Raw genomic sequence first — 66,739 nt, 5'->3', positions numbered from 1 at the left:
TACAGCACATGATGACATTTCATCACACCACCTTGGTGATGATATTTAACGCATGCAGTAGACTCAGAAAGACTTTTCCAATTATTAGAGCCAAATTACAATTCTTCCAAATGACATTGTCGTAATTTAGAAATATTTTTGAAAATATAGAGCACATTTAGTCAAGAATAAATTCTAAATACAGATAATGACCCGTTGAAAATATATAATCAGTGAAAAACAATGTTTACAAATAAAGAAAATTTTCTTGAACGAAATGTAAGCAAAGTACTACTTATTTAACCTCTTAGAAAAATTACCCATATGGAGCATTCTCTGAGGTCTAACCCCATAATATTTGATAGATAGGATTGTTATTTTAATGAATATACTGTATCTTTTCTAAATAATTGTATAAAATGATTTATCAGTGTGAAATAATATAATCACATGTAGATACCTTTGAGTTTACATTTTTTTCTTTTACAATTTTTATCCTTTATTGTTATGTAATTGTATGGTTGTTTTGCCTGGAAATATGTCAGGGTAGCCCTTGCATGCAGTGGCTTTATAAGCCCAAAGAGGCCATCAAATCCCTGGAAAGAGGAAGTGTGTTTGAAAATGGTTCGGAGCAGGCATGTAGGTGCTGGGATGTGCATGCAGGACCTCTAAAAGAGCAGCCAGTGCTCTGAACCACTGATGATTGCTCTAGCCAATGAACTCAAATATTATTATATTTTGTTTGTTATTGATTAGTTATTTACTTTACATCCCAATTGCAGCTTCACCTTCCACCTTTCTTCCCAGTCCCTTCCTCTTACTTTCTTTTCCCTCCCATGCCCCCTCCTCCCCTTCCCCTCAGGAAAGGGGAACCTTCTCATTGAATATCAAAACAGTCTTGGCATACTGAGTTGCAGTTACATTAGGTGCATCTCATATGGAAGCTAGTTAGGCAGCCCAGTTAGGGTGAATGGGATCCAAAGGAATTTAATATAGTCAGAGATAGCCCCTGATCCTGCTTTAGGAATTCCATATGAAGACCCAGTTACACAATTGTTACATATGAGCAGAGGGCCTAGGTCCATCCCATGCATGCTCTCTGGTTGGCAATTCAGTCTCAATGAGCACCTTGGGCCCAGCTTAGTTGATTCTGTAGGTTTTCTTGTTGTGTCCTTGACCCCTCTGGCTCCTTCAATCCTTCCTTCCCCTCTTCCACAGAATTCCCCAAAGGTGCACTTAATGTTTGGCTCTTGGTCTCTGCATCTGTTTCCATCTTTTATGGGTGTGGCCTCTTTGATGACCATTATACTAGGCTTCTGTCTGAAGTATAGCAGAATACTATTAATAGTGTCAGGGCTGGGCTCCCTCTCATAGCATGGGTCTCAGGCCGGACTAATCATAACCAGTCTTTCCCTCAAATCCTGCTCCACCCCTACAAATCTTATAGACAGGACAAATTATTCTTCTAAGGTTCTGTGGCTGGGTGGGTGTCACAGTCCTTCCATTGGACATCTTGCCTGCTTACAGCAGATGGCCAACTCAGGATTTACATCCCAGTTGCTCAGAGTCTTAGGTAGGATCACCCTCATAGAACTTGTGGGTCTCCATTTTCCTAGGCTTCTAGCTTGACCCAGTGATACCTCTCCAATCCAGTTTTCTTTCCCAGTATTCTCTCCCTCTGTCCCCCTTACCTCATCCATTCTGTTACCATCCCCACCTCTCCCCCATCTAGTCCCCTCCATCCATTCATTCATGGATGTCCAAAATATTTTTGGTTCTTCTTAAGATTTAAGTGTCCCAACTTAGGCCCTATTTATTATTTAGCTCCTTTGGGTCTGTGGTTTATAGCATTGTTATGTTATACTTTATGAAAAATATCTAGTGAATACATACCATGTTTGTGTTTCTGGCTATGTGCTCCTTCATTCAGGATGATATTTTCCAGGTTTAATCATTTGCATACAAATTTCATGATATTTTTAATTGCTTTAAAAATCTCGATTGTGTAAATGGTCCATATTTTCTTTATCCATTCTTGAGTTGAAGGACATCTAGGTTGTTACCAATTTCTGACTATTGTGAATAAAGTTGCTAAGAACATAGTTTAGCAAGTGTTCTTGTGGTGTGCTTGAGCATCATTTGGGTATATGCCCAGGAGTGGTATCGCTAGGTCTAGAGGTTGATCTATTTTCACTTTATTTTTTCTGAGAAACTGACAAATTGATTTTCAAGTTGGTTGTATTTGTTCAATCTTGCAGTCCCACCAGCAACGGAGGAGTGCCCCTTTGCTTCACATCCTCATCAGAATGAGCTGTAGCTTGGGGTTTTGATCTTAGACATTCTGACAGTATAAAATGCAATCTCAGACTTGTTTTGATTTGCATTTTCCTGATGACTAAAGTTGAAAATTTCTTTCAGTGCTTCATCATTAGAGATTACTTTTTTGAGAATTCTCTGTTTACATCTGTATCCCCTATTTAATTGAGCTATTATTTTGTTGTTGATGATGTTTAATTCTTTGAGTTATTTATGTATTTCAAACTCCAGCCCTGTGTCAGATATGGAGTTGGCTACAAACTTATTCCATTCTGTAGGCTGCTGTTTTGTTCTACTGGCGGTATCCTTTGCCTTACAGAAGCTTTTTACTTTTATGATGTTCCATTTATTAACTGTTGATCCTAGCTGTTGGTGTTCTATCCAGGAAGTTGTCTCCTGTGCTAATGAGGTGAAGGCTGTTTCCCACTTTCTTTTCTATCAGGACCCTGTTGTTTGAGGTCACAGTGCACCATGTTCAGATTGCTTCTTTGAGCTCAGTGCTAGATGGAGGACTACCTCCTTCCCAGCAAGGCCTCCTACTCGCTGCCTGACCTCATCTGGAATGTGTGTTTAGGTGCAAATGCCTCTGATCATATATAGAATATGACCTTTGACACAGTTCCCTGCTAGCACTCTTGTTCCTATAGAATACTTCTGTACTGTGTTCCATTCATATCACAGGATGGTTTATTTGCAAAAAATGTAAATAAACCATACTGTGGGTATGAATTAGATGATGCCCCTGAATAGCTTTTGATCATATATATATTCTCATTTCCCTTGAATATAGTTGAGATGTCTTGCTGAAGCTGCTTCTGGAAGTCAGTCATTCACTTGTGTTCATGGGCCCTCCAACCCAGCCCCTGTTTTTCTTTTCTGCTCTCTTGTAAACAGAGTTCAATGGGCAATGACCCCCAGAACAAGGAAGGACCACAGCTGGTGCTCATACAGTAACTAACGATGTGAATGGAATTTCATGAGTACCCTCTTCTCAGAGGGTAGTGGCATTTATTTTGCCTGACTGAACTACCTTTGGACCTGTTGTTTCCTTTCTTTGATTTACAAATTTGTACTCATTGGGGCATCTCAATCTCTTGAATTTCTGTCGTTATATCGGCCTTTTCATTTTTGATTTTTGTTAACTTGGATACTTGTTCTACGGCTTGTATTTAGTTAGCCAAGAACTTTGAATTTTGTTTATTTTCTCAAAGAACCATTTCTATGTTTAATTGATGCTTTGCATTGTTCTTCTTATTTCTACTTTGTTGATTTCAGTCCTGATTTGGTTACCTCCTGCCAACTATTTCTGTTGGGTGTGTTTGTGTCATTTTGTTCTAGAGTATTCAGGTGCACTGTTAAGTCATTAATAGGAGATCTCACTAATTTCTTTATGGAGGCACTTAGTGCTATAAACATTTCTCTTAGCACTGATTTCATAGTGTCCCATATGTAGTTCAGGATTTTTAAGTATGCCCTTATGATTCTCTGGATTTCCTCTTTGTTATGTCCCCTTCTCATTTCTGAATTTCCTAATATGGATATATATTTTATGCTTTCCATTTAGGTTGAAAAGTTTGTCCATGCTGTTGATTTATTCAAGGAGCCAATGTTTTTCTTTATGTGTTCTTTGTATTGTTATGTGTTTGTCTTTCATTGATTTAAGTCCTGAGTTTGATCATGTCTTACCATTTACTTCTTTTGGGTATCATTTCTTATTTTTTCAGAGCTTTCAGGAGTGTTGTTAAATTTCTAGCGTGATATTTCTCCACTTTTTATAGGCATTAGTGTTATGAACTTGCCTTTTTCAATTTGCTTTCATTTTGTCTAATAAGTGTGCATATGTTGTGCATTTATTTTCATTGACTTCCAGAGAGTCATTAATTTATTTCTTCATTTCTGTCTTGACACTTTTTTTTCAGGAGACACTTTTTTTTTCTTTTTCCATCGGTTTGAAAATTTTGTGTTGCTTCTGCTGTTGGTGATATCGAGGTTTAATCTCTGATAGTGTGACAGGATTGAGGAAGTTATTTTATTTTATTTTATTGTATCAGTTTAGATTTTCTTTGTATCTGTTTGTGTGGTCAGCTTTGGAGAAAGTTCCATAAGGTGCAGAGAAGGATGTATACTCTTTTGTGTTCGGAGAAATGTTCAGCAAGTATCTGTCAGCTTTACCTGTTTTATAACATCTGTTAACTCCAGCATTTCTTTGTTTAGTTTTTGTCTGGGTGACATGTTCATTTGTGAGAATAAGATTTTGAAATCCCTCACTGTTGGTTGAATAGTGATCAATATGTGATTTAAATGGGTGTAGTGTATTGTTTCCAATCTTGAATTCCTGTGTTTTATTGGGCATAGACATTATAAAATGAAATACCATCTTTGTGGAGGTCTTAGTTTGGGTTTTATGGCAGTGAAGGGACACAAGGACCAAGACAACTCTTATAAAGAAAAATAGTTAACTGTTTCAATAGTTAGTAGTTTCAGAAGTTTTTTCATTATCATCATGGTAGGATGCAGGGAAGTGTGCAGGTAAACATGGGGCTGGAAGAGCAAAGAGTTCCACATTTTGATCTGAAAGCAGCCAGGAGGAGACTGTCTTTCTAAGCCAGCCAAGAGGAGGCTTTGACTGCACATTTGTTGGAGCTTGAGCATAAGAGGACAAAAAGCCTACCCTCAAATGGTGCACTTCCTCTGACAAGACCATGCTTACTCCAACAAAGACACATTTCTTAGGAGTGGCACTCTGTGGACTAAGCATTCAAACACATGAATCTATGGGAACCAAACCTATTCAAACTACCGAAGTGGATTTTACATTTGATGAGTATGTAGTGGCATTTCCTATCTCTTCTGGTTTATTTTGGTTTGAAATATAGTTTGTCAATTATTAAAAGAGGTATGCCTCTGAGGTCCATTTGCTTGAAATACCTTTCCCAAAACTTTGCCCTAAGGTACTATCTAACCGAGGTAGATATTTCTTGGTTGCAGCAGAAGGCTGGGTGGATCTTGTTTACACCTCCCATTCTGTTAATCCTCATTCTGTTAATTTCTTCTTATAGCGGAAATTAAATCATTGTTGTCGAGAGATATCAATGATTAATGGCTTTTTATACTTATTATTTTGCTGTTGCTGTTATTGTTGTTTTTACTTTTTTTATTTTGTTGATCTGTGATTATGTCTTTTCTTTATTTTGCTGTGTTGCCTGGGTTTTCATCCGTGATCTTGTAGTGTCTCCCATTGATCTGCCTGCCCTTTCTGGGTTTTAGAATCTTCATTGAGAAGTCAGGTGTAATTTTAATAGGCCTACTTTTATATGTTAGTTGGTCTTTTTTTTCTTGTAGCCTTTTATAATATTTCTGAGTTCCGTGTGTTTTGCATTTTGATTAATTTGTGCAAAAGGGAGTTTCTTTCCTGGTCCAATCTATTTGTATTTCTAAATTATTCTTGTATCATTTTAGGCATTTCTGTTTTTAGGTTGAAAATTTTTCTTTTATGATCTTGTTGATAATATTTTTGGATTTTAGCTGAGTTTCTTCTTTATATATTTCTATTATATTTTAACTTGCTCTTTTCATAGTTTCCCAGATTTTTTTTTTTGGACAAGAATTTTTAGGATACCATTCTATTTTACTGATGTACCTATTTCATTTATCAAATCTTCAATGCCTGACATTCTCTCATCCATCTCTTGCATTATGTTTGTGATGCTTGCCTTTGTAGTTCCTTTTTGAATATTTAAAAAAATTTTCATTTCCAGAATTTTCTCATTTTGTATTTTCTTTTCTTGCTTTTATTTCCATTTTCAGGTCTTAAATGGATTTATTAATTTCCTTGCACTGTTTGTATTTTTCTGGATTTCTTTAAATGATTTATTAATTTCCTCTTTAACAACCTCTATCACCTTCATATAAGCTGTTTTATTGTCTTTTTCTTGTGTTTTTAGCTATGTATTAATTACCAGGGCCTGTTGTGGTCAGGTTATTGGGATCCAGTGGAGACATACTGTATTGTGTTGGGACAGACGTTATTAACAGTGTGTGAAAGTGTGTCTCTATTTTCAATTGCTGATTGCTGTACCTGCAAAGAGGTAAGTGCTAAGCATAACTTTAGTGTTGTACTTTCTATGGCCCATCACTGTCTTCTGTTTGTAAATGCTTTCTCTTTCCTCACCTTAAATGGAAAAAGGTGAGGTGTCTCTCTATGCATAAGTGCAACATATTAGTTGGATCGATGTTGTCTTAGTGCTGGTTGGTTTTAATAAAGATCCAATGACCAATATCTGAGGCAAGAAACACCAGGGTGAAACTTCTAGTCAGAATGACACAGAATTGTGGAAGAATTGAAAGCGACAAGGGGAAAGCAGACCAAAGCTGAGCTAGGATGTAAAGTTCTAGCCGTGTGTTCAGGTACGCTGCACCAGGAAAAGTCAGGATACGCTAGAGTTGCTGGGAGACTGCTCCCACTAAAGGCCTAAGCCTTAAACTATATAAGATATCTCTGTGCCATTATTTAAGCCAGTGGCAGGCTTCAAGACAGCACAAATATAGTTCTAGCTATTATTGCCCATGTTTTCATGCTGGCCTCTAGGCATAAAATTGGTATGATTATACATCTAGGAGCTTGAATCTGGTTTTGTCTTTGCTGGTGGGTGCTTTGTTCTTTGGTTGCTGTTTCCTCTCTAAAATTTAGGAGAGTGCGATGGCTCAGTGCTGCCTCCTATAAATTTTTCTGTGGACCTGATTGCTTTGGACACTTAGATTTTCATGTAAAATATGTTTCTGAATGTTGAAAGCTGACCTTTGACAATGGGAATAGGTAGTGGTCTGACAGGGTTCACAGGAATGAGAAGAACAGTGTGCTCTATCAGCATCTGCTTATTTTTATTCCTTTCCAAAATTTTTGTAGTTCTAGTTATAAGGGTGGGCTATTGAGTCTGGAGGAACAGAGGAAAAAGAAAAATATCTACAACCAGCCTAGCTTATCCTTTAACAGGAATAACCTGTAAGTTAGCAGGAGTTTCCTGCTCAATTTAGGGAGTGGAATAAAGCAACAAGTGGGGATAATGAATTTATGAGGTGTATTTCTGTGGAATCCATAAGAGATGTGTGCAGTTGAGAAAGAGGACTACAGGACATTTTTTTGTTATTGAATAAGACAGTTAAATATTGGGGCAAAAATCCAAACAGAGTCCTCAAATTATGCAATGCAAATGAATGGACAATATTTTAAAAAATAAACAACATCCTTAACCACCAGGGAAAAGCAACTCACAACTCTGTTGAGAGTTCAACTCATCTTAATTAGAATGAGAAAGATAAAAAGATGACAGTGGATTCTGGAAATGATGCTGAGTAAACAAACAATTATTAAATGCTGGTGGGAATGGGAACTATTACAGGCACCATGACAATCAGTGTTGTGGCTTTTTCTCACAAAACCAAAACCAAAACCAAGATGTAGCTTGACAGTGGGGGTGTGATAGATGGCTCAGTATATAAGAAAACTTGTTGATCTCTTGTATAGCTAGAGTGGGTTTCCCAATATCACGTGATGTGGGGACAACTCTTCCAACAAACTCTATTTCCATTTTCAGGCATTCTTATTCTCTTTTCTGATCTCCATGGGCAGTAGTCATGTTTATAGTGCACATACATATATACAGGAAAACATTCATACACATAAAATAAAGTAAATATATCTAAAATTAAATTAAAATCTGACAATAGATCTACCAAAAGTTTCATTTATACTACTCTTGGATATTTACAGAAAGGACTTTATATCTCAGTATAGAGATACTTGTTTCTCCATGTCCATTAATTTTCTGTTAATAGTCGGAAATTAACTCAGACAACATGTCCATCTGCTGATGAGTGTATAATGAAAACGTGGTACATTTACACTATGGACTACTATTCAGCTGTTAAGAAAAATGAAATAAGGAAATTTTCCATTGGAAAAAATGGCATGAAAATAATCAACCTGAGTGAAGTAACCAAGATTCAGAATGAGAAACATTCATTTTCATTAATATGTCCATGTTAGCTTTTAATGTTAGACATATGTAATATTAGATATGTATTTGATTAGAGTACACATAAAGGTTAGGTAATCAGTAAGTGTCCATGAGGGAAATAGAACATAAAGTTGTAAAGAGTGAAAGGAAAAAAATGGAGCAGGAAAGATTAAATTAAAGGATGGGAGAATAGATCACAGGAAATATGTGGACATATTATTATTAATGTAAAGGACATTTGGAAAAGATATACAGACACCTACTGCTCTAAAACTGCCAAATAGATTCATGGAAGTATACATAAAATATTTTAATTATATAAAGCAATAATGAGAGACAATAACCCAACTAGAAACCATACACTAGAAAAGAACGCACAGTATCAGGCATAAATTAACTTTTTCTGAGGTGATGGCCAGAGTAATTACATGGTTATCCCTCTAGAATGTGATAGTACAACCCTGTGGCTGCAGACTCCTCATACTTGAATCATAGAACATAGATAAACGAAATTGATACTTGCATGGGAATCCCAACCATTCTGAGTAGTGTATATAATCATAGAAATCATTTTTCAGAGAATGAAAGAATTTGAAGTACTCAGAAATAATGTGGTATATGTTTCTTAACTCTTACCTACAGATTCATTTACACAAAGAGGATTCAGAAAGATTTTAAAAGCCAGAGTTGGTTGATTATTCACATCAGTGGTGTTTTCCAGATACAATAGGACAAGTGCACATGTGAACTCAAAAAAGTTGTTGAAGACTTGTATAAGACTCTTTTATTGCTATAGTTAGGAATTCAAGTGCTATTTTAAAGAGATACAGAGGGAGAGGGCAGCTTGCCTTGTCCCTGGCTTTAGCAGAATTACTTTATGCTTATCTCCATTTAATTTGATCTTTCATGTAGGCTTGCTCTATATTGCCTTACTATATTGTGCTTACATACAAACTTGTGTCCCTGATCTTTCCAAGATGTTTATCAAGAAAGGGTATTAGATTTTTTTCAAAGGACTTTTTCAGTATATAATGGCATGATCATGTAGGTTTTTTTTTCTTTCAGTTTGTTTATATGGTACATTACATTGATGGGTTTTGTTTATTGAACCACCCTTGCATTCCTGGGATAAGAGAACTTTTGGAGGCAACACCAACCCTGATTTCAAGCTGTGCTACAGAGCAAGGGTGCTAAAAACCACAGGGAACACATGGCATCAGCATAGAAAAAGAAGGGTTGATCAATGGAACCAAATTGAAGACCCAAAAATAAACCTACACATTTGATTTTTGACAAAGAAGCCAAAACTATACAATAGAAAAAAGAACGCACCTTCAACAAACAGTGCTGATCTATCTTGACCTCTGTATGAAGAAAGCAAACATAATCATATTTATCACCTTGCACAAAACTAAAATTCAAGTTGATCTAAGATCTTAAATAAAACTATCTATATTAAATCTGATAGAAGAGAAAGAGAGAAAGAACCTTGAAAGCATTGGCACAGGATACAACTTCCTGTAGAGAACAACAACAGGTCAGGCACTTATATCAAGAATTAATAAATGGAACCTCATGAAACTGAAAAGCTTCTGTAAGGTAAAAGACACCATCAAAAAAAATGGCAGCTTACAGGATGGGAAAAGATTTTCAGCCATTTCACATCTGACAGAAGACTGATATCCAAACTATATAAATAACTCAAGAAAATAGAGACCAACAAACCAAATATCTCAATTAAAAATATCTCAATTGGGATACAAATCTAAATAAAGAATTTTAGACAGAAGAATCTCTAATGGCTGAAAAATAATAATGTTTAATATCCCTAATTATCAGGGGAATACAAATCAAACCGTTCTCAGATTTTATCATAAACTCTTAAGGATGGCTAAGATCATAGACACAGTTCCATAGAATGTGGAGCAAGGGGAGCCCTCCTAAATTGTTTGTTGAAGCTCAAACTTGTACAACCAGACTTAAAGCAACTTTTGATTTCTCAAAATATTGAGAATAGATCTAACTCAGGACACAACTCTACCAATCCTGGGCATATACCCAACGGATGCTCCTCCATACCAGAAGAATACTTGCCCAACATTTTTTCAAAGTAGCTTTATTTATTTTCCAGAAACTGGAAACAACCTAGATTTTCCTCAACCAAAGAATGGAAAAAGAAAATGTAGTACATTTACATAACAGATTATTACTCAACCATTAAAAACAATGACATCATACCATTTGCAGGAAAAAAAATGAACAAATGAATGAGGGAACTCAGAAGCATAAACTAATTATAGTGGACATTCACTTATAAGCTGATATGAGCTATAAAGTAAGTGATAACTATGCAACAATCCACAGACCCAAACTATGTAACAAGCAGAGCTTAAAGTAGGGACACATGAGTCTCACTGACAAGTGAAAATAGAATACAAATTGTGTGTGGATGAAAGGAAAGTACTGGATGGGGTGGGGGAAGGAATGGAAACAGGAGGAATCAGGTGAGAGAAAAGAGAGGGAGATAGTACAGGAAGATACTCCTGGAATCAAGTACAGAAGCATTTCTGGATGAGCTAGCAGCATGAGGTAATAGAAAATCCCAAGAATCTGTTTTAAGAGCTGAGTAGTATTTGATTGTATAAATACGTCACAGTTTCTGTATCCATTCGTCCATTGAGGGCTGTCTAGGTTGTTTCAAGATTCTAACTACTATGCATAAAGCCATTGTGAACATAGTTGAGCAAATGTCCCTGTTGAATGGTGGACCATCTTTCAGGCATATGCCCAGGAGTGATTCTTGAAGTGCTATTCCCAATTTACTGAGAAAGCGCCAGATTGATTTCCAAAGTGTTTGTACAAGTTTGCACTCCCACCAGCAATGGAAGAGGATCCTCCTTTCTCCACATTCTCTCCAGGATGTGTTGTCACTTGATTTGATCTTAGTAATTATGATCTGAGTAAGATGGAATCTCAGAATAATTTTGATTTGCATTTCCCTGATGACTAAGGATGCTGAGCATTTAAGTGTTTCTCTGTCTTTGTTATTCCTCTGTAGAGAATTCTCTGTCATGCACTTAATTGCCTGCTTTTTATCACTTCCTTGTGGTTGTTCAGCCTTGCCAGGCCATAGAGGAACTGGATCCAGGCAGTCCTGATGAGACTTGATAAAATCAGATGGCAGGGGAATAGGACTCCGCCTTTCAGTAGGGGAAGAAGGACTGAGGGTGGGGCCCAGAAGAGATGGAGAAGTGGTCTACAATCAGGATATAAAAAGGATAAATTGTAAAAACTGAAAATTAAAAAAAAAATACTCCTAGCAATGGGGGATACTGAGCCTGAACTGTCCATAACCTCTAACCAGGCAAGACTTCCAATGGAGGGATTCAGACACCAACCCAACCTCAATGCTTTGACAGACAATTTGTCCTGTCTACAAAACATGCTGTGATGAAGGTGGGACAGAAATTGTGGTAGTCACCAGCATGAAATCCACACCAACAAATAAAACCCACTCCTGACAGTACTTGGAAGTGCCAGGAGTCAGTGGCTGGATAGCCCAGAGTCCCATGATTGAAACAAACATGAATGACAAAAAAAAAAAAAAAAGACAATGAAATGATTCCCAATAATATTCTGCCCTATTCATAGATTGGTATCTAGTCCAATTGTCATCTTAGAAGCTTCACTCAGAAACTGATGGAAACACATGCAGAGACACACAGACAAATAGGAGGTAGGGCTTCAGGAATCCTGGGGAAGAGAGAGAGGAAGGATTGTAGAAGCCAGAGGAATCAAGGACACTGCAAGAAAAACTAAAGAATCAACTAACAGGAGTCCATAGTAGCTCACAGAGCCTGAACCTCCAACCAGAAAGCATGCATGGGATCGATGTAGGCCCTCTACACATATGTAACAGTTATGTAGCTAGTCTTCATGTAGGACTGCCAATGGCTAGATCAAGGGCTGTCTCTGACTCTATTACATGGCACTGAGAAATTTCCTGTACTGGGCTGCTTGGTCTAGCCTCAATAGGAGGTGTGCATAGTCTTACTCTAACTTGGTATGCCAAGCCTTGTTGATATGCATGGGACTACCCTGTTCTGAAGAGAAAGAGGATATGGGAGAGGTATAAACAGGGAAGAAAGCCTGGGAAGAGAGAAGGGAAGAGAAGGGGAAAAAACTGTGGTTGATATGTAATTATAGAAATTATATATATATAATTATATATATAATATAAATATATATGAAACTTTACTTCATGTGTAAATAAGCATTCTTGGCATAAGGACCAGAGTATTCAAGACCCCCCAAGACCATATGTTTTATTCTCTTTATCTTTGATCACCTAAATCTTCCTTCTCACGACCCTGTTACTGAAGAATGAACTGGTGGTCCAGGGATTGTGTCAGCCATATTTTGATGAGTCACCTTTCCTGGTGAGATCCTTGGTGGCTATACCTTTATTCCTCCCTTCTAGAACTAGCATGTCAATTCTGCAAACTTGTCACTCTCATTCACTATATTGCTCAAATAGGTAAGCATCAAGGCAAAAAAAAAGTACAAGTTAATTCCCTGTGTTCCACAAGAACATGGGACTCTATCTCTCACTCTATTAAAAAAATTCAAATGGAATGTCTGAAGTACAGGTTCAAAATAGCTAGAATATATTGTATGAATCTCATTCCAAGCACATGTTTCAGTCTGTGGAATCAGGATGGCTGTCCACATCTCAAAAGGATATTTCAGAGCTGCTGCATGAGATGCTGCAATCCGAAAGTGTCTGCACAGTTAGGACACAGTGGAGAGATGGCTTCCCAATGGGGAAAATGTGTGCTTTCTATTCCTGTCACAGAGATTAACATCCAGAATTCAGAAGAAAAAATCTCAAATATTCCAATGGTCAATCCACCCAATGAGAAAGGCTGCAAAAGTATTGAGCAGATGAAGAGAAAAATAACAAATACATAATCCAGTGAAGGACCACATGCTAAGAGATGCTGCAGAGTGTGAGCTGGGCTCTTCCACAGAAAGCATCAATCAAAAAAATGTCCTACAGGCTTGTTATAGGCCAGTCTCATGAAAGAATTTTTTTTCTTGTTATCTTAGCTATTTATTCTTGCATTTTTTAAATTTTTATTTTTTATACTAATCACAGGTTATCCACTTTGTATCCCAGCCGTAGCTCCCCCCTAATTCCCTCCCAATCCCACCCTCCTTCTCTCATCTCCTCCCTGCCCCTTTCCAAGTCCACTGATAGGGGAGGTCCTCCTCCCCTTCCATCTGACCCTAGCTTATCAGGTCTCCTAAGGACTGGCTGCAATGTCCTCTTCTGTAGCCTAGCAAGGCTGCTTCTTCCTCAGGTGGAGGGGGAGGTTGAAGAGCTCACCATTGAGTTCATGTCAGAAATAGTCCCTGTTCCCCTTACTAGAGAACCCACTTGGATATTGAGCTACCAATGGGCTATATCTGGGCAGGGGTTCTAGGTTATATCCATACATGGTCCTTGGTTGGAGAAATAGTCTCATGAAAGACCCCTGTGCCCTGATATATTTGATCCTTGTGGAGCTCCTGTCCTCTCCAGGTCTTACTAACTCCCCCTTCTTTCATATGATTCCCTGCTCTCTGCTGAAGTTTTGGTTATGAGTCTTAATATCTGCTTTTATACACTGCTAGGTAGAGTCTTCCAGAGGCCCTAGAGAACACCAAATAGACTAGACCAGAAAAGAAATACTTCATGTCACATCATAGTCAAAACACTAAACCTACAAAACAAAGAAAAAATATTAAAGGCAGCAAGGGAAAAAAGTCAAGTAACATATGAAGGTGGACCAATCAGAATCACACCAGACTTCTCATCAGAAACAACAAAAGCCAGAAGAGCCTGGGCAGAAGTCATGCAGTCTTGAAGGGAACACAGATGCCAACCCAGACTACTATACCCAGCAAAACTTTCAATCAACATAGATGGAGAAAACAAAATATTCCATGATAAAACTAAATTTAAGAAATATCTACACAGCAACCCAGCCCTACAGAAGATACTAGAAGGAAAACTCCAATCCAATGAAAATAACTACACCAAAGAAAATATAGGATACAGATAATTTCCCAACAAAAATTAAAAGAAAAAAAGCAAGGATTCATAGTAAGACCACAAACTCCTGTTCTCTTTTTTAATGCTCAACATTGTGGCTGGTTGTTTTAATTGACAATTTAGAAAGCAAATGGTGGCATGTTTACACAAACTTGAGACAGGTGATGCTTAGAATAAGTATCACAATGTACTGTCCAGATTGAAACCAGATATTAGGGAGAGAAATCATCATTTGGATGAACAAAGGTAAGGTGTATACATTCTAAAATAACATTATACCAACAGAGAATTGATCCTCTTATCCCTGGTCCTCCTTCTTGTTTACCTTCTTTATGTGTACAGATTTTAGTATGTTATCCTATCTTTTAGGGTTAGTATCCACTTTCTGTCAGACTTTATGTGAGCACTCTCAAATTGAATTTGTTTCACCCTCTCAATAGTGACCATTTAGGCAGGCAGATTTTTTTTAACCACTTTCATGGCCAAATTAAATTTCTAGTCTAACATATGCATGTTAAAAATAAAGATTTCTGAAAGTAGCTCAGTTTATGCTCTGTAATCTCTAAAACAAAGTTACCTTAAAAAATAGCATAAACAGCATCATCTTCATTAGCCTAGTTCAACATAGTCCTACTTAAAGACACTAAATAAAATATGTGGATGCTTAGTTCCAACAGAGGTGAGGGGGAAAAAAGACAAGACAAACTGGAAACAATTTTCACAAAGATATATGATCATGTGTCATGTAACTTGTTGGTTAATAACAGCCCACAGATATAATGAACTGTATAGTACTGCCTGGGTGTGCAATAGGAAAGACCATGTAGTTTTATGGAAGTACAGTCTACATGTACAATGATGGAACTGTGTAATGATTCACTTCTCGGAACCTATTGTCAACATGCAGCACTTGAAGGATTACTAGAATGTGAATTATTCATTAGAAACGGGAGTCAATTTCTTCTGAAAAAATTATAGTGCTTTTACAGTATTAAAAATTAGGAAATATGTAGAAACAAAGAAGAACAAATGTAAACTGTGATGCATCATCATCCAAAAATAACCTTGATCAGCATGTCAGTAGGTTTTCTACAATTTTGTTTGATTTATATTTATTTTTTGTTCATTTCTTTGTTTTTCATATAAAACTTTCAGCAGCTTTGAGTTTGTAGATGTTTTTTTACTGTTTCTTTTTATTGGGGTATTGATATTGAGAGATAAATGAATGGTTGTTATTTCTTGTTATTTTGTAATTGGTGCTGTAGTTTGTGTGTGTGTGTGTGTGTTGCTGGTGTGATATTATTATTTTTTATTGTTTTTATAACTGTAGTTAATCTCCTTGGCTTGGAGTTTTCCTTCAAGTCTTCAAGTGACTTCTGTAGGGTTAGATTTGTGGATAGATGTTGCTTACATATGACTATAATGGGATATCTTGGAATTTTTGTTTATTTATTTTGTTTTTCTATCTTTAGCATAGGAAGTTTTCCTGGGTATACTATTCTGGACTGCTGTCTGTGGTCTCTTGGAATCTTCAGGCTATGTCTACGGGCCCTTCTGAGTTTTAGAGTTTCAATTGAGAAGTCAAGTATAGGACTGAAAATTCTGCTTTTGTATGTTACTTTGCCTTTTCCCCTTGCAGCTTTAGTATTCATTCTTTGTTTTAAATATTTAATATTTTGATGATTATTCAGTGAGGGGATTTCCTTTTCTGCTCCAACCTATTTGAAGTTCTGTAAGCTTCTTGCAACTTTACAGGCATCTTTTTCTCTAGGTCAGGAAAATTATTCGATGATACTGTTGAAAATATTTTCTGGGTCTTTGAGCTGGAAAATTTCTTCTTAATCTACTCCTGTAAGGAAGGAAAAAATCTCAAACACCTCAATGATCAATCTATCCAACCAGTAAGCCTGGTAAAAGTATTTAACAAAATATATTAAAAATAACAAATACATAATTCAAAGAGTTTAAGAAATCTTATATTGACAGAGAGATTGAAACTTAAATCCATATGATATTCCATCCTAACCCACTGATGACAGCTGTGGGAAGCTGCTTCTGGCATGACTATTCTGGCATGACTCTAGCTCAGCTGTTTTAGAGGTCTTTACTAACCAAGCTTATATTTTCTATTTATCTGCCACCTAGGACTTTCCCATATATTAGACGATAGGCTGTTGCCATGGGAAACTTTAGGAGTTTGGTACTTTGAATTCTGCTTCCTGGCCTTGGCAGACACAAGTTTAATCTATAGTTTCGGGACTTTCCTTGGCAGTCCATGGGAGAGGGGTGTTCTGTTCTTTAGAACAAGATAGCAAGCTCTGTGCAAGCCTGGGAGCCATATAGTAATTTTTGTGTAGCCTTGAGTGAATCCTGGAACACCATGCCAAATGATGCAGATACTGATATTGTGAGGAGATTCTTTTATGATTCTTTTCTATTTAAGTGTATGCTTTGCCTTCATTAAATGAGACTTGATCAGAAATCTGTCTTGTCTCCATTCTTCGTGTCTCTTGTCCCACATTATTCTAGCCCCCTCTCTTGGGATCTCATTTGACTGACTTGTGGGACGGGTCAGACAACAAGCATGTGGAAAATAAACACAACAAAATAAGTTGGCATTTATAAGAAAGAATCTCCTTGGGATCACAGATGGCAGCAACCAGTACGCACCTTGTTTGAGGCACACAGGATATGAAACTCCGAAATTGGTGAATGGAGGGGCACATGATGCCAGAACATCAACACTGAGGTTTCCTGGGTAAAAGTGGACAATGCGAGAGCTGAGATCTTTTGGATCCAAGTCACCTGTGGACATCTGTTGGGACTGAGAGTGGTGAATATTTAACCCCCTGCATGCACTTGAACAGCCTCCTCCTCCCTCCTCAGTGGAGGCAGCCCACAGTGCCCTGCCAGCTGCTCCAAACTCAGATTTGTAACAGAGACAGCAGAGGCAATGGTGAGTGGCTGTACAGGGCTCCCTGGTCCTTGGGCAGCTATACAGACTTCCCAGGATCTCCCAATAGGGGTCTGTACTGGCCTCTAGTTTTGTGGCTGTGGAAGGCTACTCTGTGGGCCTCCTAGGTCTGCACCAGTGGTAGACAGCTGTATGTGCCTCCAAGGCCTCTCAGCTGGCAGCTATACCAAACTCCCATGTCTCTTGTGGTGGCAGCAGGGTGGCAGCTAGTCCTAACAGGAACCTCCATGCTCCGTGACTGACTCAATAGAAGTGGCCATCCCAAGTAAGGGTTTCCCTGCCAAGCAGACAAACAGTGGACACCACTAAGCTGACAGATTTCTACACTCTTCATTTGCCTCTGCAGGCCCAAATCTGAGAGTACAGACAGGGGGAATCCCTGTGCTTTCCGATCAGGCCTGATAGCAAGTGGGTGTGCCTTCAATTGAATGCATACAGAGCTCCAGATCCAGGATCCCTATACTCTAGCACCCAGACATCGGATCCCTCCCACCCACACACCCAATGTGAGCAACATAGGGATCCTTGGGAAAACATTCTCAACATTGAAGCCCCTGTTCTGCGGGTCTACCAGTGGAGTCCAGGCAAACAATTCCTGGATCCCAGAAAGATTTGAATACCAGGAGGACAGTATAACAGGCCTGTAGGCCGCTGAGGTATTCAGCAAGCCTGTGCATGTGCATTGTGCCCGTGAACAGGACAAGCACCCGCACCCCCTCCCTTGCTTAAGCCCTGGACTCTAGGTTTCTGCAAACTCTAGCACTCTGTCATTCAAGGCACACTTCCATGCACATGCTTGCCTGCACCTATTCACCTGCGCTGTGACATTCCTCCCTTAGCTGTAGCTGAAACACAAATACATACTGTTAAACTGGTGGATGTCTCTCATTTTCCTGAAGAATACTCCAGACATCAGAGAAAGACAGACCCAGTCTGGAATACAGACTCCAGGAACAAACAGCGAAGGTTACGGATAAGCAGATGGCTAGAGGTTGCTTTAAGGATACAGCCAACAAAAATCCAGATATCATGGCTTTACCAGCAAACCCCAAAAATTGAATGGCTATTTTAATTCATTGGAAACACAGGAAAATGATTTTAAATCTATGCTTATCCAGTTATTAGAGGCATGTAAATAGGAAAAGAACAAAGCTCTCAAAGAAATACAGGCAAGTACAGCCAAACAAATAGAGGCACAAGTAGAGGCACAATTAGTGACATATAGAGAAGAAACAAACAAAAACATAGAGGCCATCATGGAAATACAGAAATCCACATTCAAACAGATGAAGGAAATAGTGCAAGGCATGAAAACAGAATTAGAATCAATTAAAATAAAACACTAACTGAGAAAACCCTGGAGCTGAAGAACTTAGAGAAAGGACTAGGAACCACAAGGTAAGCATCACCAATAAAATACAAGAGATGGAAGAGAGAATCTCAGGTGCTGAAGATATACTTGCAGAAATTGATACATCTATCAATAAAAAAGTAAAATCAGAAAAGTCCCAAACACAAAACATCCAAAAAAAATCAAGGATGGCATGAAAAGACAAAACTTAAGAGTAATAGGAATAGATAAAAAAGAAGATTCCTGGCCTAAAGGTCCAGAAAATATTTTCAAGAAAATCAAAGAATATTTTCCCAAATTAAAGAGATATTCTACAGAACACCAAATAGACTAGACCAGAAAATAAACTCCTCATTTCACATAGTCAAAACACTAAATCTACAGAACAAAGAAAAGATATTAAAAGCAGCAAGGGAAAAAGGTCAAGTAATATATAATGGTAGACCTATCAAAATCACTTCAGACATCTCAACAGAAACTATGAAAGCCAGAACGGCCTGGGCAGATGTCAGGCAGAATTTAAGGGACCACAGATGCCAACCCAGACTACTATACCCAGCAAAGCTTACAAAAACCAAAATATTCCATGATAAAACTAAACTTAAACAGTATCTACACAGTAACTCAGCCTTACAGACAATATTAGAAGGAAAACACCAATCGAACAAAAACAACTACACCCAAGAAAACACTATATATATATATCTTCATAACAAAATAATAAAAGAAAACGAGCATTGAAACATAGTAACACCACCAACTCCACAATAAAAGGAACTAACATTCACTATTATCTATCAACATCAATGGACTCAACTCTCCAATAAAAAGACACAGACTAACAGAATGGTTGCAGAAACAGGATACAACGTTCTGCTGAATACAAGAAACACACCTCTGCAACAAAGATAAAGACTACCTTAGAGTAAAAGGCTGGGAAATGCTTTTCAAGCAAATAGACCAGAAAACAAGCTGGGGTAGCTATCCTAATATCTAATAAAATAGATTTTCAACCAAAATTAATCAACAAAAATGAGGACCAGCACTTCATTCTCATCAAAGGAAAAATCCTCCAGAAGGACATCTGAACATCGATGCCCCAAATACAAGAACACCTACATTTGTAAATGAAACATTATTAAAACTTAAATGACACATTGATTCCAACATTTTAAGTGGGAGACGTCAACACTCCACTTTTACAAATGGACAGATCATCTAGACAGAAGCTAAATATAGAAATAATGGTGCTTACAAAGGTCCTAAATCAAATGGACCTAATAGATGTCTACAAAACTTTTCACCCCTACACAAAAGAGTATACCTTCTTTTTAGCACATGATGGAACCTTATCCAAAATAGACGATATATTATATGGTCACAAAGCAAGCTTTAACAGGTAAAAGAAGATTCAAATAATCCTTTGTATCCTATCTGATCACAATGGACGGAAGCTAGATCGCAAAAACAACAGAAATAGCAAAAAGCCTACACAAACATGGAAAATGAGCAACTTGCTACCCTATGACAGTGTTATCCCAGTTTCACAGGACCCTCAGAGACCACCAGCAGACGAGTCGATGCAATTGCAAGAGGGCTTTATTACGAGAGCGATTGACTCGGGACCAAAGTCTCACTGATGCAGCAGTAGAGAAGTGGGACCCCAAGCTCTGAGTGAACAGGATTTTTAAAGGGAAAGTCTGTGAGCAGGGGGTTTCCATGGCAGCAAGTAGGGGTCACGAGCCTTGGCATTACAGAATTGGGTGAAGTTTAATAGGGCAGGGTAACCTTTTCTGAGACACACAATCACAATGACTAAGGCATATAATCACAATGGCTATTTTTCTAAACCATATCTGAAACATTGGGGAGAATTTTCCTACCCGATTTTCAACCGATTCCCATTGATTATTGCCAGGGAGTTTGTCTCTATTTTTTATGAAGCATTTATTCTATTATATTTCTTGGAGGCTGTTGCTAGGAGAGCTAACTTTGTTTTCTGCCAGGTGTACATTCTGTGATATTTCCTGGTATGTGAATTCAGTTCCCAGTTAAAATCTTTATTTTAAAATGGAGTTATATTCTGCCTAACTTAATCTCCTCAACAGCTGGGTCAGGGAAGAAATAAACAAACAAATTAAAGACTTCCTAGAATTCAGTGAAAATGAAGGCATAACATACCTAAACTTATGGGACACAATGAAAGCAGTGTTAAGAGGAAAATTCATAGCACTAAGTGCCTTCAAGAAGAAATTTTAAACATCTCATACAAGAAACTTACTGGATCACATCAAAGCCAAAAAAAAAAAAAAAAAAAAGAAGAAGAAGAAGAAGCAGATGCACCCAAGAGGAGTAGAAGACATAATCAAACTGATGGCTGAAATCAATCAATTAGAAACAAATAAAACAATTCAAAGAATCAATGAAACCAAGAGCTCTTCTTTGAGAAAATCAACAAGATAAAGAAACCCTTAGCAAAACTAACTAAAAGGCAGAGAGAAACTATCCAAATCATTAAGGGGTACATAACAACAGATATTCAGAAAATCCAAACAAGCATTAATTCTTACTACAAAAGCCTATATGCCACAAAATTTGAAAATCTAAAAGAAATGGACAATTTTCTTGATAGATTACATTTACCAAAATTAAATCAAGATCAAGTAAATATATTAAATAGTCCTACATCCCCCAAGGAAATAGAAGCAGTCATTAAGAGTCTCCCTTGAAAAAAAAGCCCAAGGCCAAATGGTTTCAGTGCAGAATTCTACCAAACTTTCAGAAAAAGGCTAACTCCAATTCTCTTCATACTATTCCATAAAACAGAAACAGAAGGAACATTACCAAACTCATTCTATGAAGTCATAGTCACCTTGATACCTAAACCACACAATGACCCGACAAAGAAAGAGAACTCCTGGCCTATTTCTTTTATGAACATTGATGCAAAAATACTCAAGAACAATACTTTTAAACCAAATCCAAGAACACATAAAAGATATCATCCACCATGACCAAGTAGACTTCATCCCAGGTATGCAGGGATGGTTTAATATACGGAAATCCATCAAAGTATTCTGCCATATAAACAAACTGAAGGGGAAAAAAACCACATGAACATCTCCTTAGATGTTTAGATGCATTTGACAAAATATAACACCCATTCATGTTTAAAGTCTTGGATAGATCAGGGATACAAGGCACCTGCCTAACTGTAGTATAGACAATATATAGCAAGCCTATAGCCAACAACAAACGAAACAGAGAGAAATTTAAATCATTTCCACTGAAATCACAGACAAAGCAAGGCTCTCCACTTTCTCTGTATCTCTTCAACATATTACTTAAAGTCATAGCTTGAGCAATAAGACAACTAAAGAAGATCAAGGGGATACAAATCGGGATGGAAGAAGTCAAAGTATCACTATTTGTAGATGATATGATAGTATAGATGAGTAACCCCCAAAATAGAACAAGAGAACTCCCTCAGCTGATAAACACCTTCAGCCAAGTGGTTGGAAACAAAATAAACTCAAATAAATAAGTAGCCCTTCTGTGTACAAAAGACAAAAGGGCTGAGAAAGAAATTATGGAAACAACACCCTGCACAATAGCCACTAATAACATGAAGTACTTTGGTGTAACTCAAATGAAACAAGTGAAAGACCTGTTTGAAAAAAAACCTCAATCTCTGAGGAAAGAAATTGAAGAAGACATCAGAAGATGGAAAGATCTCCCATGTTCATGGATGGGTAGGATTAACATAGTGAAAATGGACATCCTGACAAAAGCAATCTACAAATTCAATGCAATTCCCATCAAAATACCAACAAAATTCTTTACAGGACTTGAAAGACAAACTCTCAACTTCATATGGAATAACAAAAAAAACAAGAATTGTCAAAATGATATTTTACAACAGATCATCTAGAGGTATCTTCATCCCTGATCTCAAGCAGTACTACAGAGCAATAGTAATAAAAACTGCATGTGACTGGAATAGAAACAGAATGGCGGATCAAAGGAATCGAATAGAAGACCCAGAAATAAACCCACATATCTACGGATATTTGATTTTTGACAAAGATGCCAAAACCATACAATAAAAAAAAAAAAAAAAGACAGTATCTTCAACACATGGTGCTGGTCCAACTGGATGTCTACATGTAGAAAAATGAAAACAGGTCCATGTTTGTCACCCTGCACAAAACTAAAGTCCAAGCGGATCAAAGATTTCAACATAAAACCAGACACACTAAATCTGTTAGAAGAAAAAGTAGGGAAGAGCCTAAAACTCATTGGTACAGTGTTGGGAACCATGGCTCTGGTAGCTGCTTTGATATTTAAATCTCAGCAGAAAGACTGCTTTTACCAGGCCTTCACTGAAGTTAGGGAAGAATTTGCAAGTCCATCTCCTTTTGTTTGTGACAGCGGGGGGGGGGGGGTAGTGGGGGGGTAGCTTGTGAAGATCACACCTCTTATTTCACCTCCTTGTGTGAATTTAACCCATTGTTCTGAGATATTTTTACGCTGGCTTAAAAACTCTCTACAATAAAAAAAAGTCAGGGTTTGCTGCTAAGGCCGTTGCTTGCAGCTTGCTGCTGTGGCTGTCAAGTCCGGAACCTCTTAAAAAAGTCTCCTGTGTGCTGTGTGTTTTTTTATTAATTTTAATCCTCACTCCTGACTCAAGAACCCATTCGACTCTGCTGGCGGGCTCTGGCAGTACAGGAGACAACTTCCTGAACAGAACATCAACAGCACAGGCTCTAAGATCAACAATCAACAATGGGACCTCATGAAACTGAAAAAGCATAGGACACTGTTATCAGAACAAAATGACTGCCAAAAGACTGGGACAGGATCTTCACCAACCTTATATCTGACAGAGGGCTAATATCCATAATGTATAAAGAACTAAAGAAGTTAAAAAGCAAGAAAATAAGTAATCCAGTTAAAAAATGGGGTACATAGTGAGAGACCAAAAGAAAAATTAGCAGCTATTATTAAGACCTGAAGTAGGTACCGTAAAGAAGTCTAGTAATGCCCTGAGAGGAAGAGCCACCTCACTGCATTCTTTCCCCACCCACTAGAGATACAGTTGCTAGGAAACTGGACCCTCCCCCTAGGGAGGGACACCTGGTCATTAGTGGTCTGGGAACCTTCCTATAGCCAATCGATTCAAAATGTAGCATTTTGACCAATAGATGCTTGCCAGGCAGGAATCGCCCCTGCCTTGGGCATGCTGGGATGGACTAGAATCTTTAAATCACCCAACTAACCCTGGCACGGCCCTTTTGGCTCCCACTGCTTCAGCGGTGAGTGTGTGTGGGCCCAAGCTGCAGCTTGTAATTTACAATAAAAAGAACCTCATTTATTTACAGCGGAGTCTGTTTATTCCTGGTCTTTTGGGGTTTGTGAACTGGGCAGAACAATAGCTAAAAAGAGAATTCTTTGTAGAGAAATACAGAATGGCAGAGAAACACTTAAAGAAATGTTCAATGTCCTTTGTCATCAAGAAAAATGTAAATTCAAATGACCATGGGATTTCACCTTACAGCCATCAGAATGGCTAAGATCAAAAACTCAAGTGACAACACATGCTGGAGAGGATGTGGAGAAAAGGAAACCCTCCTCCATTGCTGGTGGAAATGTAAACTTGTACAACCACTTTGGAAATCAATCTGGCACTCTCAGAGACAATTAGGAATGACCTTCCTCAATATCCAGCTATACCACGCCTAAGCATATATCCAAAATATGCTCAAGTACACAACAAAGACATTTGTTCAACCATGTTCCTATCAGCTTCATTCGTAGTAGCCAAAACTTGGAAAAAACCCAGGTGACCCTCAAAGAAGGAATGGATACAGAAATTTTGTTACATTTATACAATGGAATACTACTCAGTATTCAATTAAAAACAAGGAAATCACAAGATTCCCTGCATTCTGTCCAGAATTTGGCTATGAGTCTCAGCATCTGCCTTGATACCCTGCAGGGTAGATAGAGCCTTTCAGAGGCCCTCTGTTATAGGCTCCTGTCCTGTTCACTGTTTTCTCCCTCCTCCGATGTTCATTCTCTTTCCCTTTCTGAATGGGGATTGAGCATCTTAGCCAGAGTCCTCCTTCCTGACTAGCTTCCTTAGGTGTAAAGATTTTAGTATGTTTATCCTATATTCTAATATTCACTTATGAGTGAATATATACCCTGTGTGTCTTTCTGTTTCTGGGATACCTCACTCAGGATGATCTTTTCCAGTTCCCACCATTTACCTGCAAATTTCATGATTTCCTTGTTTTTTTTTTTTTTTTTTTATCACTCAGTAATATTCCATTGTGTAGATGTAGCACAATTTCTGTATCCATTCCTCAACTGAGGGGCATCTGGGTTGTTTCCAGCTTCTGGCTATTACAAATAAAGCTGCTACAAACATGGTTGAGCAGATGTCCTTGTTGTATATGTGAGCATCTTTTGGATATATGCCTAGGAGTGGTATAGCTGGATCTTGAGGAAGCGCTATTCCTAATTGTCTGAGATAGCGCCATATTGATTTCCAAAATGGTTATGTAAGTTTACATTCCCACCAGCAGTGGGGGAGGTGTCCCCTTTCTCCATATCCTCTCTGTTCAGGAAGCTGACTCCTGTGCCAATGAGTTCTATGAAAGAAGTGGGAGATATTAAGACATGGAAAGGACAGGAGCTCCACAAGGAAAGCAGCAGATCCAAAAAGTCTGGCATAGGGGTCTTTTCTGAAACTGATACTCCAGCCATGGACCACTCATGGAGATGGCCTGGAACCCATGCACAGAGGTTCAGTATGGCAGTTCAGTATCCAAGTGGCCTCCTAGTAATGGGCATAGGGACTGTCTCTGACATGAAATGATTGGCCTGCTATTTGATCACCTCCCTCTGAGGGGGGAGCAGCCTTACCAGGTCACAGAAGAAGACAGTGCAGCCACTCCTGATGAGACCTGATAGACTAGGATCAGAAGGAAGGGGAGGAGGACCTCCTTTATCAGTGGACTGGGAGAGCGACAGGGGTGGGAAAGAGGGAGGGTGGGAATGGGAGGGGAGGAGGGAAGGAGGTACAAGGGGGATACAAAGTGAATAACCTGCAATTAATAAAAATAAAAATAAAAAACAAAACAAATAAGGAAATCATGAAATTTACAGGCAAATGGTGGGATCTAGAAAAGATCATCCCAGCTGGGGTACCTCAGAAGCAGAAAGACACACAGTATATACTCACTTATAAGTGGATATTAGAAGTATACTATAAGATAAACATACTAAAATCTGTACACCTAAGGAAGCTAAGCAAGAAGGAGGACTCTAGCTAATATGCTCAATCCTCATTCCAGAAAGGCAAATGGGATGGACATTGGAAGAGGGAGAAAATAGGGAACAGGACAGGAGCCTACCAGAGAGGGCCCCTGAAAGACTCTACCCAGCAGGGTATCAAAGCAGATGCTGAGGCTCATAGCCAAATTTTGGGCAGAATACAGGGAATGTTATGAAAAAAGGGGAAGATTAGTAGACTGGAAGTGACAACAGCAACAGAATCAAAAAAGATCTGAGCACAGAGGTCTTTTCTGAGAGTGATATTCCAACCAAGGACCTTGCGTGGAGATAACATGGAATTCCTGCACAGATGCAGCCCATGGCAGCTCAGTATCCAAATGGCTTCTCTAGTAAAAAGAACAGGGACTATCTCTGACATAAACTCTGGTGTTGGCTCATTGATCACCTCCTCCTGAGGGTGGAGCAGCCTTACTGGCCAACAGAGGAAGACAATGCAACCAGTCCTGATGAGGCCTGTTAGGCTAGGGTCAAAAGGAAAGGGAGAAGAACCTCCCTTATCTGTGGCCTTGGGGAGGGGCATGCGAGGGATGATGGAGGGAGGGTGGGATTGGGAGAGAATGAGGGAGGAGGCTATAGCTGGGATACAACATGAATAAACAGTAATTAATATAAAAAATAAAAATTAAAAATTAATAAAAGAATCTCCTATTTCAACTGAGAATAGAATCTATCTAGCTTCCCCACTATGAAAATTAGTATAATGTTGAATCAAAATTAAAATTCAAACTAAGTGGACCCTCTGTATCATTCCTTGGAATGTGTAACTCAGCATCCTTTAAACACATCCACATTAATTGGCACATAATCCAGCCTATTCACAATATAGAAATCAAGCAAGCTTCATCATTAGATGAATAAAAGATTAAATGTATATATATTCTGCCATAAATAACAATGGAGTTCACTCATTTAATATAATGTCTGAATTTTTTTCTCTGTCATTCAGAATGAAACATAAAATAAATTAATCCACTTTCATTCAAAGACTCTCTATTAGCCAATGTGTTTTCTGCATTCCAAACAAAGATTCTTTTTAAAGGCAATATTTTAAAAGAAGGTACTGCATGTGGAAATTAGATATGATTCCTAGCTATTACCCAACAACAGAAACGAGTCTGGAGGAAATCACAGTTTTAATTGAAAAAAAAAGTATCATTACAAGAGACTAAACATGGGAATTGTATAGGAGAGAGAGAGATTGTTTTAGAATTCAGCTTGACTGAGAATGTCTGCATTGGTATGGATACTGGATTGGGTGGGTATTGATTCATTATAATTCATAAATTTTCTGCTCTTGGCATGATGATGTTTTTTAGACTACAGTAAACTGGTAGTGTCCTAACATTGTGCACATGTGACTAGAATATATTAGCATATGAGCAACACACGGAGGGAGATAAGCTCTTGTCTGGATGATTTGAGGCTGCCCTTCATCATAAAAACGGAGGCCATATTGTCCCATGACTCAGCAATAGCTTTGAATTGCATGGGCCCTTTATGACCTCACCTCTCATCTTACTATGAATTTTCTGATAAAATCTTTTGATATCATTGCCAATGATATTCATGCACATGGCTATTGACACAGGTTGAGGACTAGAGCTGCTCAGGATAATATTGTCCCTGGAGCATACATGTGAAATCATGGCACTTGAGGCTGGAGGACCTCATAACACGTTTTCTGAGCTGTTTGATGAAAATATTTCAGGTCTCAGATCTGGATGCTGAGGCCAGATTTTTTTTCAGATGTATCCAGGGAGCATGTCACAAAATGGGGAGAAGAGGAAATAAATGTGCCTTCCTCCAGTCAGTAACAGTAATAAAAGAGGCACATAGGTGTCAATGTGCATATGTTTGTCTGCATGAGTAACTGGTTTCATATCTGCTCAGTCTTAGCTCTTGGAAGACATGAGGAAGCTGTGTGTGTTATCATTATTTCTTTCTTGCTCCTGAAGATTTCTCTCATATTGTGAAGTTTGACAGAAACCAGCTGCTTTTGGAGAACAAAGGATAATGGAGATTTACGGAATGACTGGTTTTTTTTGTTGTTTTGTTTTGTTGTTGTTTTTTTTTTTCTTTTAGTGGATCACGAACCACAGGAGAAAGATTTCTATAATGGAATACTTGATTTTAGGTAAATATTAACTTATTAATTTCCTGCATAAATGTCAACAATTAGATGTCTGTGCTTGTATATAATAACTCTGAAAGTTTCTCTCCTGTGTTTCCCTCTGTAACATTAAGAAATACAGAAAATTTTCTCTTTTATTATTTATTATTTTAATATTTTCAAAGGTATTTCATTGTAGTGTGGATTTCTTGTATTAAAATCCAATTTAATTACATATAAGTTGAAAGAACAGGTTATACTTTCTTGTTTCTTCATGGATCTCCTTATGGGGAACATTGCTATTGCATAGTCTCATGATCTGACATGAAAATACATTCCACACCACTGGTATGAGTTCAATGTGAATAGGATGCATTAAAATGTCTCTTCAAGTATCTGCCAAGGATTCCTACATCAGCATGTATTCTTAAAGGTCTTTATAAACAGGTTACTTAACTTTGGTCTCTAATAATAGTGTATAATGTTATACATAGAAAGAAAGGTGTGTGACCAGTATATATGAATACTTATGGAATATTACACATATATTTGTGAATATACATGTGCATTGCTTTACAAATAGTTTCTATACCAGTACTTAATGTCATTATGGAGCAGAAAATGAGTATGAAAAATAAAACCTGTCAGCTGTGAGATTCAATGTCATCAAGTTTTACATTGCTTTCACTTGTGCGTATACTCAGTCACAAATGGGTCATGATTAATATCAGATAACTAATCAATATTCTTTTCAGCTAATAAACAGATGCAACATTAAGTAAATTATATGAGAACTAGCCTACTGTTCATGGAAAAGGAGGTGTTTTCAATTTGTCTACAAAGTTCCTCTATCCTGAGTGTCAGAGTTTAATAGTGGTGGTTGCAGAGCAGAGAGAGCAGGGTAACTATTGAATTTTATCCACTTTGCTGCTATGCAATGTGCCTGGGCCTTCTTTATCCATGTATTGATGTTTTCTGTGCTTTCTTTAGTCTGATTCACATCCCATATTACAGAATGCATTAAAACCAGTCACCACAAGGCACTGTGCAAACTTTGACTCTATTGCTTTCTCATATTACTGGTTTCCATATGCATTTATTAGATGCACTGTAAACTTCAAGACATATATACATTATTTGTTGGTCAAGGCAGATGTCTGACTTTGCATATATTCAGATTTACTTTATATTTATTTATGGCAGAGAGAAGTGTTTATTTCATCTTATACTTTTACAACAGAGTCTATCATTGGCAGGTAGGCAGGGCTGGAACTGATATGGAGGATGTGGAGAATCGCTGCTTGCCCTTTTTCCATAGATGACTCAGCCTATTTTCTTATACCACTCATGGGCCATTTTTAAGAGGTGGCACTACACTGTATGAGCAGAGCTCTCCCACAGAAATCATCAGTCAAGGAAAAGCCCTACCAGCTTGCCTACAGACCTATTTCATGGAGGTATTTTCGTGATTAATATTCTTTCTTACCTAACTTCTGTCAACTGAACACTAAAGTTATCCAGCCATGTTTCATGGGATGGCCATAGTCTCCTGAGCCCAAGAAATCTTGCTTCAGCATTTCTAAGAAGCTGGATCTGGGGAGGAGAGGCAAGATGGCAGAGCCGGGAGGACTCTCATTCTGAGCAGCAGCACAGCAGGATCAGCACAGTGACCAGCAATCAGAACTCTCGGCCATAAAACACAGTCATTGTGTTTCCCAGGTGAGAGGATACCCCACGGTGGGGGATTCAATCAGCTTTTAACTCACCCGGCTAAACCTCGGAAGAGATCTCCGTTCCGCCAGACACTTGGCTGCCGGCCGCCAGCCCCAGCCCCAGCCCAGAGCCACAAGCCAGTGTCTCTGGTCACGGTCCCAGACTGAACCGTGGGCACCACACTATCAGAGACTGGAATTTTCAGTCGAGAGATAACCCCAGGGTACAGGAAACGATTGGGACCGGCCTTAGGTCACCCAGACATCCCCTGGAAAAGACTCGGGCGGGTTCCACGGGCACCCCAGGAGCCAGCCCGGAGCCAGAGCCAGGGACCCAGGTTCCTGCACAGAGCCCTGCCTGCCTGCGCGCCTGATTCGCCACCGGACATAGAAACGGCGGGTCTGATCTCAGAGCACTCAGCTCACCCCCAACCTGAAAAGGTCCCCAGAAAATTACCCAGCTTAGGGAGGCACTCAGGCTCCCAAAAGCCGCAAAGGCAGACACAGGCAGTTTCTGCGCACCAGACAGCTGGCGGAGACTGAGCCGCCATCAAACAGCTGTGCTCCAGGCACAGGCAGTTTCTGCGGCCAGCCAGCTGGCGGACACTGAGCAGTGTGCACCAGGGCAAAAAAAGACACTGGGAGTCCATGTCTCCAGAGAATCCACGGGGAAGGAAGGAAACTGGACTGACCTAAATCACCCAATCCTTCCCTAGAAAAAGTCTAGCAGTCTAGTGGGGCCGAGGCGCCAACACTCAGCTGTGCTTCAGACACAGGCACAAACAGTTGAGGCGCACCTGATGTCCAACTGGGTCACAGCAGCTGATCATTAAATTTACAACAAGAAACTCAGAAACAGGTCAGCTGCCCTCAGGACTTCCATGGGTGAGAGGAGAACCTTCTCGACTAACAAAGACCACAGTTACCACTCAGGTCTATATCCCTGAGGTGAGCAACTCCTGAAAAAACACCAGCCATCCAGGGACTATACCCAAAAAGCTGAGAAGACATCCTTCAGGAAAAACCAGCTTTCTGCAAAGGGGATTCTCTCCACCACAGGATCCCCAGGAACCACCAGAAAATAACCCCAAACACCTAAGATAACACAATGGGTAGAGGCCAGCGTAAAAGCTCAAGCAACAAAAGACAGAGCAATATGGCATCTCCAGAACCCAGTTACCCAGGGGCAAGTAGCCCTGGACACCCCACCATAGCTGAAATCCAAGAAGATGACCTAACAAGTATGCTCATGAAGATGATAACAGAGGAAACAAATAAGATTCGTAAAGACATAGAGGAAGATAAACTCAAACAGAATATTGCCATCCGTAAAGAAATAGAGGAAGCTGCAGCCAAACAGTTTATGGCCTTTAGAAAGGAAATGCTTAAAACACTGAATGAAATGATAGAAACAGAGTTGAAGGAACTAAAAGAAAAACAGGAAAGTACAATCAGACAGGTGAAGGAAGTAAACAAAACAACTCAAGACCTGAAGATAGAATTGGAAAAATTAAAGAAAACACAAATGGAAGAAATAATGGAAAGGAAGAATCTAGGGAAGAAAACAGGAACTACAGAGGTAAGCATAACCAACAGACTACAAGAGATGGAAGAAAGAATCTCAGGTGTAGAAGATACAATGGAAGAAATCGATATATCTGTCAAAGAAAATGCTAAATCCGAAAAATTCCTGACACAGACCGTCCAAGATTAACATAGTAAGATTAACATGGCAAGATTAACATAGTAATCTTGCCAAGATTAACATGGCAAGATTAACATAGTAAAATTGGCCATCTTACCAAAAGCAATCTACAGATTCAATGCAATTCCCATCAAATTACCAACACAGTTCTTTACAGACCTGAAAAGAAAAATTCTCAACTTCATATGGAATAACAAGAAACCCAGAATTGCTAAAACAATCCTCTACAATAAAAGATCTTCCGGTGGTATCTCCATCCCTGATCTTAAGTTGTACTATAAAGCAACAATTTTAAAAACTGCATGGTACTGGCATAGAAACAGAATGGTGGATCAATGGAACCGAACAGAGGACCCAGAAATAAACCCACACACTTATGGACACCTGATCTTTGACAAAGACGCCAAAACCATACAATGGAAAAAAGATAGCATCTTCAACAAATGGTGCTGGTCTAACTGGATGTCTACATGTAGAAAAATGAAAATAGATCCATACTTGTCACCCTGCACAAAACTGAAATCCAAGTGGATCAAAGACCTCAACATAAAACCAGACACATTAAATCGGCTTGAAAAAAAAGTGGGAAATACTCTAGAACTCATTGGTACAGGGGAAAACTTCCTGAACCGAACACCAACAGCACAGGCTCTAAGAGCAACAACCAATAAATGGGACCTCATGAAACTGAGAAGATTCTGTTAAGCAAAGGACACCATCATCAAAATAAAGCGACCACCTACAGATTGGGAAAGAATCTTCACCAACCCTTTATCTGACAGAGGACTCATATCCAGTATATATAAAGAACTAAAGAAGCTGAAAAGCAGCAAACCAAGTAATCCAATTAAAAAATGGGGAACAGAGCTAAACAGAGAATTCTCTGTAGAGGAATACTGAATGGCAGAGAAGCACTTAAAGAAATGCTCAACCTCACTAGCCATTAGGGAAATGCAAATCAAAACAACCCTGAGATTTCACCTTACACCCATGAGAATGGCCAAGATCAAAAACTCAAGTGACAACACATGCTGGAGAGGTTGTGGAGAAAGGGGAACCCTTCTCCACTGCTGGTGGGAATGTAAACTTGTACAACCACTCTGGAAATCAATCTGGCGCTTTCTCAGACAACTAGGAATAGCGCTTCCTCAAGATCCAGCCATACCACTACTGGGCATATATCCAAAAGAGGCTCAAGTACAGAAAAAGGACATTTGCTCAACCATGTTTGTAGCAGCTTTATTTGTAATAGCCAGAAGCTGGAAACAACCCAGATGCCCCTCAACTGAAGAATGGATGCAGAAATTGTGGTACATCTACACAATGGAATATTACTCAGCAATGAAAAATAAGGAAATCATGAAATTTGCAGGTAAATGGTGGGATCTGGAAAGGATCATCCTGAGTGAGTTGTCCCAGAAGCCAAAAGACACACATGGTATATACTCACTCATATAGACATACAACATAGGACAAACCCACTAAAACCTGTGCATCTAAAGAAACTAAGCAAGAGAGAGGACCCTAACTAAAATGTCCAATCCCCATCCGGAAAGGCAAAGAGGATGGACATCAGAAGAAGAAGAAAACAGGAAACAACCTCGGAACCTACCACAGAGGGCCTCTGAAAGCCTCTGCCCTTCAGACTATCAAAGCAGATGCTGAGCCGGATGGGCAACTGTTGGGCAGGTGAACGGAATTTTAGGTAAGAACTGGGAAATAGTAAGAGCTGGAGAGGACAGGGTCTCCACAAGGAGAGCAACAGAACAAGAAAATTTGAACACAGGGAACTTCCAAGAGACTCATACTCCAACCAAGTACCAGGCATGGAGATAACCCAGAACCCCTGCACAGATGTAGCCCAGGGCAGTTCAGAGTCCAATTGGGTTACATAGTAATGTGAAGAGGGACTGCCTCTGACATAATCTGATTGGCCTGCTCTTTGATAACCTCCCTCTGGGGGGGAGCAGCCTTACCAGGCCATAGTAGAGGACAATACAGCCACTTTTGATGTGAACTGACAGTCTAAGATCAGAAAGGAGAGGAGAACCTCCCCTATTAGTGGACTTGGGGAGTGGCATGCAAGCAGAGGGAGGAGGGAGGGTGGGATTGGGAGGGGAGGAGGGAGGGGCTTATGGGGGGATGCAGAATGAATAAAGTGTAATTGATGAAAAATTTAAAAAAAGGGAAAAAAATAATTTAAGAACCTTAAATGACTTTCAAAATTGGAGGAAAACATGGAGTTTGTCAATTGGCATGGAGCACGTCTCGCCCCTGGGGGCAATGGTCTCCTGAACCTACTCAGACCTCGGACACCACCCCTGCTAGTTCTAGAACTGACGCAGGATGTTCCAAAGAGGGGTTAAGGCTTCTCATAATATTTCCTATAAGCCCACACCTGTTTGTCTATATCCCCCATTTTTATTCATTATTAGCCAGATAGAGCCAAGTAATTGTGGTAATGATACTTGCTTTTTTGTCCAATGCTGGAATGCTAGTAAATTTAGGTATGCCCTGGTTACTCACAGGCCTCACTGGGTGCCTGTGCCCATTGATGCCCCTCACGCTATGACTCTCTTCAGACAGAAAAGGGATCTTGGAACTACAGCCACCATTGTTACTACCATCTCATTGGCGGCTGTTGGAGCTACCACCAGGGCATTAGCCATGAGTCATACTAGGCAGACTGCTCAGACCCTGAATAATCATTTAGCCAATGTAGCTCATGCCTTAGTTGTACATAAAGGAATTAATGCTCTACTAAAAGGAAGCTTGATGGTGGTCAATCAGAGGATTGACCTCTTACCCTATGGCAAATCGCTCAACCTGGCTGTCAATGAAAATATGCTGGACTTTGAGTCACTAGCATACAACATGAGAATTTTTCCTGTGCTGCAAATCTGTCTAAACAATTGTCTAGCTATATTTTAGGTAATTGGACTGGAGAATTCAATACTACGATGGAGCAGCTGAGAGTGGCCACTGTCACAGTAAATTCTACCAGAGTGGACGCAGGACTAGCCACAGGATTATCAACATGGATTGCTGCAGCTATGAATCATCTGAAGGAATGGGCGGGCATGGGAGCGTTAGCAGGCCTTCTGGTGTTGGTCTCCTTGGTTTGCCTGTGGTATATATGCAAGATTAGAGTCTCACAACAGTGTGATGCAGCCATGATCATTCAGGCCTTTACAGCCATTGAAGCAGGACATTCTCCCCAAGCATGGTTGGCTACCATAAAAAGCTAAAATATTATGCTCAGGATGCGAGGCTAAGCACTGCACTCAGGGTCAGCCGCTTTGGACCCAGAGAAGAGCATGTCTGATTGCATGCGGTTGATGCCCCAGGTCCCGCCTCTGAGAAAAAGGTATCGGAAGGGTCTGATGCTCTTTGGGTGGATGACACCTAAATGAACATCGGTACAAAGTCCCAATTTATTTCTAATATCAGAGATCAGACCTCTACTCTTGCCTGATGCGTCTAAAACAAAAAGGGGGAACTGTAGAGAGCTGCGGAATGCTATGCCTTAAAGATGGAGCTGTTTTTCGCCTTCTACCTTCCCGATGGTGAGTGCTCTCTGTCACGAACAATTCCACATTTGGCTAAGGCTGAGGATCTGGCTTGCTTCCATGTAAGTGGACCTATCTGCATTGCTCACATGGCACGCCTGGGTTGGCTACCCAGAGGCTATTTAAGCTGTGGGCTGGCTTTCCCCAGGGTCCGAGGATTGTTCAAGGTTCCTGAATAAACTGCATTGAAAAAAAAAAAGAGAAGGGTATAGCCCCCCCAAAAAAAATGCTCTATCTTACCAGTTTCCAGAGAATCTCATATATACTATAAATATTTTGTGTATAAAAATTTGTCAGACTTTTTTTATATGAGCTGTCTTTAATAGAATTTATTTAACCCCCTCATATAGATAGATAAAAGTTTTTATCACTTTAATGGCCATATTATATTTCAAGTGTCTAGTGGATACAAGTTAGAAGTAAAGATTTCTGAAAGCAGCTCATTTTTTTGCTCTGAGATCTCTAAAAATATCTATACAAAACAATGATAAACAGTATTATCTCCATTTGTATAATTAAACATAACCTCTCCCAAAGTCACTAAAGAAAATATATTGTGGTTTAGTTACAACAGAGCTGAGGGCATAAAAATACAATACAAACTGGAACCCACTCAGCACACAGATATATGATCAATCATGGGCCATGGAACATGTTGGTCAATGACAGACCATACATATGATGATGTATATAGTAGAGCCTGGGTGTGCAGTAGTGAAGATCATGTAGATTTGTGTTTTTATACTCTACATGTATAATGATGAAATTGCCTAATGATTGATTTCTCTGCACCTATTATCTTCATGAAGCTCTTGAGGGATTATTAGAATGAGAATTACTCATTAGAAAGGGGAGTAATGCTTTCTGCAAAGATTATAGTACTTCTATGATTGCTGTAAATTAGGAAATATGTAGAAAAACCAAAAAGAACAAGTGTAAACTGTGAAGTATCACCACCCAGAAATGATCATTAGTAGTATTTTAGTAGGTTTTCTACATTTTTTGTTTTGTTGACTTTTTGGGTTTTGGTCATTTATTCGTTTTTCCCACAGAGCCTTCTGCAGCTTTCTTATATTCTTATATTCTTCTCTCATACACTATGTCTGTATTCAGCCTACCCTCCCTCCACTTCTCCCAGTTCTACCCCCTTCCATTTTCCTATATCTCCACTGCTCTTCCATTTACCCTCATGAAAGAGCAGGCTTCCCAGGGATGTCAACTGAATAAGACATAAGAATATACAATAAAACTAGTTATATACCTTCATTTCAAGGCTGGTTGAGGCAACTCAGCAGGAGGAAAAGGGTCCCAAGAACAGGCAAGATAGTCAGACATTCCTATTCCTACTGGTAAGAGTCCTACAATCTCACCAAGTTAATCACATTAAATATGCAGAGAAACGAACATAGACTCATTCCTGCTCCTTAATTGCCACTTCAGTCTCTGTGAAATACTGTGAACCCTGCTTAGTTGATTCTGTGGGCTGTGTTCTCCTGATGCCTTTAACCCTATAACTGCTATAATGCTTCCTTCCACTTTTCTGAATGGTTCCCAGAGTTTAGCCCAATGTTTGGGTGTGAATTTCCAAACCTCCTCTCATTGGCTTATGAAGGATGACTTTATACACACACACACACACACACACACACACACACAATTTAATTTTATATTAATTACAGTTTATTTACTTTGCATCCCAGCGTAGCCTTCTCCCTCATTCCCTTCCAATCCCAGGCTCCCACCCTCATTTCCTCCCTGTCCCTCTCTAAGTTTACTTATAGAGGGGGTCCTCCTTCCCTTCCATCTGAACCTAGCTTATCAGGTCTCTCCATGAGTGGCTGCATTGTCCTTTGTGGCCTAGCTAGGCTGTTCCTCCCACGGGGGTTGGGGCGGAAGTCAAAGAGCTAGCCTCAGAGTTCATGCCAGAGACAGTCCCTGTTCCCCTTACTAGGAAAACCTGCTTGGATACCGAGCTGCCATGGGCTATGTCTGAGCAGAGGTTCTAGGATATATCCATGCATGATCCCTGGTTGGAGAATCAGTCTAATAAAAGATCCCTGTGCCATGATATATTTGGTCCTTGTGGAGCTCTTGTCCTCTCCAGGTCATACTAACTCCCTCTTCTTTCATATGATTCTCTGAACTCTGTCCAAGGTTTAGTTATGAGTCTCAGCATCTGGTTTGATACACTGCTAGGTAGAGTCTTTCCTGCTTTCCATTTTCTCCTACTTCCAATGTCTATCCTATTTGTCTTTCTAAGTAAGGGGTGATCTTCTTATGCTGGGAAGAATGAGTTTCTGATGATGATTGGGTTAGGCACTGATATGAACATAGCAGCATTTCATGAAGAATCATTTATTTCAGACCATTGTTGACGTCCATGCTTGTTTAGTGTCTGCTCTAGGACCAGATCAACAGGAGAGCAGGCATAAAACACTGGTGGGTGGAAGTGCAGCTGTCACATCATTCAAAGGTTGCAAACCTAAATGCCTTTATATAATTTGATTTCTTGAATGGTAAAGTTTTAATAATATTTGGCCAGTTTTTACTGAAGAAAGTATTTATCTGCCTATTTAGTATTGTTTATTTAGAAATATACCAAACTTGTTTTTTTAAGGTGCTATGTGAGCAAAATTATTTTTTTCCTCCTAATGTCTAAATAAAGAGAAAGCAGTTTTTATATTTAAAAAAACAACAATCTATTTATTTTCTCAGTTGTGGTAGAATACATCCTAGGTCTCTGAGAGCAATCCAGCTTCTGGTTCCTGTCATCCGGGGAGTTTCTTATATGAGCTCCCTCTTTGTGGCTTGGGTTTTAAGTCATACAAGTCATTGCTTGGTCACTTTCAAAAGGTCTGAACCACCATTGCCCTGCATATCTTGCAGCAGCAAGACAGATATGAGCAAAGGGTTTTGAGGCTCCTACCACTGGGAGTCTTGCCTAGTTATAGAAGATGGTCAGTTCTGGCTCTATCATCTCTCTTACTAAAAGTCCTCACGGGTTATTGCTATAGCTGCTAAGGAGTTTCAATTGTAGGAAGTATCAACATCATGTTTCCATATTCCAGTTGCCAATCCTGCCCTTCTCTCCTCTGTCCTTTCCTCCTCCACCCCTCCTGTTTCAATCACAATCCATCCCCTTGTATCCATAAAATCTATTTTATTTTCCCTTCCAAGAACAATCAAATTTCTTATGTTGTTAAAATGAAGATTTAATCTGTTGTGTTCTCATAAGATGAATGGGTTATTTTATTATTATTTTTTTTATCTGTTGAGATTTGCTTTGTGTGTGATTATGTAGTCAGTTTTGGAGAAAGTTCCATGAGGTGCTCATAAAAGGATATAATATTTGGTGTTTTGGTGAAATTATATATATATATATATATATATATATATATATATATATATACACACACACACATACATAAAACGTCTGTTGGCTCCAGTATTTTTGTTGTTGTTGTTGTTGTTGTTATTGTCTCTATGACATGTCTTTTGGTCAGAATCGTGTGTGTAATTCCCCTGCTATTGATGTGTGAGTGTTCATGTGTGATTTAAGCTTTAGTGAATTTTTTTACAAGCATGTGTACTCATGCATTTGGGTAATAGATAATAAGAACTGACATATCATCTTGGTAGTTTTTTTTTTTTGATGTATATAAAGTGTTCTTCCCTGTCACTTTTTATTAATTTTAGATTGATATTATTTCTAGACATTAAAATGATTTTACCTAGCTTGCTCCTCATGTCCATTTGTTTGGAAAAAAAAATTTCCCAATCCTTGACCTTGTGGTAATGTCTACCTTTCAGCTTGAGGTTAAGCATAAGGATGGATTGTGTTTTCAGATATATTCTGTCAGCCTGTTTCTATTTTTTGGAGAATTATTGAGAGATATCAGAGAACAGTGACTGTAAATTCCTCTTATTTTTTAATGGTATGACATTGTGTGTGTGTGTATGTGTGTGTGTTCTGATGGTGTGAGATTCTTGTTTTTATGGGTGCAGTTAATCTTGGTTTGGAGTTTTCTTTCAAGTGCCTTTTGTAGGGATGGATAGATACTGCTTATATTTGACTATCATGGAATATCTTGGGTTTTCTTTTCATTCCTATGGTAATGGGAATGTTTCCTGTGTATAGCATTCTGGGCTGGCATCTGTGATCTCTTAGTGTCTGCAGGACATCTTTTCAGATCCTTCTGGATTTTACAGTTTCAATTGAGAAGTCCAGTGTAAGTTTAAAGAACCTGCTTTTCTTTGTTAATTTTCTTTTCCCCTTGCAGCTTTTAATATTCTTTCTTTATTTTGTACATTGAGTGTTTTTATTATTATGCAGTGAGGGGGCTATTTTCTGGCTATTTGGTGTTCTGTAGCCTTCTTGTAGCTTTAGATACAGGAGATATGACTTTTGTTACTGTCTTTTGTTCATGGACTGCCCCCACTCTCATTGCCTGCCCAGCCTACTCTCAGTGAATCCTCCTTTCTTCCCTCCTAGGTCTTAGCTCCAAACTCTGACAGAGGGACTCCTAATTAATATCATTTTGTAACATTCTTTAGGTTAGGAAAATGATTCTATGATACTATTGATCTATGTCAAGGAGATCTATGTCAGAGTTGGGAGCTGAGACATGGTGGGGAAAACAAGGATTCACTGGGGGTAGGCTAAGCAGGGAATGAGAGTGTGGGGACAGTCCATGAACAAAAGTCATACCTGGAGTGCTGGTGGACAGCCTTTCCTAGAGCAGGGGGCCTCACCCATAACTTGAGAACAGTATACCTTGAAGGGTAGCGTAGTTGGTGGATGGGTGGGTTGATACTGAGAGTGAGGGGAGTCAGCAGTCATTCAGCTTAGTTGGATTTACTACATCTAGCTAGCCTCTAGTCATGCATGGAAGCCATTAGTTAGATCAGGTTTCTCATTTAAAAGTTTTCTTTTTATCCATAAATTTTCTTATTCATTTTCTTCTTCATCTAAAAATTTGAGTATTTGCTATAGTTTAATTTTCTTTTTACTTCCCCCATTTCATAAAATAGATTATTTTTCATACAAAATATTCTGTTTACAGTACTCTTTTTACTATACCTCCAAGTTTCTCTCAATGTATTGATTTATCTGAATCTACTCCATTTCTGTTCTTAATAAAAAAGAACAAGCTTCTAAGAGATAAGAAACAAAACAAAGTAAAACATATTAAGATAAAAATAACATGAAAATTGGACAAGGCAGACTAACAGTAGAATAAGACCCCCTCAATGGAAGATATGAAAATCAAGAGATCTACTCATTCACATAATCAGGAATCTCATGCTCCTACTCAACTGAATTTCATCATATATATTTAGAGGATCTGGTGTTGTCTGCTATGTGCTTTTTTCTGCACTTTTTAATTTTAATTTTCTTTTTTATATTAATTATACTTTCTTTACTCTATATCCTAGCTATAGTCCCCTTCCTCATTTCCTCCCAATCCCACCATCCCTCCCTCATCTCCTCCCATATCCCTCTCTAAGTCCAGTGATAGGGGAGGTCCTCCTTACCTAAAATCTGACCCTAGCCCATCAGGCCTCATCAGGACTGGCTGCATAGTCTTCTTCTGTAGTCTGGTAAGGCTTACCTCAATAGGGAGGAGACCAGCCACTGAGTTCATGTCAGAGACAGTCCCTGTTCCCATTACTAGGAAACACACTTGGACACTGAGGTGCCATGGGCTACATTTGTGCAGGGGTTCTAGGTTATCTCCATGCACGATCCTTGGTTTTAGTATCAGTCTTAGAAAAAACCACTGAGTCCAGATTTCTTGGTTCTGTTGCTCTCCTTGTGGATCTCCTGTCGCCTCCAGGTCATTCTATCTCCCAATTCTTTCATAAATTCCCTGCACTCTGCCCAAAGATTGGCTGTGAGTATCAGTACCTGCTTTGATATCCTGTTGGGTAGAGTCTATAAGAGGCACTCTGTGATAGAATTTTGTCCTGTTCCCCATTTACTCCCTCTTCTGATGTCCATCCCCTTTGCCTTTCTGGAGTGAGGATTGATCATTTTACTCAGGGTCTTCCTTCTTTCTTAGCTTCTGTAGGTGTACAAATTTTATTATATTTATCCTATATTACATGTCTAACATCCACTTATAAGTGAGTACATACCATGTGTGTCATTCTGCTTCTGGGACGCCTCACTCAGGATGTTCATTTCTAGATCCTACCATTTGCCTGAAAATTTCACAATCTCCTTGTTTTTAATTGCTGAGTAGTATAAATGTGTAAATGTACCACAATTTCTGTATCCATTCCTCAACTGAGGGACATCTGGGTTGTTTCCAGGTTCTGGCTCTTACGAATAAAGCTGTTACAAACAAGTTGAGCAAATGTCCTTGTTGTGTACTTGAGCATATTTTAGATATATGCATAAGAGTGGTATAGCTGGATATTGAGGAAGGTCTATTCCTAATTTCTGAGAAAGCACCGGATTGATTTCCAAAGTGGTTGTACAAGTTTACATTCCCACCAGCAATGAGGAGAGTTCCTCTTTATTCACATTCTCTCCAGCATGTATTGTCACTTGCGTTTTTGATCTTAACCATTCTGATGGGTATAAGGTGAAATGCTATGACTTGCATTTTCCTGATGACAAAGGACATTGAGCATTTCTTTAAGTGTTTCTCTGCCATTCTATATTTCTCTACAGAGAATTCTCTGTTCAGCTATGTATCCCATATTTTAATTGGGTTACTTGATTTCTTGCATTTTAACTTCTTTAGTTCTTTATATATTCTGGATATTAGCCTTCTGTCAGATATAGTATTGGTGGTCTTTACCATTCTATAGGCTGTTGTTTTGTTCTGATGACAGTGTCTTTTGCTTTACAGAAGCTTTTCAGTTTCATGAGGTCCTATTTATTGATTGTTGATCTTAGAGCTTGTGTTATTGGTGTTCTGTTCGGGAAGTTGACTCATGTGCCAAAGAGTTCTAGGCTCTTCCCAACTTTTTCTTCTAACAGAAATGTCTGGTTTTATGTTTAGGTCTTTGATCCACTTGGACTTTAGTTTTGTGCAGGGTGATAAGTATGGATCTATTTGCATTTTTCTACATGTAGATATCCATTTAGACCAGCACCATTTGTTGAAGAGGCTGTCTTTTTTACAATGTGCTATGTGCTTTTTGCTTTATTCTTTTTGAGTTCATTTTAGCCTTGCTTAGTTGATTTAAAGGTCATTGTTTTATTGGTGTCCAAAACCTCTGGCTCTTACATTCTTTTATTTTCCTTGCCCATAGGGTTCCCCAAACCCTGACAAGATGGATCTGACAGAGATATCTAATTTGAGCTGTGTGTTCCAAGTTCTCTCTTGCATTCTCTTTTTTTCTGCATAATGTCTGTTTTTATGTCACTCTATTTTTTCCCATTTGCAGTAGCAGGGAGCTTCTCAAATGATGACTGAATAAGGCACTGATCTATGATATATCAGAATACCATTAGCTGGATTTTATTGTTACTTTATTTTAGACCAGTAGTATTTGTTTTATCTTAGGTTTCTGGGAAATGTTGTCAGGGTTTCTTAGCCCTCCAAGTTGTGTAGACATGGATTCTATTTCATGGAGTCAAAGCAGACATTGGTTACTCCCAAAAATTTTGTGCTATGTTTTATAGGGAGAACTGATTGTAGATAAAGTTTGTGTGGCTGAGTTGCTGGTTAAGTTTCTCTCTGGAGGCCTGCAGATTATATTTCTACACCCAAGACAGAAGAATGTAAGGGTAAAGGCTTATAGAGGCTGTAGCTTGACCTCTCTATGTATAGTTAGTTTTGTGAGTAGTGTCTTCAGTAATGGGTCTTGACTGTCAGTTTGCAGAGAACAAATTACTGTTTTGTGAACAGCCTGGGCGGTTTGGAATTTCCATTCGGCCCACAACTTGATTGGCTGTAACTAGTTTACTGGAAGTTTCCTTTGTCAAAAAGAGTTGACAGTTGGGACTCTTCTCCCTTATTATTAGGAGACTGCACCAGGATTGCCTTCATATATTTTTAGAAAGTTTCCACTCCACTAGGTTTCCTACTCACCCCTCAATTGCACTGTTTGCTTTGTCTTTGCCCACATTTCTTCCCTCAACTCAGTCTCCTCTCTCCTTATCCACCGGATTCTCCAGGTCCCATTACTCCATGACCAGTCTACCTATTATATTCATTCTATTTCTACCTTCCAATGAGATCCATGTGTTTCAGCTCGTTCCTTTATATATATCTACCCTCTCTTGGTCTACAGGTTCTATCTGGGTTATAATTTATTTAACAGCTAATATCTACATATAATTGAGTACAAACTATAAGTATCTTTCTGGGTCTGAGTTATCTTAGCATGATTTTTCTAGTTCCTCCAATATGCTTACAAATTTCATGATGTCATATTTTAACAGCTGAGTAATACTCCATAGTGTAAAGGTACCATATTTTAAAATCTATTTTTCAAGTGAAAGATATGTAATTTGTTTTCAATTTTTGCTTATTATGAAAAGAGCAGCAATGAGCATATGTGAGCAAGTGTTCTTGTGATAGGATGAAGCATTCTTTAGCTATATGCCCAAGAGTTTTATAGCTGGATCCTGAGGTAGGGTGATTCCAATCTTCATGTGGAACTACTATGCTGATTTTCAGAGTGTCTGAACATCTTTGCATGTCCACCAGCAATGAGTGAGTGTTACCCTTATTCCACATCCACACTATGATGAGCTGTCTCCTATTATATTGGTGTTAGCCATTCTAGGAGGCATATAATGGAATCTCACTAGTATTTTGATTTGCATTTACCTGTTGACTAAGGATGGCATATATTTCTCAGCCATTTGAGAATCCTCTATTGATAATTCTCTGCTTAGATCTGTACTACATTTTATTTTCAGGTCAGGTTTCTCTGTGTAACCTTGGCTGCCTTTGTAGTCTAGGCTAGCCTTGAACTCAGAGAGATCTGCCTGCCTCTGCCTCCCCAAATGCTGGGATTACATGTGTGTGCCACTGTACCTCAGGATACTAAAGTTTTTTTTTTAATTTATTTATTTATTTTTATCAGTTACATTTTATTAACTCTGTATCCCAGCCATGTCCCGATCCCTCATTCCCTCCCAGTCCCTCCCTCCCTCCCTCATCTCCATCGTGCCCCTTTCCAAGTCCACTGATAGGGGGGACCTCCTCCCCATTCATCTGATCCTGTTTTATCAGGTATATTCAGGACTGGCTGCAAAGCCCTCCTCTGTGGCCTAACAGGACTGCTCCTCCCTTCGGGGGTGGGGAGACCAAAGAGCCAGTCATTGAGTTCCTGTTAGAAATAGTCCCTGTTCCCCTCACTTTGGGAAACCAATTGGTTACTGAGCTACCACAGGCTACATCTGAGTGGAGGTTCTAGGTTATATCCATACATGGTCCTTGGTTGAATGTCAGTCTCAGAAAAGACCCTGTGCCCAGATATATTTGGTCCTTGTGGAGCTCCTATCCTTTCCCCATCAGACTAACTCCCCTTCTTTCTTATGATTCCCTGTACTCTGCCAAAGGTTTGGTCATGAGTCTTTGCTTTGAAAACACTGCTAGTTAGAGTCTTTCAGATGCGCTCAGTAGACTCCTGTCATACGTTCAATGCACATCCCATCTGTCTTTCTAAATGAGGATTGATCATCTTACCCCATGTCCACTCAATTGATTATCTTTTTTAGGTGTATAGATTTCATTATGTTTATCATATCTTATAAATCTATATAAGTGAGTATATCCCATGTTTGTCTTTCTCCTTCTGGGATATTTCACTCAGAATGATCTTTTCTAGATCCCACCATTTGCCTGCAAATTTCATGATTTCCTCCTTTTTGATTGCTGAGTAGTATTCCATTGTATAAAAATACCACAATTTCTGTACCCATTCCAGCGTTGATGGACATCTGGGTTGTTTCCAGGTTCTGGCTATTACAAATAGAGCTGCTATAAACATGATTGAGCAAGTGTCCTTTTTGTGTACTTGAACAAACTTTGGGTATATACCTAGCAGTGGTATAGCTGGGTCTGGAGGAAGCACTATTCCTATTTGTCTTAGAAAGCGCCAGATATCTTTCCAGAGTGGTTGTACCAGTTTACATTCCCACCAGCAGTGGAGGAGGGTTCCCCTTTCTCCACATCCTCTCCAGCATGTGTTATCGCTTGAGTTTTTCATCTTGGCCATTCTGATGGGTGTAAGGTGATATCTCAGGGTCGTTTTGATTTGCATTTCCCTGATGGCTAATGAGGATGAGCATTTCTTTAAGTGTTTTTCTGCCATTCGATATTCCTCTGTCGAGAATTCTCTGTTTAGCTCTGTTCCCCATTTTTTAATTGGATTACTTGGTTTGCTGCTTTTCAGCTTCTTTAGTTCTTTGTATATACTGGATATTAGTCCTCTGTCAGATAAAGGGTTAGTGAAGATTCTTTCCCAATCTGTAGGCAGTCGTTTTGTTTTGATGATGGTATCCTTTGCTTTACAGAAACTTTTCAGTTTCATGAGGTCCCATTTATTGATTGTTGCTCTTAGAGCCTGTGCTGTTGGTGTTCTCTTCAGGAAGTTGTCTCCTGTGCCAATGAGTTCTAGGCTGTTCCCCACTTTTTTTTCCAATTGATTTAGGGTATCTGGTTTTATGTTGAGGTCCTTGATCCACTTTGACTTTAGTTTTGTGCAGGGTGATAAATATGGATCTATTTTCATTTTTCTGCATGTAGACATCCAGTTGGTCCAGCACCATTTGTTGAAGATGCTGTCTTTTTTCCATTGAATGGAATTGGCTTCTTTGTCGAATATCGAGTATTCATAGGTGTGTGGATTTAGTTCTGGGTCTTCTATGCGGTTCCATTGATCCTCCTTTCTGTTTCTATGCCAATACCATGCAGTTTTTATTACTGTTGCCCTGTAGTACAGCTTGAGATCAGGAATGGAGATACCTCCAGATGATCTGTTGTTGTACAGGATCGTTTTGGAGATTCTGGGTTTTTTGTTTCTCCATATGAAGCTGAGAATCTTTTTTTCAAGGTCTGTAAAGAATTGAGTTGGTATTTTGATGGGAATTGCATTGAATCTGTAGATTGCTTTTGGCAGGATGGCCAGTTTCACAATGTTAATCCTACCAATCCATGAGCACGGGAGATCTTTCCATCTTCTGATATCTTCTTCGATTTCTTTCTTCAGAGACTTGAAGTTTTTCTCAAACAGGTCTTTCACTTGCTTGGTTAGAGTCACACCAAGGTACTTTATGTTATTAGTGGCTATTGTGAAGGGTGTTGTTTCCCTAATTTCTTTCTCAGCCTTTTTGTCTTTGGTATATAGGAGGGCTTCTGATTTTTTTGAGTTGATTTTGTATCCTGCCACTTTGCTGAAAGTGTTTATCAGCTGAAGGAGTTCTCTGGTTGAATTTTTGGGGTCGCTCATGTATACTATCATATCATCTGCAAATAGTGACACTTTGACCTCTTCCTTTCCGATTTGTATCCCCTTGATCTCCTTTAGTTGTCTTATTGCTCTGGCTAGGACTTCAAGTACTATGTTGAAGAGATATGGGGACAATGGACAGCCTTGTCTTGTCCCTGATTTCAGTGGGATTGATTTAAGTTTCTCTCCATTGAGTTTGATGTTAGCTATAGGCTTGCTATATATTGCCTTTACTATGTTTAGGTATGTGCCTTGTATCCCTGATCTCTCCAAGACTTTAAACATGAATGGGTGTTGGACTTTGTCAAATGCTTTTTCGGCGTCTAAGGAGATGATCATGTGGTTTTTCTCCTTCAGTTTGTTTATGTGGTGGATTACATTGATGGATTTCCGTATGTTGAACCACCCTTGCATGCCTGGGATGAAGCCTACTTGGTCATGGTGGATGATATCTTTGATGTGTTCTTGGATTCGGTTTGCAAGTATTTTATTAAGTATTTTTGTGTCAATGTTCATAAGAGAGATAGGCCTAAAGTTCTCTTTTTTTGTTGGGTCTTTGTGTGGTTTAGGTATTAAGGTGACTGTGGCTTCATAGAATGAGTTTGGTAGTGTTCCTTCTGTTTCTATTTTGTGGAATAGCTTGAGGAGAATTGGAGTTAGCACTTCTTTGAAGGTCTTGTAGAATTCTGTGCTGAAGCCATCTGGTCCAGGGCTTTTTTTGGAGGGGAGACTGTTAATAACTGCTTCGATTTCCTTGGGAGATATAGGGCTATTCAGTCTTTCTACCTGATCTTGACTTAGTTTTGGTAGATGGAATCTTTCAAGAAAATTATCCATTTCATTCAGATTCTCAAATTTTGTGGCATATAGGCTTTTGTAGTATGACCTAATAATTGTTTGGATTTCCTCAATGTCTGTGGTTATGTCCCCATTTTCATTTCTGATTTTGCTGATCTGGATAGTTTCTCTCTGCTTTTTAGTTAGTTTGGCTAAGGGTTTGTCTATCTTGTTGATTTTCTCAAAGAACCAGCTTTTTGTTTCATTGATTCTTTGGATAGTTTTATTTGTTTCTAGTTGATTGATTTCAGCCCTTAGTTTGATTATTTCCAGCCGTCTGCTCCTCTTGGGTGTATCTGCTTCTTTTTTTTCTAGGGTTTTCAGTTGGGCCATTAAGTTGTTTGTATGTGATGTTACGAATTTCTTCTTGCAGGCACTTAGTGCTATAAATTTTCCTCTGAGCACTGCTTTCAATGTGTCCCATAAATTTGGGTATGTTGTGCCTTCCTTTTCATTGTATTCTAGGAAGTCTTTAATTTCTTTCTTTATTTCTTCCTTAACCCAGCTGTCATTGAGTAGTAAGTTGTTCAGTTTCCATGTGCGTGTCGGCTTTTTGTTGTTTCTGTTGTTGTTGAGGTCGAGCTTTAGTCCATGGTGGTCAGATAGTATACAAGGGATTATTTCAATCCTTTTGTATCTGTTGAGGCTTGCTTTGTGGCCCACTATATGGTCTATTTTGGAAAAGGTTCCATGTGGTGCTGAAAAGAAGGTGTACTCTTTTGAGTTTGGGTGAAATGATCTGTAGACGTCTATTAGGTCCATTTGATTTAGGGATTCTGTGAGTGCTTTTATTTCCCTATTTGGTGTCTGTCTAGTTGATCTGTCCCTTGGTGAGAGCGGAGTGTTGAAGTCTCCGACTCTTAAGGTATTAGGATCAATGTATGATTTAAGCTTTAATAATGTTTCATTTACGAATGTCGGTGCTCTTGTATTTGGGGCATAGATATTCAAGATTGTGATGTCCTCTTGGTGGATTTTTCCTTTGATGAGAATATAGTGGCCCTCCTTATCTTTTTTTATTAACTTGGGTTGAAAGTCTATTTTATTAGATATTAGGATGGCTACTCCAGCTTGTTTTCTGGAACCATTTGCTTGAAAAACAGTTTTCCAGCCCTTTACTCTGAGGTAGTGTTTGTCTTTGTTGCATAGGTGTGTTTCTTGGATGCAACAGAATGTTGGATCCTGTTTCCTTAACCATTCTGTTAGCCTGTGTCTTTTTATTGGTGAGTTGAGTCCATTGATATTGATAGATAATAGTGACCAATGCATGTTAGTTCCTTTTGTAATGGAGTCGATGATCTAACCCTGTTTCATTGCTTGTTTTCTTTTCATTTTTGTTGGGACATTATCTGTATGCCCTGTTTTCTTGGGTGAATTTGTTTTCATTGGATTGGAGTTTTCCTTCTAGTATCTTCTGTAGGGATGGTTTGCTGTGTAGATATTGTATAAATTTAGTTTTGTCATGGAATATTTTGTTTTCTCCATCTATGTTGATTGAAAGCTTTGCAGGGTATAGTAGTCTGGGTTGACATTTGTGATCTCTTAGAGTCTCCATGATACTTGCCCAGGCCCTTCTGGCTTTCATAGTTTCTGATGAGAAGTCCGGCGTGATTCTGATAGGTCTACCTTCATATGTTACTTGGCCTTTTTCCCTTGCTGCTTTTAATATCTTTTCTTTGTTCTGTAGATTTAGTGTTTTGACTATGATGTGACGTGATGTGTTTCTTTTCTGGTCTAGTCTATTTGGAGTTCTGTAGGCCTCTTGTATATTTATGGACATCTCTTTCTTTAAGTTGGGAAAATTTTCTTCTATGATTTTCTTGAAAATATTTTCTGGACCTTGGAGTCTGGAGTCTTCTTTTTCATGAATTCCTATTATTCTTAGATTTTGTCTTTTCATAGCATCCTTGATTTCTTGGATATTTTGTGATTGGAACTTTTCTGATTTTACTTTTTCTTTGAGAGAAGTATCCATTTCTGCAAGTGTGTCTTCAGCTCCAGAGATTCTCTCTTCCATCTCTTATATTCTGTTGGTGATGCTTACTTTTGTTGTTCCTGATCTTTTCTCCAAGTTCTCCAGCTCAAGGGTTTTCTCATTTTGTGTTTTCTTTATTGATTCTAATTCTGTTTTCATGCCTTGCACCATTTCTTTCATGTGTTTGAATTTGGATTCCTGTCTCTCTACGATGGCCTCTATTTCTTTTTTCATTTCCTTCTTATATGCCACTAATTTTTCCTCTACTTGTGTATCTATTTGTTTGGCTATGTTTGCCTGTGTTTCTTTAAGGATATTGTCTATTTCTTCTTTCTTTGCCTCCAATTGACTGGCCATCTCTTTGAAAGACTTGTTCATTTCCTCCTTATGAGCCTCAAATAATTGGGCAAGCATGGCTTTAAAATCATTTTCCTGTGCTTCTGCTGAATTGGTGTATCCACCAATTTTGGCGTTTGCTGGTGAAGTCATGATGTCCTGATTTATGTTGGAAGTGTTCTTTCGCCTACCTTTGGCCATTGGCTTATCTGAAACCTTCCCTGTTTGTTTTTGGATTCTGCAGATCAGACTGGTGCTGTCTCTCTCTGGTTTCTGGAGAGTTCTTCAGGAAGCTGAGCACTCTCAGCGTGTGCTGGGGACTAGCTGTACCTGTGGGAGGAAAGTACGCAGGCGCAAACGGGGCAAATGCAAGCGTGTGTGTGTGTGCGCGCGCGCGTGCGTGTCTGTGTGTGTAAGTGTGCGTGGATGAGTTTCTCGAGGGACAGAGTGATGGCTAATGTTGAACCCTTGAGTGTGTGGGAGGGGCTCTGCACTGTATATGTCGCAGGCGCTAATGATGATCGCAGCGCAATTTCTGGCATTAACTGTCTTAGCTCCTCAATCAGGCCCACAGGGCAGGAACTTCAATGCCCCTAGTGCCCCTCTGTTTCCCAAAGTGGGTATGTGGGTGGGAGGGGGGTTCGATGCCTGGCTTCTGATTTAGAAGGACCCAGGGTCTGGGGAACTGCAGATTCTCAAGGATGCACTCACTTACAGGCAGGTCTCTTGGCCGAGATCGTGGTATCTGGGGCTCTCTGCTCTCTGGTTTGGCCCTGCTTCTTTGATGTGTTCCGCCAGTTCTGTGCTGCTGTCACTGCCAGGTTCTGAGGTCTTGCTGCAGCTGGAGATTTCAGGGTGGTCACTTCAGCAGGGATGGGGTAACCAGGCTCTCTGTTCTCTGGTTTGGCCCTGGTTAGTCTTAATCTGGAGGGCTGTGGTGCCCCGCCAGTTCAGTGCTGTTCCGCCTCCACGTCCCCCTGTAACTGGAGACTGGGTTGCTAGTCCCAAAGCTTTCTGGGAAGTCCTGGGATCTCTTCGTTGTGCTCTCCAAGCTCGGGAGGCCCAGCGCCTGGTGTGTCCAGGTTGTATGACGTTTCTGCCTGGTTTTGGTGAGTATATAGCGTATTCTCTGTCACTGTGGGATTGGGCGGGCCGCACCGTCAGTGATGGCGATCCTGCGGAGCTAGTATGGTGTCTAGCAGATTCGTGCCCTGGGAGGATGGCGCAGCCGCTGCGCGATTCTGGGAGTCCGGGGCACGTACTGCTGGCTTTTGTCTGCTGCTAAAGTGCTTGGGGCTCCGTCTCAGCGGCTGTATACCCCAGGCAGTTAGGTCTGCGCTGAGAAAGATGAGTCCACTGTGCCGCTGTGCCGAGGAGGAAGGAGGTCTGGGGGAAGGGAGTGCCGCAAGAACTCCTTCCCCAGGCAAGTCTCCGGGTGACCGGAGGCCAAAGTTTTCACCTCCTGCGATGTTCTCTGGTGTTCAGAAAGCCTCGCTGTGGTTTTCCTGGGTTGGGGGTCCTTCCATTCTCCAACTCAGAAGATCAGGTATCCCACCGCTCAGAAACTGTGTGTGCTAGTCGCCATCTTGGCTCCGCCCCTGCTCGATACTAAAGTTTTAAATTGATTGCTTGGTTTTTGTTATCTAGTTTCTTGATTTCCTCTTATGTTATAGCTTGGCATTAGTGACTCTTTTAAAGGAAATAATAAGTATTATTCATATCAACTGCTTCATTACAGTTTGGTGCTTGAAAAAATTCACAATTGACAAGTGCAGTCAGCAAAAGAGCATGGTGGGTGTTTGTGTTTCAGATGAGAGACAATTGCTAATGGAAACAGAAGTCCTGGGAGACTATGCTAAGACAGAAGAACACATTTCATAGGGAGAAAATGGCCCAGTGTTCTGACATCACTAAAAGAATGCTGAAGAATTAGGAAGGCTGTAATATTAAGACTAGTCTGATAGGATTTTCTGTTTCATTTTACCAATTTGACATAGTAAAATTCAGAAAAACATATAAGAGAAAATTGATGTATGAATTACACCAAAAATGAAATAATACCATATGATGTGGTATCTTGTCTTCTATACCTGGTTGAATTGTTATATAAATTTAAATGACATATTTGAAAAAATTTACAGTTGAAGGTGCTAAAAATCATGTTATAAAACCATTATGGATATGTCATTATTGATGGTTTTTCTCATGTTGCATGAAATCAGCAAAATCAATCATAATCTTTTATAAGTAAAATTTTATTCTTAGACAATGTCTTACAGGTACATAATGCTTTTTAAGTTTCTCCACTCCATTTCAGAAAGTATAATATTCTTTCTTCAGAATATACTCATATGTGATTCACTTTTAATATTTTATGCTCTTTTAATGTCTCATTTTTAAATAATAGTTTACAAGTTATAACATAAGAAATCAACCATAATTTGGTCTCAGGCATTTGAAATGTTATTGTTAGTTATGGATATTATTAAATATGATTTAATGAGATTTTTATTATGCTGAAGAACATGAACATGAAAGCCAAATAACATTTTATTATTTATTGTATGACCTTTATATGTCAAGATAATTTATACATACAAATGAAAATATAATTAAGAAAGTCAATTGGATTTTAATCTTTTAATATTTATCTTTTAATAATTAAAAACAAAGCATAAAGTACCATGAATTAGATACATTGTTCAGGTCATGGGCTTTTCATGATTCTACAGAATGAGAATTCCAAGACAGACAGAAGTGTGGAAGACTCAATATCTAGATCTAGTTCAAAGACGAGTCTCAGAGATCAAATCAGCTATTTAAATATTTCCAATGGAAAAATTCTCAATATAAAACAATAAAAAATTAATTAAAATATTTAAATGACCATGACTCATTTTGACGAATTCTGAAATGCTTTCATCTTCAAAGATCTCTTCGTTTATACTTTTATATTAGGGTAGATAGAATTTATACATAAATTTAGAGAGGGCACATTAAAATGTTCACTTCAATATATTTGAAAATTTTTATGTTTGCAGTATCCTTTACAATTCTCCTATGTCATGTTTTAGAATAACAGATCAGAAATATGAGTTTGTTCTTGTACTGCTTTTTGCTACTGATGAGATCAACAGAAACCCTTTCCTTTTTACCCAACATGTCTTTGGAATTTTCTGTCGTTACTGTCATGTGTTTTAATACATTGAGCATTATTGATGAAATGTCAACAAAACCCAATACTCTACTACTCTACTCTAATACTCTAATTTTGTCTGTAGATTGTCTACATGTGATGTATGCCTTACAGGACCATCATGGAGTACATCTCTAAAACTGGAGTCATTTTTCCATGAACCAAAGGTGAAGCTATGTAGTAAAAGGAGAGGTAATAGCTTATCAGTGCCAATCCCAAGGTCATAGAGAGAATGAATGGGCAGCATGAATTTGTGTGTGCTGATCAATATATTCTAGAGGATTAAGAAGTCAGATATTAATATATCATTAACATTTCTCCATATTACAAAAAAATGGGTGAAATGGAGTAACGCAGAAAATGATTTATTGAATGTCCAGATGAAAGACATAGTATAGAACCACATAAGAAAATGCATGATACGTACAAGGCAATCTTAATTGCCTTTTGAAGGGAATTCTGGAAGGTGAGTAACACAACTCATATCTAGATATGAACTTCTAGCTAATCACATTTCTCACTTTCCTTCCTCTGTTTCTCAACCTTCAGATTTTCTTTGGACCATTTCATCCTAACCTGAATGACAAAGTCCAGTTTCCTTATGTCTACCAGATATAAGCACACAAGGATACATGTTTTCCCAATGCCATGGTGTCTCTGATACTTTATTTTACATGGACCTGGGTAGGGCTGGTCATCTCAGATGATGACCAGGGAACTCAGTTTCTCTCAGACTTGAGAGAAGAGATGCAAAGTAATGGAGTCTGTCTAGCTTTTGCAAATGTAATCCCAGATAGTATGCAGTTATACAAGAGAAGGGCTGTCATATATGATAAACAAATCATGACATCAGCAAAGGTTGTTATCATTTATGGTGAAATGAACTCTATCTTAGTAGCCAGCTTCAGATGATGGGTATATTTAGGTGTAGAAAGAATCTGGATCACCACCTCACAATGGGATGTCACCACAAGTATGAGAAATTCCAGCCTTGAATCACTTCCATGGGACTGTCACTTTTTCACACCATAATGGCATGATTTCCAAATTTAGAAATTTTATACATACAATGAACACTTCCAAGTACCCAGCAGATATTTCTCAGATGAGAAAGAAGTGGAATTATTTTAATTGCTCAGTTTTAAATATTAACTATTGCACAATGAATCATTGTTCATCTAACATTTCTTTGGAATGGTTATCACAGCATGAATTTGACATGGTCCTAAGTGAAGATGTGTCTCTCTTAGGTGGCCTCTTTGCTGGAGAATGCTGTATTTACTAACCCTGTTGGAGAACAGGTGAACATGAATCTGAGGAAAAAAGCACTGTGCAGAGTATGACGTTTTCAACATTTGAAATTTTCCACAAGGCTCTGGATTAAATGGCTATGTTTGGTATTGTCACTTGCAGCCTATGCTAACACATGGCTAGCTACCATGATGGTTCAGGGATAGAGAGCACGTGAAGCTGTAGTTTTGCTGCCATATTTGTTTAGGGCTTTCAGCTGAGTTCAGTTACACGTGGCCAGCCGCCATGCTGGTCCGGAGATAAAGAGGGTGGAGACATGAGTCTACCACCATTTTGTTTAGGTCTCTCAGTTATGTTCAGTCCTCTGATTTAGTGCAAAGCTTTTTACTGTTCAATTTTAATGCAAAGTGGTAGGATCAGCAAGATTTGCTAGCCCCTCTCTAAACTCTATCTGATTAAAAGGTTTGCTTAGATTTTAGTTCAGAAAGATCAGACTTAAAGCTACGCTAACGACTGCAGTTTAAGATGTTGAGCTTTACCTAGTGTCTTTGTATAGGTTTTTTTTTTAAGGTTAAGCCTAGGATGGGTAACTATAAAGTTTGCCTATTTGTCTTAAAATATATAGTTCTAGAACATGCATCTCAGAAATACGCTAAAACTAGATTGAATAGCATTCTGTTTTATAGGACACAGTTTAGAACAGATGATAAAAACAAAGATTAACTCAGATATGCTGGCCCTCAAGCTTATCAGAGATCTGATGAATATGGCATTTTAACATATGTAAGTTTATTGTGACAGAAAGTCCCAAAATCCTGGCAGTAGCTCCCCAAGGTCTTCGAGTAGATTTGGACAATGACAGATGACTGCAACTCTGGATTGTGGTATGCTAACCACTGGGCAATTCTGCCCCAACTGGCCCACTGCTAGGGCCCAGCCTAAACTGTGGACAAAGCCAGGGACACCTGAAGAACCATTGTCTCACATTGTGAGAGGCAAGGTTAGGTCAATCTCTCCTGTTCCTCTTTCCACAGCAGCAGTTTCTCATCCTCTATCTTGATGGCTGGACTGCCTCTGCTTAGGAAGCCAGGAAACCACAGGAGCCAGGGACACTGCCTAGATGATTGACTAACTAGTCATCTCTGTCATTTTTTTTTTTTTTGGTACATTTACTTAGCTCATAATTTATCCTTCTCAGGTCTCTGATCACATTGATGGCTAGGCTGGAAGGCTAGGCTTAGTTAATGGTAGCTTAGCAGCTAAAGAGCAGACAGTTAGGTTTACTATCAGCTTATTGGACAGTTCATTAGTTAGTTAGAACTACTAGGTACTATATCTTTTGTGTAAAAAAAAAAAAAAACCAAAAACAGGTTTGCCCTGCTCACAGGCTTTACATCAGTTACCAATGTCTTATAATAATAGTTAAATAAAAATATAAAGTTTATGTAGGGTCTGAGAATATAGGAGTTCAGGTTATGAAAATCTAAAAATGTTGGTCTACATACTGATCAAAGTGTCAATTTAATGGATGTCAGGTTAACACTTAAGTAAAAAAAAAAAAAAAGTACAAGCAGTTTCGCACGCAGGCAATTTTACTTAGCCAAAATATAGGAGGGCTTACTCAAGGTTACACAGAGCCTGCTGTCTGGTTACTGGTACGGAGTTTCTCAGGGTCAGAGCAGTCTGCTGTAGGACCACAAAGGTCAATCTGTGAGAGACTAGACTTTGGAAAATAGCCAAGAGGCTGAGTTCCGCTGCTCAGATGCCGTTAACTCCAAAAAGGCTGCCACATGGACACACTTAAGTTGTTTATAAAAGATATAAAACAAACAGGTGACTGGTACCCATTCTGTTGGATATAGTTTTTACCTGTTACTCTCAAAATGTTGTTGTATTAGATTTGCGGATATATTACTTTTCTGAGTTTTTTAATATATATATGTATATATATATTTCCTTTTGTGTACCAAAAATTCATATGAGTTTATAAAAATCATGAGACCTGGATCTGGCATAGCTCAAATGGATCCCAGATGAGTTTTCCCCTGGTGTTGGGATTTGTTACATTTCCCATTTAACAGACAAATCTTAACTTCTGTCTCTAGTCTGAATTTGTCTCAGCAGATTTTCACCTGGTTGACTCTGGGCTGCAAGCTGAAATGTGGACTTGTTGAAAGCTGACATGACTGCTCCCTGTCTCTTCAATTGGATCAACTAACCAGACTGTTATAGACTGCCTCATTGACCAGCCTTTGATTGGCTCCTAGTAATCTTTACTAAATTAGAAAAAAACTTATAATTGGACAAAAGGCCATGATTTTGGCATCAACGTAAAAAATTCTAGCATCGTGGGTGGGAGCTCTAAAGATCTGGGAAAAAATCCTTAAGTTCACTTAAAAGCAACTCCCCTGGGCACTCAAGGAATGGGACCCTTTATCTGATTTGCTTGTTTCTTTAACGTTTAAACCCAGATAATTACAGACTAAGGTTTTGACCAGCATTTCAGCCTCTTTCAAACTGAGATATCAACGATCCAATCATCAGAATGAAGAAATTCTAGAAGATGGATCTTTGGCCCATTGTCCCATTCTACAGGCTGAAATGTTGAGTCAAAAGAAAAAAAATTTTCGTAAGATAAAATTTTCACTCTGCAGCTGCTTCAGTATTGAAGCAGTTACAAGGAGAAGGGGGAAATGAAAGGGTTAGACTAACTTTGTAACCTGTATGTCTTCTAAAGCCTATAGTTTTGAGTTTTAGGTTCTGGTTAAGCCTCTTAGTACCTTTCCAGAGAATGGAAAAATGTGACCCTATCTGTGAGGACAGAAAAAAAAAGGGCAAGCAAGCAATGACCTTCACTCAGCAAAAAGAAGGACCAGACCCTTGTCTTTGACTTAGCAACGAACCCAGACTTCTTCTGAGTAGCTTTTGACCTCCAGCCAAAAGTCCACAGCCCCTAATCTTCAAAGATGAGCTAACCACCCCCGCCTTAAATTGCAGCTGTATCCACACTTGGCAGGACTGGCCAAGCTTGAGCACCTAAGACTAACCAATTATCTTATTTTATAGCTTCCTCATCCAATCCTAAATTGCCAAAACTGCAACTTCACATTTCCTGCAATTTTTCTTTTAAAAACCTAAAGGCCTTTGTCTCCCGGTGCCACTCTTTGCTGACCAGCAGGGGTGACCCCATTGTGCAATGGTTAATAAACCTCTTGCTTTTGCAACGAGTCTTGGTCTGGGGGAGTTTCTGGGAAGGGCATGATCTTAAACTCCTGAGCTGTGAGCCCAGAATGAATAAATACTGTGTTCCACTCATTTTGCTCACATTATGATGCTTATATATTTTATATTTTCCAGAGATTTTTAATGAAAAAAATATAACTAACATTTTACCAGAAAACTTGGCACATAGTATTAATATGCACATTTCTAATCTTTCTTGTTCCTTTGCACAAATTGAAGTGATATCAAGATCAGCCTATTATTCTGGCTCCCAGCTTGGTCTGTGACAAACACTCAAGGCTCAGGCTCTTGCTGTTGTATAATACAATGTATTTAAGATCCTAGGAAAAAGCTTATGGAATGAAGCACTTACTGTGAAAGAAGTAAGACAGAGTGCAGACACAAGAATGAACACAGAAATGTGGACGTGTTTTCAGTAGGCACATCCTACTGACAAATAGAGACAGGGCTCAGGATATTCTAGCTTGGAATATGTAGCTGGAAATAAAAAGAAACCTTACCACAAAAAGTGGAAAGTGAAGAAAAACACCTCATGATTGTCTTCTGAATTGCAAATGCATGCAAAACTGCAGCTGTTCTCACACTGACATGCAAAAATCACTCATACATACAATCATGCATTCACATTTATGCATATCACATACACATAAAAAATTAACTAATTTAAATATATTTTAATGGAAAACTTTTTAAATCTCCTTCCCATTTCCCTTCAGCATCAACCATTCCTCTCTTCTATATATCCCCTCTATTCTCAAGTTGATAATATAAGGAATAAAGAGGTAGATTAAATCCCGATATATTAAACATATAAACATTAAATTTAAATAAAAATTCTAAGAAAGATCTATATATAAATGACATATGCAAAATTTATGAATCGCTTGGATGTTTTTTGCTTCGAATATACAAGTGAGTTAGAGAAGCCCATATGACAGGCATCGTAAGAATAAAATTAATAGAGAAAGTAAATGTCCCTTTTCTAATTATTAATTAGTTGCTCAGGTGATTGATTTAAACAGAGAGGATTATTATGCATGAGAAGCACAACTTCTTTAGTGGAAATATTGTGCAAACTGCACATCCCTAAAGGAAATGTGTTGTTAGGCCCACTGGGAGCCCAATTACCAAAGAGACACATGAAGGAAACTCAGAGATGGATTTCTGAAAATGCAAGAGCTTTATTTAGGCCAACATGCTGCAATGGGGCTGCTTTGCAAGTCAGCAGGGAACAGCTCTGAGAGACAGAAGCCTTGGGTTTTTAAAGGAAAAAGCCCGGGGAAACTCAGGGAGTTGAAGGCTTGGTAGTTTAGGATTGGGTGAAGGGGTTCTACGTTGGTTGACTTTTAAAACAATTTGGTTCATTCCAGGTGCCCAAGTCCAGTCAGTCCTGCCCCAGAAATCTGAAGGATATTTGATCTTCAAGTTATACCTGTAATGTTCTGGGTGGGAGAGCTGTGACCCTCTGGACCAGTTGCTAGGCAACACTATCTCGCAACTGCAGATCTGGTCATTCTTCTAAACAGGGTAGAGACCTCTAGAGCAGTTGCTGCGCAATGCTGTTCACAATTACCGGCCTGGTCACTCCTTTACAACAGGATGGGTGTCTTGTCTCAGTTTACCTGCTTCTTCTTTTGTCTGTGTCTGTCAGCTCTCTAGAAAAGTACTAAGAGAACTTAGTTTAACATGGGGTATAAAATTCACAAAGAAACCTGTAAAATTAACTTGTTCCTTTCAGTATATACTTGTTGGTATATGAAGATCCAGACTAAGAGCACAGGGCAAAGTGCTCAATGCATTGTAACAGTTGGCTTTGTGATCTAGACTTTATTTCTTAGTCGGTGTTTTATTGACTATGCTAATTCTTTTTTTTTTTTTTAAAGAGCATTTGGGGACTGGTTTACACTTTTAAAAGTTTAGTCTGTTATTGGAATGGCAGGAAGGATGGCAATATATAGTCAGGTATGTTTCTGGAGAAGTAGCTAAGTGTTCTATATCCAGATACTTAGGCAGTAGGAAGAGAGAGATACTGGGGTTCCTTGGACTTTGTAAATTCCAAAGCCCAACCTCAGGGACACCCTTTCTACAAGGTCAAACCTACTCCAAAAAGACCACACTTTCTAATCTTTTAAATAGTGCCCTTCCCTAGTTACCAAGCAGACAAATCTATGAGCCTCTGGGGGCTACTCTTACTCATACCACATACCACTTTTTTACTCCATAGGTGTTTAGCCATACCTTAATACAATTGCAGATTTTCCAGCTTCGAAGGTACACATCATCTATCACATGACTGACACTGTTTAAATGTCCAAAGTTCCAGATTCTGGCTATTACGAATAAAGCTGCTATGAACATGGTTAAAAAAATGTCCTTGTTGTGGACTTGAGCATATTTCGTATGTATGCATAGGAGTGGTATAGCTGGATACTGAGGTAGCACTATTCCTAATTTTCTGAGAAAGTGCCATCTGTACCCTCATCCAAATTATTATCTCTGGAATCTGGCTAGTAACATCACCTCCCTATGTTGATACTGATATACACTTTGAACATGGGCAGATCATCATTATATGTAACAAAGGCTCAGTCATTGCATTCCACCTTGTCCTGGGATACTTGGACTCTTTGGCTCTGGGGAGCTTCACTGTGGCTTTGTTGGCCAGGAATCTGCCTGATAGATTCAATGAAGCCAAATTCCTGACTTTCAGCATGTTGGTGTTCTGTAGTGTCTGGATCACTTTCCTCCCTGTCTACCACAGCACTAAGGGGAAGGTCTTGGTGGCGGTGAAAGTCTTCTCCATCTTGACCTCCAGTGCAGGGCTGCTAGAGTACATCTTTGTGCCAAAGTGTTATGTTATTTTGATAAGACCAGATTCTAATTCTCTTAAAAAGTGCAGAAATAAATCACTGTATTGAACCCTTCATAGTTTAAAGTTTTAGATTATACTTAAAATATCTCTGTTCCCTTCCCTAGGAATGACCACTTTTATAATTCCCAGATTTTTTCAGTTACCTGTAGTACTTTGTGTAGGCTTGAAACCTTTTGATCTTTCCCCCATCTAGTTTAACAAATTCATTGTTGTCATCTTTGTTCTGCTCACAATTTGGGAGTCATTTGAGTAATACCTTTTGGTATGCTTTCTGCTGTTCCTAGAAGACATATTATCATAGTATGCTTCCTCATCCTTTGACTCTCAAGATAGTTTTTCAAATTTTTTTTCAAAATTCTATGAGACTTTGGTTCAGGAGGGCTTTTTAGATGAACCCCTTGCTTGAACTGGAGGAATCACGAACAAATGGGCACCTGTTATTTCTCCTCCTTCTTCTGGTAGCATGCAGAGTACTTTCTAGCACCTTTCATCCTAGTCAGTAGACTTGACTCTATAAGTTGGGCCTTAAGTCAACTCTTACATATTTGGTGACATAAACAAGTGTTGACCAATGAAATATTACTTTATCACCATTGCATAAGGAGCAATCCTACCACTGAAGCCTCTGGGATCTATGTGAAAATGGCAGTAGAAAGACTGTAAAAGATAAAGTTAATGGGTAGATTTTAAAAAACATCATAATGCAGAATCAAATGGACTTATGATCATATGAATTTAAAAGCAGTTTGGAAGCATTCATAAGATCTGCAGAAATACAAGCCATACCCATTCCATTGCTAACAATTTGGCAAGGACTCAAAAATCTCATCTCTAAACAAGAAATATTTTGCAATTTACCTATTGTAAAGAAAATCATTTTTATTACCTAATTTTATTAGTTGTTTCAACCACACTCCAGGGAATGGTCATTTTTTATGTTTTAGTTGGCCAAAACAACACAAAACACATGTATTTTTGGTTTTGTGTGTTATATATAGGGCCATATATGGTTTTTATTTTCTTTGGGCACTTATTTTGTTTTACTCTTTTTGTTTGTTATAATTTCCATTTTTTTTTTGCTTTGTTTTCTTTAAGAGAGAGAGAAAAGCTCTGTAGACATCTATTAGGCCCATTTGATTTAGGGCCTCTGAAAGTGCTCTTATTTCCCTGCTTAGCTTTATGTCTGGATGATCTGTCCCTTGGTGTGAGTGGAGTGTATTAAGGTGTAGGGATCCATGTGTGATTTTAGCTTTAATAATTTTTTAATTTACAAATGTAAGTATTCTTGTATTTGGGGCATAGATGTTCAGAATTGTGATGTTTTCCTGGTGAATTTTTCCTTTGATGAGCATGAAGTGCCCCTCCTCATCTTTTTTGAATAATTTTGGTTGAAAGTCTATTTTATTAGATATTAGGATAGCTACCCCAGCTTGTTTTCTGGGTCCATTTGCTTGAAAAACATTTTCCAGCACTTTACTCTCAGGTAGTGTTTATCTTTGCTGCAGAGGTGTGTTTCTTGGATACAGCAGAATGTTGTATCCTGTTTCTTCAACCATTCTGTTAGTCTGTGTCTTTTTATTGGAGAGCAGAGTCTATTGATGTTGAAAGATAATAATGACCAATGACTGTTTGTTCCATTTATTATGAAGTTGGTGATGTTACTGTGATTCAATGCATGTTTTCTTTTTGTTTTTGTTGAGAGATTATCTATATCCTGTATTTTCTTTGGTGTAGTTGTTATGTTGGATTGGAGTTTTTCTTCTAGTATCTTCTGTAAGGCTTGTTTGCTGTGTAGATATTTCCTTCAAGAAGAAATCTAAAGCACTGCATACAAGTAACTTAATAGCTCACCAGAAAGCCCTTAAAAAAAAAGCAGACAACGCCCAAGAGTAGTAGATAGCTAGAAATAAATAAATAAGAAAAATATAAAACAAATTAAAATAATCCATGAAACCAAGAGACGTTTCTTTGAGAAAATCAAAAAGTTAGACAAGCCCTTAGCAAAACTAACTAAAAGGCAGAGAGAAACTGTCCAAAATCAGCAAAATCCGAAATGAAAAGGCAGACATAACAACAGACCCTAAGGAAGTTCTTACGCCACAAAATTTGAAAATCTAAATGAAATGGACAATTTTCTTGATAGATTCTATTTACCAAAATTAAATCAAAATCAGTTAAATACATGGAATAGTCCTATATTCCCCAAGGAAATAGAAGCTGTCATCAAAAGTCTTTCTTCCAAAAATAGCCCAGGGCCAGATTGTTTCAGCACAGCATTTTGCCAGACCTTCAGAAAAAAGCTAACTTCATTTCCCTTCAAAGTATTACACAAAAAAGAAACAGAAGGAACATTACCAAACTCATTCTATGAAGCCAAAGTCACCATGATACCTAAACCACACAAGGACCCAACAAAAAAAGAGAATTTTAGACTTATCTCTCTAATGAATATTGATGCAAAAATATTCAACAAATTACTTGCAAACTGAATTCAAGAACACATGAAACGTATCATCCAATATGACCAAGTAGGCTTCATCCAGGCATACACAAGTGGTCCAATATATGGAAATCTATCAATGTAATCCACCAAAAAAACTGAAAGAGAAAAAACACATAATTATCTCCTTAGATGCTGAAAAAGCAATTGACAAAATCCAATACCCATTCATGTTTAAAGTCTTGGACTGATCAGGGATACAAGGCACATACCTAAACATTGTAAAGGCAATATACAGCAAGCCCATAGCCATAATCAAACTCAATGGAGAGAAACTTAAATCAATCTCACTGAAATCAGGGACAAGGCAAGGCTGCCCACTCTCTCCATATCTCTTCAACATAGTGCTTGAAGTCCTAGCAAGAGCCATAAAACAACTAAAGGAGATCAAGGGGATACAAATCAGAAAGGAAGAAGTCAAAGTATCACTATTCCTAGATGATATTATAGTATACATGAGTGATCCCAAAATTCCACCAGAGAACTCCTTTAGCTGATAAACACCTTCAGCAAAGTGCTGGATACAAAATTACCTCCAAAAAAATCAGAAGCCATCTTATACACCAAAGACAAAAGAACCAAGGAAGAAATTAGGGAAACAACACCCTTCACAATAGTCACTAATAACATAAAGTACCTTGGTGTGACTCTAACCAAGCAAGTGAAAGACCTGTTTGAAAAAACTTCAAGTCTTTGAAGAAAGAAATTAGAGAAGATATCAAATGATGGAAAGATCTCCCATGCTCATGGATCAGTAGAATTAACATGGTGAAAATGGCTAGCTTGCCAAAAGCAATCTACAGATTCAATGCAATGCCCACCAAAATAGCAACAAAATTATTTACAGGACTTAAAAGACAAACTCCCAACTTCATATGGAAAAACAAAAAACCTAGAATTGCAAAATGATCCTGTACAACAACAGATCGTCTGGAGGTATCACTATCCCTGATCTCAAGCTGTACTACAGAGCAATAGTAACAGAAACTGCATGTTACTGGCATAGAAACAAAATGGTGGAACAAGGGAACTGAGTAGAAGACCCAGAAATAAACCAACACACCTATGGCTACTTGATTTTTAGCAAAGAAGCCAAAACCATTCAATGTAAAAAAGACAGCATCTTCAACAAATGGTGCTAGTCTAACTGGATGTCTACATGCAGAAAAATGAAAATAGATCCATATTTATCACCCTGCACAAAACTAAAGTCCAAATGAATCAAAGATCTCAGCATAAAACCAGACACACTAAATGGGTTAGAAGAAAAAGTGGGGAAGAGCCTAGAACTAATTGGCATAGGAGACAACTTCCTGAACAGAATACCAACAGCACAGGTTCTAAGAGCAACAATGAATAAATGGGACCTAATGAAACTGAAAAGCTTCTGTAAAGCAAAAGATACTATTGTCTGAAGAAAAAAACAACCTACTGGCTGGAAAAGGATTTTTACCAACCCCATATATGACAGAGGGCTAATATCCAGAATGTATAAACAACTAAAGAAGTTAAAAAGCAACAAATCGAGTAATCCAATTAAAAAATGGAGTACAGAGGTCAATAGAGAATTCTCTGTAGAGGAATAACGAATGGCAGAGGAACACTTAAAGAAATGATCAACGTCCTGAGTCATCAGGGAGATGCAAATCAAAACAACCTTGAGATTTCACCTTACAGCCATCAGAATGGCTAAGATCAAAAACTCAAGTGACAACACATGCTGGAGAGCTTTAGAAGAAAGGGGAACCTCCTGCATTGCTGGTGGGAATGTAAACTTGTACAGCCACTTTTGAAATCAATCTGGCACTTTCTCAGACACTTAGGAATAGTGCTTCCTCAAGATCCAGCTATACCATTCCTAGGCATATATCCAAAATATGCTCAAGTATAAAACAAGGACATTTTCTCAACCATGTTCGTAGCAGCTTTATTTCTAATAGCCAGAAGCTGCAAACAACCCAGATGTCCATCAATGGAGGAATGGATACAATAATTGTGATACATTTACAAAATGGAATACTATTCAGCAATTAAAAACAAGGAAATCATGAAATCTTGATGCAAATGGTGGGATCTAGAAAAGATCATCCTGAGTGAGGTATCCCAGAAACAGAAAGACACACGAGGTATATATTCATTTATAAGTGGATACTACACCTATAAGATGGGATAAACATTCTAAAATTTGTACACCTAAAGAAGCTAAACAAGAAGGAAGACCCTGGATAAGAGGATCAATCCTCACTTAGAAAGACAAAGCAGCTGGACATCATAAGAAGGAGAAAACGGGAAACTGGACAGGAGCCTACCACAGAGGACCTCTGAAAGACTCTACCTAGCAGTGTATCAAAGCAAATGCTGAGACTCATAATCAAACTTAGGGCAGAGTGCCGGGAATCATATGTAAGAAAGAGGGAGTTAGTAAGACCTGGGGAGTACAGGAGCTTCACAAGGAGAGCAACAGAACCAAAATATCTGGACTCAGGGGTATTTTCTGAGACTGATACTCCAATCAAGATACATTCATGGAATATAACCCAGAACCCCTGCTCAAATAGAGCCCCCATGACAGCTCAGTATCAAAGTGGGTTTCTTTTATTTATTTTTTATTTTTTTATTTTTATTTTTTTTTAATTTTTCATCAATTACACTTTATTCATTCTGCATCCCCCCATAAGCCCCTCCCTCCTCCCCTCCCATTCCACCCTCCCTCCTCCCCCTGCATGCATGCCACTCCCCAAGTCTACTGATAGGGGAGGTTCTCCTCTCCTTTCTGTTCTTAGTCTATCAGTTCACATCAAAAGTGGCTGCATTGTCCTCTAGTATGGCCTGGTAAGGCTGCTCCCCCCCCAGGGGGAGATGATCAAAGAGCAGGCCAATCAGATTATGTCAGAGGCAGTCCCTCTTCACATTACTATGTAACCCAATTGGACTCTGAACTGCCCTGGGCTACATCTGTGCAGGGGTTCTGGGTTATCTCTATGAATAGTCTTTGGTTGGAGTATGAGTCTCTGGGAAGTTCCCTGTGTTCAAATTTTCTTGTTCTGTTGCTCTCCTTGTGGAGACCCTGTCCTCTCCAGCTCTTACTATTTCCCAGTTCTTACCTAAAATTCCGTTCACCTGCCCAACAGTTGCCCATCAGGCTCAGCATCTGCTTTGATAGTCTGTAGGGCAGAGGCTTTCAGAGGCCCTCTGTGGTAGGTTCCGAGGTTGTTTCCTGTTTTCTTTTTCTTCTGATGTTCATCCTCTTTGCCTTTCCGGATGGGGATTGGACATTTTAGTTAGGGTCCTCTCTCTTGCTTAGTTTCTTTAGATGCACAGGTTTTAGTGGGTTTGTCCTATGTTGTATGTCTATATGAGTGAGTATATACCATGTGTGTCTTTTTGCTTCTGGGACAACTCACTCAGGATGATCGTTTCCAGGTCCCACCATTTACTTGCAAATTTCATGATTTCCTTGTTTTTCATTGCTGAGTAATATTCCATTGTGTAGATGTACCACAATTTCTGCATCCATTCTTCAGTTGAGGGGCATCTGGGTTGTTTCCAGCTTCTGGCTATTACAAATAAAGCTGCTACAAACATGGTTGAGCAAATGTCCTTTTTCTGTACTTGAGCCTCTTTTGGATATATGCCCAGTAGTGGTATGGCTGGATCTTGAGGAAGCGCTATTCCTGGTTGTCTGAGAAAGCGCCAGATTGATTTCCAGAGTGGTTGTACAAGTTTACATTCCCACCAGCAGTGGAGGAGGGTTCCCCTTTCTCCACAACCTCTCCAGCATGTGTTGTCACTTGGGTTTTTGATCTTGGCCATTCTCATGGGTGTAAGGTGAAATCTCAGGGTTGTTTTGATTTGCATTTCCCTAATGGCTAGTGAGGTTGAGCATTTCTTTAAGTGCTTCTCTGCCATTCGGTAT

At 38.9% G+C, this 66,739-nt stretch overlaps 1 pseudogene; it reads left to right on the top strand.

The window, feature by feature from the left end:
* The first annotated feature begins 27,958 nt into the window (after window positions 1-27,958).
* Window positions 27,959-54,391, top strand: LOC110541933 (vomeronasal type-2 receptor 116-like; annotated as a pseudogene).
* Window positions 54,392-66,739: the final 12,348 nt, after the last annotated feature.

Source organism: Meriones unguiculatus, chromosome 17 (assembly GCF_030254825.1).
Source record: "Meriones unguiculatus strain TT.TT164.6M chromosome 17, Bangor_MerUng_6.1, whole genome shotgun sequence".
Classification (NCBI taxonomy): domain Eukaryota; kingdom Metazoa; phylum Chordata; class Mammalia; order Rodentia; family Muridae; genus Meriones; species Meriones unguiculatus.
The sequence above is the reverse complement of the archived record's forward strand: the minus strand, read 5'-3'. Positions and strand labels throughout refer to the sequence as shown.